The sequence below is a fragment of the Onychostruthus taczanowskii genome, unplaced genomic scaffold, assembly GCF_017590055.1.
Source record: "Onychostruthus taczanowskii isolate IOZ18803 unplaced genomic scaffold, ASM1759005v1 scaffold4, whole genome shotgun sequence".
Taxonomy (NCBI): domain Eukaryota; kingdom Metazoa; phylum Chordata; class Aves; order Passeriformes; family Passeridae; genus Onychostruthus; species Onychostruthus taczanowskii.
The window spans coordinates 13,187,185-13,249,363 of record NW_024501459.1 but is presented as its reverse complement, the minus strand read 5'-3'; the positions used below and the strand labels follow the sequence as shown (position 1 = coordinate 13,249,363).

Below are 62,179 nucleotides of genomic sequence, written 5' to 3'. Positions count from 1 at the left end.
GGGGGGGAAGGGGAATTCCAGTAAGCACCAACTTTCCATATATTTCCGATGACTATTCTTTGGTTTTACTATGATGACTATTTAAGTTTATAGCCTGTTTGATATACTCAGATTTTTAATTTCCTGATAGTAAATGTCACCAGGAACGTACAGTATTTTGTCTGTGCTGCCAGACTGGTGAACACAGGCTGGGATTCTTTTGGTTGTCCTCAGAGTTATCAGAATTTGCATGAAGACCAGCTAATAACGCATTTCTGATTTCAGTTCATCTACTGAAACAGGTTGCAAGGATTACTTTAAAACTCCTGGTTTATTTCCAGTAGTTATGAAAATCTAATTTATGGGGTATGGGTGCAGTGCCCAGTGAAGTTCTGAAAAATAATGTGTTTTAAGAGGTTAAGTACAAAAGGCAAGGCCATAATTCAATCATGTAAAAGATATATTTACAATACTCTGCTCTCATGATTTTCAAAGATTTTTCTCAACCCCTTAATCACCCTAGATCCACCGTGGTTGTTTGGACCTTTGTTTCTATGGGTTGGTTTAATTTTGAATCCTTCTATTTAAAAATACACCCCAGTGCCACCAGGAGGTGTCCGTGTGCCATTTTCTGGTTACTTTCCAGGGTGCTTGCCTTTTTTTATTTTTGGGGGGAGAGCTCCATAATAATGGCATAATAGTAGCAGTTTCTACAGAATAAATATTATTAACATTATTACACACTGCTGTTGTTTGCACTTCCAAACAAATGAGGATGTTGTGTTTGTGTCCAGAGAGTTCTTCATTTTTCCACGGATGAGAGAATTATGGATGACAGAGACCTGTTGAGTCATCCATCTTCTTCCCTTCTGGCATGCCCTGTTCTCTGAAATATACTGTATAATGTATTGAGTGAGGATATCAGTCTGTTGCTAGGGAAATGATGACTATAATCAGATGTTACACAGTCTACATTTTGACTGCATTGCAGGATCAAAAATGAGGCTGTGAAAACAAAGATTTTTACTGAAATACTTAAGTTGTGCCCTATTTGTACTTATGTATAATTTACAGGAAGACTGGAGTGTATACTTCAAAAAGCTAAATATCTCACAATATTTTTATGTTGCATATTCCCATTTGGTCTGTGATGTTTAATTGTAAAGTATATAGTGTAGTTTCAGTGCAAATACATGCATAGAATATATACAGATCCATAGGAAATTACAAATAAATACAAGAAATGCTATTACACTTCAGCCTAAAGTAGAGCCATTTTTATTACCACGTGGATATTCAGAACTATACATCAGAGTGAATAGTAAATCTATTTTCATCTGAACATCAGAGTGGGAGAAAAAAATTAATTGACAAAATATGCCTGGTAATAGAAGGTATGGTTCAGTTGTACTCCACACAGTGTCTTGAAAATCCTGTTCCAACCAAGCTAAAATACTCTGTGTTGCAACAGTCACAAGCATTACCTGCAGATGCTGTGTCTGAGGGAGGGCCATGTGCAGGAATGACACTTTTTTCATGGCTGCACAGTCAGATTGAGTTTTTCTAATTTTTATTGCATCTTCCAACCAATTTATTTTGACAAAGTGCACACAATCCTTGTTGAGAAGAAATAGCATGAAAACCATTTCCAAATACAATGTGTGTTGTATGGGTTATGGCAAAACTTCTTAAAATGTTGAAAGTTTGCCAGATCTAATTTAGTAGCCACATTTCTGTGAGAATATGCTTTTCAGGCTACCTGTGTAACACCCCAGCTTAAAGCCCCCCTCCCTCCCCAAATTTATGCATAATGTTGGTGTTTTATAGTCATCTGTAACTATAATTTTCCATCAAAAATCCAGCATAGCCTCTTCCAGGACCAATTATTGGATTCCCACAAGTGATGGCAGTCCCAAGACATTTTAAAGTAGATCTTGACCCCAAGGACTCACCTATGTTCTGTTCCATTGATAGAGAGAAATATTAAAGCAGCAGACACATATCATTACAGTACATGTGCTCCTGCATCAATAGCCAGCTGCTCACTGAACTGGAAAGAACGTGGGTAACAGAAGACATTTTACAGGCAAGTGTGTTGACTGAACTAGTGAGAAGCACAGTGAAATTTCACTGAGACTTAATGATAAGCTTCCCACATCAAATACACGGCTAATACACGTTGGCTAGATACTTGCCATTTGAGAACCCTAATAATAAGTGAATTCTACTTAGAGAAATGCATGGTTTTGCTGGTGTGCCCACTGAATTTCTTTACACAACCATGTGTTGTTCTTCTTTTATTGAAAAGAAGAACCTGCAAATAAAAATATATGAGTAATGAAATTGACCTGCTAGCATACTGTGTGGTTAAAAATAGATTTTCTTTGCTGCCTTGGAAGCCTGTTTCTGGGTTCATACTTAAAAACTGTTTTGTGTATCTGTTTCCATAACCATGTTTGATGAACACAATGAGACATAATTTACCTACTAATGCAACAAACCAGACGTAGAAAAGATCAACTTACATGCAGAGCTGCTCAAGATTTAAACTCTCCACAAGGATCTCTCATACCTCTTGTAGGTGATATGTCACAATTTGCTATAAATTGCTGCCAAGCTACTTTTTAAAAAAATTTCATCTCTTGTCCTTTTGTGTGCAAAAACCTGATTAATTTTTCAGGTTCAACAGTGGTTTGTTTTTTTTTCCCCACAAAACTAGATCTAAGCATTAACTGATTAACCCATGACAAAACAGGTTTATTATTTAGCAAATACAAAACACTTATCATCTGTCTTTGCTATTGAAAGAAGGTGGTGTGGATTTATAATGAATGTTTTTGTGTCAGAAATTTTGGGAGCACGCAAGATCATCTGCCTCAGTCAAACTTTTGTACAACTATTTGCTATCACACACTACACTCATGGATCAGCACCAGAGAATTTCCTAACAGAAAATGGGATTGAAAGTGTATACTGGTGGCTAACTTGCTAAAAACTTACCTTAAGAACTCATAAGCAAGTCATCACTAGCACTGGTCTTTTTAGAAACATTTTGTTTCAGGGTAATGAAGCATGTGTTGCCTGAAAATACCAAGAGATCATTTATACACACACATCATGTGCTGACAAGCCTGTCCTGTCCTCCATTCTAAAACATCAGCAGCTCCTAAGCCATAATGTGAAAATCAATGGAAAAGGATAGAACATGAAGTCCTGCTGCTTTCAAAGGATGGGGATGCTTTTTGTAAGCACGAGTGCACTATGTTTTTGTTTAGCTTTACTCTCTGCTTTAAAACTTGCTCATATTTTGTTAACTCACTATTAGATAGTGAACTAACACTCATCCACATTGATAATTACTGTCCCTGCTCTCTTGCAGGAAAAAATAAGTTCAGCCTGAAGAGGTAGAGAACAGTGAGAATGTTCCTGCCACTACCCTTATTTCTATAATTTTCTTATCTGTTTAGTGTTTCTGCTTTTTAAGAGCATTCTGTGTTTTATGCTGGAGAACAAATCTTTAATTTCATTAGAACCTGGTGATACTAGGATTGGTCTCAAGGGTATGTGGCACAGATTTATGGATGTTTCTGTTCTAGAGTACTGTTGAGAACCTGGAATTTGGTTCGGAAATCAAAATATCACCTAAAGTTGAACAACTTCTCTTTTTAGCTATTATCAACACATCCTAACTGTTCATCATATGATGGAAGAAGCTATTTTAGGCACTGGGCCCACCTGCCTTATTATTAAGAAGAGATATCCTCCTTATATTGCTGGCCTGTCTTCTTGGATTCACACTTCCTTCCTGGCTCTATTGCTTCTCTTGTGGAAAGAACTTTGAAACAAATCCCACTCTGTGCAGCGACCAAAAAGATTAAGTGAAACAATCCTTCCACTACAAGACTTTAGTCAGCAATATACAGTAATACAGCACTCCATCTATTTCTAAAGTATTATTTTACATCAGGGAACCACAGGAAAATAAACCAGCCAGAAAGAGATGCAGAGCAAAACATAGTAACAAGTCAGCAAAAATACAGCATTCAACATAGGAACACTGCTGAGGTAAGGCAAACTCTGTCAAAGCTGAGGTTACTACACTTTGCTCAGTTTCAACGGCAGCTCTCAGTCTCTCCTCTGAACAAAATTCAGGGATGCTTCTGAAACATAAAATTAAAACAGTAAGATCACCTGAAATTCTCCAATTTAGCTGAGAAAGGCATTCATACTGTAGAATTTCCCTCTTAACCCCTTTGGTAGTTGCTCCTCCTAGGCACCAGATAATTAATTATCCATTTGCACTCCTATGAGGATAAACCTTTTGCCATTTCAAAATTTTGGAAAAAAATGCAAGAGAAATTTGACAGATGCAGATCAAGTATACTGACATTTTTTCACATTCTGTAATTGTGTTATCAAAGGCCATGGTGAACTTTTGGCTCTAAAATGATGGTTTGATAAAGTAACAAACGTGAGTGCTTGCTGCTGTCTTTCAACACATGCTTTTTGAAGCACATGGCCAACATTAATGGAAATAAGCTGAAGAAATGCCAGTATCTCTGTCCAATTGTAGTGCTAAAATTATGGAAACAAGAACGTGAATACAGAGACTTTTAAAGAGATGTCACTTCAGACTGACCAAAGCACTGAAAACATCTGTCTAAAGAGACTGTAAAAAAAACCAACCAAACAAAAATGAAACGACAAACACACCACCATCCCACCAAAGCAAAACCTTCTAAAGATTAGGAGTATTCTATTATGCTGATATTCCAGACCTAACTTTGTTGTGTCTATGTAGCTTTTTGGGAAGATCTTCCTAAGATAAGCACGGATTAAACAGACATTTAACTATCATGAACACAATAAAATAGAAAGAATATACTGGAAGAGAAACCAGAGTGTCAGGTGAACTGAAAAAGATAACTAACAAAAGCAAAAATAACCCAGTCAAAGTCTGGTTCTGCCATCAGTGTCCCTGTTATATGATGCAATTACACAGAAGTAAAGGTGTGAATATATTTAAAGTAGCTCTTCTGTAATTGCTTTGGTAACAATAGTACTCAAGATAGAGTGCTGTGACTTGGCAGAGACTAACCACATGTTTACATTGAGACCTGCTTGTAGATGCTACAGAAATATCCAAAATTAAGACAGCAAGCACAGTTCAAGTGATAAATCAAGCACTCATACATTTCTGGGGGAAGAGGAACATAAATAGCCTTTTACTCCACTAAAATTAACGCTATTTTCCATCACAAAAAGATGGATTTTAAAAACCAGCAAAAGACACCATAATTTGTTTAAAAACAAGAAAAAAAAGAGGAGAAACAGAAGAAACAGGTACAAAATAGAGAGGAAAGGCTAAAATTAATTTTATTTAACAACACAAAAGAATTAAGAAGGAAAGTATACTGAAATAAAGAAAAGCAGTGAAGGAAAATAAGGAAAACCATCACTTTAATATACTGTAAGTACTTATTTCACTATTGCATTTTTCTGCAACATTTTACTGATGATGATTCATGGATCATCAATAAAGTAACACTATAAAAAATCCTCTAGAATCCTATTTCCTTCTGGCATTTGTGCTAGATTGACAGTAACTAGTCCATGACAAAGGGCAACCAGTTCATCTTGAAGACTTGATGCAAGCACAAAAGGGGGAGAAAAAATTAAAAAAAAAGTCAATAATAATGTGTTAAGTTTGAAAGGAATACCAAATGAAACAAATGAATTAGAATTGTTTAAGGATAACAGTATTTCCAAAGCAAATGGACTACTTCTCTTACCAAGAAGATAGGGCATTTGACAGCTAAGAAGACAGCAAGGCATTCAGCTTCCAAACACTAGAAGGTGAGAGTTAATATTACACGCATGAGCCACAAGCATACGGCTGGCTTGTTTTTATTAACACTAATAATTGATCTCATAATACTGATCAGAAGTGGGTATTTTTTCCTCCACATATCTCACAAAAAATTTTCAGGTGACAAGTACTATGATACATATGGTAGAAACAAACAGCTGTGGCCACAAAGATGTTTTGTTAACTGATGATTAATATATTCAGGAAGCAATCACACTATTCATTAGTAAAAGTTTACAAACATTAAAAAGTGCATAACATTTGAAACCAACAACACAAAAATATATATAATATATATATACTATATATAAAGTGACATCACCTCCTATTAATAAAAGAAAACAAATCTTCTGACCTTGTGATTGGTGCTCGTGTGATTGCCATGGTTTACTATCAGTCACTCTCTTCACTCACCTTAGTCACACAGAGGTGTGGCTGCCCCATTTTGCAGCATTCAGCCTCATGAATGGCCTTGTCTATTGGGGCAGGACAAGGGGGGAAAACAAATCAATCAGCAATAGCTACTGCAGAACAGGTTATTAATTTGTAGATATTTTAAGTGATGTCCTGGATGGACAAGCTATCCTGGTATTTTGATGAAGGCCCAGTTTGGACTGTCATTTTGGAATAGATGAAATGGGAAAAAATCCAGTCTTTGGGTGCTAGATGCCAAGTCTCTCACCTCCCTTTCCAACTCCAAGCCACCAGGCTACTGTAGCAGATTCTAGCACTTGGCTGTTCGGGTGCATCAGTAGCAGGCTACTGGCTGTGAAAACTCAACAGCCTGATCAACTGAGGCAAAGGCGAGGAATAGTAAAAATCCAACCCCTTGCTGGATCCAGCCCGGGAGCCACTCACTGGACTGTACAGCATTCTAAAACTCATTTCAGAATGCATAATTGGCAATAACCTATGCCAGTTATTTTCCCATGTGTAAACAAGGCCTATCTTTTACATTGTGAATCAGGAAAACCTCTAGCACCATGGAATTAGTTTGAATTTTAACCCATATAAGGTTATAAATGTATTCTTAAAACTACCATAACAATAAAATACTTGGAATAACATTTTAAAAAAATATCTCAGAGGAAGATTAAGAAATTGGGACCAAAATTAGAAAAATGGGGAAGAATAACATAAAAGATTCAATTTGAGTCTCTGATATGCAACTAACTACAGGCGAGTGGCAAAACTGTACCAAGGACACAACACACGCTCAAGTATTCACATTAACAAATCGTTTTGAAGGCTCATCTAGTAACAAATTAGAGTGTTGCTGAGTCATTTAGGTTTAGGCATAATCAATTGAGCGGATGACGTTTAGATCTATCATGTGCACATCACCACCTTATGCACAAAACCAGCCCTTTCAAAACGTGTGGTAGAAAAATTCACAGTAACAGAAATATTCTTCATAAGCAGTTGAGAAAGGGCAGTGTGGAGCATCTAAGTTGTACAATACAAAAACCATTGTAAATAACAGAGCTGTAAAACAGATGCAAAGTTCTAAAAACAGTGCTTTCTTTACAGTTCTTATAATGGGCAAACACTTTGGCCAGAGAATTTTAAACTCTGAGGATCACACAAGCCTTTGCTTAAGATACACAATTAGATCCTCTGATGCTTCAAAGGCCATTTGCTACAAGATTTACCTGTTCTACTTTCTAAAAGTGTTCCCATCGAGTAGCCATTATGAAGGGATCCATCTGATGACACTATCCCAAAAAATCAATACATGTTCAACCATTGCTAATGACAGAGGTAGAGAAAATTCTGTCTTCTGTCACAGCTTGTACCCAGATTTTTAGCATTGTGTTGAGTGGGTTCCAGCAGTGAAGACACATGCACTTTCTTTTCTACCAGCTTGCTCATGGAAACAAATTTGTTCCAGCACACTCTTGTAGCCTGAAAACATCCAGCAGCTGCTCCATTCGGTCAAAGTCGGATGTCAGCTTTCTTGCTTTGCTGCCTCCCCTTGGGCCTCCCCAGTTTGCTCACTTGGATTTCGTTGTGCATCTCCTTCTCCTTCTACAAGACAGGAAAAAAGGATGAGTAATCCACCCTAAAAGAAAGAGAACCCTGATTGTTCATCCATCAGTTTAAAAAACAAACTAAAAAGAAATTGAAACCGAAATATTAAACCCTTTCCTACTAAGATAGCTATACTTTGTTTTAGAAAGTGTCTCTTGAGATGCAAATTCCTAGCTGAAATCACAAGTATCACTTTAAATAAATACCAAGGTAGCTAAAAATGAATAAATTTAACAAAAACAGTAGAATATTTTTGAATATTTTTCACTATGATGCTATAATAGTATAAGAGGAAAAAAAATTCATTACACCAATCTGAACAGAGTTTGCTACAAAGAGCTGCAACTTCAATAAAAACAATAGTTTGTTAAAGCTGCTTTAGTTCTGTGCATCCGTTTTCAGCATCGTGTCCATGGTGTTCAGTCCAGCTGTCCCACTGCAAACCACAGAAGGATCTGAGGAACAGATCACACCCTACAGAGGCACAGTGAGCAGGCAACTCAAGAAAAGCATTGTGAAAAGCTTTTACTATCTATATGCAAAGTATTGCATTTTACAGAACAATTAAAGACCTCACAGGTTCAGGCAACAGGAAGGTGAGTGCAAGTGAGACACAAGTCCCTGAACACTGGACTGATCAGCTATAAATATACAACGAATAATGTTAAGACATACGTTGTCTCTTGTATGTTGCAAGGATTCTGAGTAATGACTCGATTCTGAAATGGCTTGATAAGGGAAGAAAATTCCATGGCTAGGCTATAAGGAGGTTTAGATAGATGTAGCAGTGTCTCTTAATTTTAATCTATAGATCTTTAGAATGAACACAGGGTTCTCAATGCAGATATTTATTGTTTCCACATTTCAGATCACACGGTGCATCTGCAGATTTATTTCTGTTTATAGAAAGCAGCATCATAAACGCCTTCTCTTTTCTGTGTAGAAGAAAGGGCAGGGGAAAAAAGTTCTTTGCCTTGCAAAGAACATTGCAAACAGCTCAGACATGACAGCTGTGTTTCGTGCATGCACTGAGTAGGCAGGAAAATGCCTCAAAGGATACTGTGAATTATCACATTCAACCTGATGAAAAGTTGCATGGAAACTCAATTACCTATTGCACAGTGAGGTTTGTTCTGTTCTTTATGAGTTGAGTAGTAAATACACAATTGTTTTGCAAGGCACTTTCCCAGAAAACTCTTCTTCACTTTCACCTCTCAAATTAGAAAGGATTCCATCAGGATGGATCTACATGTGATTATTTATTATTGGACAAAAATCCCTTTTGCCCCAGTTGTCTAAACACTTTCTAAAAACCTCCTACATTTGTTCTGGTACTGCAGAAGATGTGATGAGTGTAATTTCAGGGGGTCACTTCTTTTTCACCTGCTCTGCTCTCCATTTATTCTGACTACTACTACATGGGCAAGCCAAACTTTCCTGGTGGAAATCTTATTAACAAAAAAAATAGGAAAAAAGTCCCAAAACTGAAGAGCAAAAAACACTTTTGCAAGCTATTTGTGTTTAAAAGAAAAATCACTCTTGGACAAAAAGCCTAAATATTTCAGTACCTTAGTGTTAAACACAGAGCACAGAGACCCAGGGAAAGAGCACTGATGTTCTAATATACCACTTCTTGAAAGATTCTTCTCAACTTGCTGAAGAAACTCATTAATCTAAACCCATTTCATCTATAATACACTATCTTGGTACTAGCTTTTTCTTTCTACTGGCAGAGGTCTCTTACCAAAGGCTTTAAAATATGTTTACAGAGATAATTTTACTTTTAAGTTCTGAGAATCCCAAAGCTACTAAGCACATGGCCGTTCTTCCTTTAAAACCTGATAGCTAGAAGCCCTCAAGAGCAAGACAGTAATTTTTACACATTTTGAAACCATCAGGCAGTATTAAAAAAAGAAACAAAACTAAATAATACAGTACTCTAAGCCACAATACAGTTGTGTGAGTAGGTCAGCTGGCTAGAGTTACCAGACCTGTTAATGTACAGCTTTTAACTCAATTTTCTTCCTGTAACATTACTGACTTTACAGTGTCTATCACTATTCCCCCTGCTTACACCCAAAACATTTATACCATGGCCTAAAATCAATTGCTTTCACTCACTAATTTCTACAGCCAGTTCTTCATTCTGGTTATGTAGGTCTTTAACACCCTATTACCCCCATTATTTGTAGATGCTTGGACCACTACAACTTTTACAAGGAAATGCCCTTTTCCACGTTCTATAGCATGCAGAAAAGCAGCAGTTTCTTTTAGAGATCAGATCTGCAGAGACTTGTCCTCATTCTTCATTTTACTTTTACCTCACTACTTCATTCAGCTACAAACTGCAAGATCAAATTTTTTGGATTGCAATGGTTACCTTGAGAGTGTTGAGCAGGAGACCTACCTGCTAAAAATCTTTCTTTTGCTTCTATCCTATGATTGCTCATCCAGTTTTCTATCTATCGGATGTACATTGTGTTGTTTTTACTTAATTTAGATAAAATGTGTTGACACAGTCCTTGGAACCTGTATTTTGGTATTTGGTAAATATATCCATTCCATAGATAATAACAGGTTGTTAGCTTGCTATGGACAAATAAAACTGGGACAGTTGTTTTGAAGGGAGAGTATCACACAGTAATTATACTTATTATACATAATTATGCAGCAAACTCTTGATTATCTGTCGTTGGCTCATTGATGAGGGGATTAACCAACACTCACTTCAGGTATCAGCTACTGAGTAACAGAAAAATATGTTGTCTTTGAACAAGTCTAGTGCTGTTAAAAGCTGTTCTGTTTTTTTACAGGAAACGTATCTGCAGGCTTTTGAAAGTGAATGTACTAAATATGCTTAATTTACATATGTTTTATAACCACCTTTTTTTTCCTTTAACATCTGCATTATCCTACTCTGCCATTACTCCATGCAGTTGAAAGCAAACACACTTGCAGTTTTGCAAGAAAATGCATGCAGTTGTAATAGGAATAAAAGGAAAGAATTGAAACTTGATGTCTATATTTATATAATTAAGTTGTACTTAGCATAAATTGTTTGACATGCACCTTGAAAGAAATAAGATATAGCCCCCAAACGTGTTTTCTTCTTAATCTTGTCAGATGTGATGCATATATGCATCCTACAAGCATTAATATATTCTGAACTGGGATTTTACATAATTTTGCAAAATATTTTTTAGCCTCTCTTGATTTGGAATGACATCACGTGATAATACACTAATACTCACATGAATGCTAGGTAAGACAATGCCGTTTCCAATAATTTTTGTTTGGAGGCTTTTACTTGGCCCCTAGTTATACTAATAATACAGAACTTAAATGTATTTTCATTTTATCTAATGGAAACTGAATAACCTTCTGAAGAAGTATGCAGACACTTCTTGTGTTTTTACTATCTAAGGTAATTTTATCAACAGCTCTGTATGTTTTTCTGCATTGATTAAGTTACCTGGCTTCAAAAGGGATCATGAAGAAGAACTAAAGAGACTCCTGAAAAGAGTCTCTTATAGTCTTTCTCTCCTGAAAAGAGTCTGGCTTATAAGAACTCCAGTGTTCAACTCAAAAATAGGGATTGTTTTTATCTTCTAAATGGACAAGATCAAAAATGATTTTCATAAGTGTAAATCTGAGACTGAACAAAATTAAGGCACAAAGGCATTATACCTTTCAAATGGCACCTACTTCTTGTTTTTCCAACATTTTACACCTGTCCCCACTAAAATAAAATGACACACCTACACACATACTTATAAAACATTTTTTAAACAGAAATAAACTAAAGGCCCTGCCCAGCTAGAACTGCATGCATATAGAATCTCTAGGTTTGGCAAAAGGAATGACTTGGGATGTACATTAGTCCAGAAGCCAAAAAAAGAAGCCCTCCTTCAAAACAGCACTACAACCACCTCAGCATCAAGCTGCCCACGTGACTGTCCTGTGAAGAGACTGCCTCAGAACTCTTGTCTTTATCTTTGAGAAAAGGATGTGCACAAACAGTGCAGCTGTTTATCAACAGTATCTTCTTTGCTGCATTTATTTTCTTCTGCTATTATTAAAATAAGTTAAACCATGCCTTCCCTAACATCTGGAAAGGTCTTTCTAATATCTGTGAGATCTATTCATTAGCTGCAACTTATCTAACATAAAAATAAATACCTGAACATATTACTATTTTTATTTAATGTAAGGTCATGTACTCCTCCCTCCTCTCAACTGAATATAAAGAAGCATTTGAAAATGTTGGTAATTGATCTAGGATTGAATTACTGTTCATCACCTTAAAAGAAGGACAAGTATCAGCAGAAAAGAGAAAAAGACAATTTACTCAGAAACAAAGATCCAGGTAAAACAAACATTAATGCATTCCTATTGCTCTGTCCTTTGGCAGCTGAAAAAAAAAGTTAATTTCACAACAACCTTTCAGCAAACACATGGCTTCTCCTACAGGCTTCAAATCAGAGAGATCTACTAAAGGATATTATGCAGACTTGCGTTTTAATAATGACTTATTTTCTTCCTTATACTCTAATTTTCATAAAATTTACCCTGATTTGGACCCTTCCACTAGGCACTCACTACAGAACAACTTTTCTTTATTTAGGGATGTGTTGTACTTGCAAATAACTACCCTTTCCATTTATGAAATCCGTGATTCTTATTGCAGGCAACTCATGTTGATTAGAGAAAAAAATATTTCTTGTGCAAAAATAAATACCTGAACATATTACTATTTTTATTTCATGTAAGGTCATGTACTCCTCCCTCCTCTCAACTGAATATAAAGAAGCATTTGAAAATGTTGGTAATATTAAAGATCTAGGATTGAATTGAAGAACAAGGGAATAATGTGGGCACATAACCATGCTTTGTGTACTAGTTCTCATTTTAGTTTTAGATAAATATGATAAAATCCCAAAATATACTCACCTGTTTTGTTTATATCAAGCTCTGATAACTTTAAGGCTAGTTCACTAGAGTTCCCACCTGGAGAGGACACAAGGATGTCATGTAATGCATTTCTTCTACCTGTTCTTCCTGAAGCAATAAAGTCTGCATATGTAGATTCCACATCAGTCATTGCTAACAAATATCCACATAGCAGTACCTGGATGGGAGGAAAAAAAAGAAAAACAAAAACCACCACTTAGACCACCAGAAAACCAGCTGACTTAATGGATTAGGAATAGAACTAGAAGTTCCCATTACAGGGTAGATTGACACATCTTCTTTTACTGGTTAGCCAGTCTCAAAATTTGGAGAAAATAGAGAAGAAGCAGAGCAGAAAGCAAAAACACCGTGTGTGTTTTATGCCATCTGTATTCAACAGTATTTTAACCAACTTCATTTTCCATGCTTCATAAAGTGATAGTGAGTACTTTATAAAAGCAATGACCTCAGCAACATAATTTCTTTACAGAGTTGTCTCTGCTTTTAATATTAGCTGAGATGTAGGAGGTAGGCAGGGGGTGGAACAAAGTTCTTTTCTACAAAAAGCAGAGTGTAACGAGTAAGAAAGTACAAATCGATAATGCTTTTGTGTGCAGAACCTTGTGCTCATACGCAAGACACAGTTATGTTTTGTGTATATTCTTTCCTGTTAGCATTAGTTTTGGCATTGTATACAGACCTCTTCAGGCTCAACTAATTTATTTTGGTGTGGTAGTTTGCCTAATTTAAATGCATTGCCATAATGCTCCTGAAATGAGTGGAGACGTGCTACCAGAGCAAGGAGAACAGCTAAAGTAGAATGCAGAGGTTTGAAAGCAGTGCTCTGTAAGCTAGATATAAACTCAGAACTTCTTTTCATTAGAAAACAATTATTTCTTGTGTCATTATGGAATAATGTGATGATGTGCATTTAATGCAAGATCTGACAAAGACAACAGGAAATACAATATGCTATTTCAATCTCAGTAACAGAAAGAATTGCCTCTCTGCTGCAATATATGCTACAGATCTAAGCTAGCAGAATTTTATTTTCTTAATTTATAAAATGTTAAAGACAATGGGGAGGAGCACTTTTTCTCACTGATCACATTGCTTTTACTGTAGTTTTATGGGTACGTGTCTAAGGTTTCCTGCAAAATGCTAGGCAACCGTGCTTTCCTCATGTTTTATGTTTCCCATGTCATAGGGGAATCAGGGAAGCTTTCTGCTAGAGGAGTACTTTAAAGAAAAGAAACACTACAGAACTACTAAACCAAAGCAGCTCCCCCACACTTGTGCGCTTCCTTCATTTTAAGCAGAATTCCTCTGGTTTTGCACACTGCAGATAGAGGACATGGCCATGCAGGCAGCAACTCACAGCTTCCTACAGCAAGAGGCTTTAGCTGCTATTACTAAAGTAGCCAAAACTTCACATTTGCATAGAATGGATGAATCTTTTTAATCAGCTGCTACTGCAGGTGCTGGACACTGAAGCAGCTCTTGGAAGTCATCACAAACATTAACAGCAGAAAAAGGTTCAGCTTTCTCTCTTCAAATAAACAAAAAATCCCTCATTTTTAATACACACTTTTTATTTTAAAAATAGATACCAAAAAAGGCAACAGCCAATCCTTCTCCACCCTCACCTCTGAATAACTTTACAAACCCTGTTCACTCCTCATCTTCATTCCATTCCTCACCTCCCCAAATTCAGTCAGCTGTATGAGGGTGTATATATGATGCATGTGAGAAGCCAAGGAAAGGGTTCTACACCATATTTTATTTAGTCTAAATATAACTGCATCAAGTATCATTGCAAGACTGACTGACTTGAAAAGAAGTTCACTGCTATCAAGCTTTGGTATCCCATGCCAAACACTGAATGGCTGACAGGCTAATTTTACTCTTAAGATCAACCACTATGATACAGAAAACTGCTTAAAAAAACCAAACCAACAAAGAAACAAAAACTCCAACAAACCAACAACCAAAAAAAAAAAAAAATCAACCCACAAAACCTAACAACACCACCTAGGGAGGGAAAAGAGGCCAGCATTGACTGAAAGCCTGTCTGACACACATAAAATAGTGCAGTGCCTCTGTTTAATAACAAAAGCTTTAATGAGAATGAGACCACATGCATTTCTTCCTCTGAAGTGCCCTCTTATTGAAACACTGCAAGAATATTGAAGCAAGTGAGGAGTCTACCATTTGTTCTTTGCCCAAGGTGCAGACACTGGCCAAATATATCAACCATGTAGTAACGCAGCATGTAACTTGAAAAGGTGAAGGGAAACAGTGAGGACAGTTTTTATAAGAAAACAGCACAAGTTTTCAGACTCATCTGACCCATTCACTGAATAGCATTCACCAAAATCAGAGACTAAAAGATTTTAAGCAGAAATCCCTTATATTTGTGCATGCTTTTTATTGCAACTGACTTGTAGAAAAGCAAGTGCAAACCATGAAAGCAATCAATAGTATTACAGGCTTGGATTTCACATTATACGCTAATCTAATATATACCAGTCCAAAGTCACTGTAGCTATCATCCCCATGAAGACATTAATTTATTTTTAGCATAGAAAAAACCACCACAGAGTTGTTTTCTTTTCTTCTTTGAAAGGTGCATATGAGTGCAGCAGGCCCAGAATAACTAGAGAAGACTATGACTGAGGTGGAACAAGCTGCAGGGCTGTAAGTGTTGCAAAATAATCCAGGTTGTATTCCATGAGAAATTCCCTGGATGTACAAACTGCACTACACAGAATATGCTTCTGTAAGATTATACTGATCTTGAAACATTCCATTAAAATGGAGAACACCAGGGGAAATCTCAAGCTTATTTAGTTTCAGCTACAAAACAAGCTATAAAGGCATGGAAAAATGTGCTTCTAGAGAACTTTTTAAATGTTCATTTTCTGTATGCTCAATATGGGATTACTAACAACATTCTGATCAAAAAATAATGTTATCAAACATACATTTATGACACTTCCAAATTCTCCTGTCTATGTCTCCTACTAAATAACAAATACAATTCTGTTTTGTATTGGCATTATCTTGAGACATTACTGCATAAATATGGAACTCCACTGATGTCACCAAAGAGCTTCCCTTCCAATGAATGGCTCAGTGCCCAGCAGTTTGTACTTATTCACTGAACCAGTCATTAAGGAATTAACATTCACTTCAAAAAAATCTTTCCTTCCCCCTTCAGTCTCTGTGGAAGAAGTGGAATTTGCTAATAACTCTGTGAAATACAATTTGAATTTCTTAAATAATTGCATTAACAGGTACTCCTGCATTAAAGACTGTGATCACAGTCCTGCTAAATCTACGAATTTGAATTTTTCAAAAAGTTGCAGAACCAGTACTCTGCTATGTGAAATTAAACTGAAACAACAGGGCTGCAAACCTCACTGTTTCCGCCAACTGAACCAGCAAACTGAAGAAAGAAGCTCTGAGAAAATAAGGATTAATGAAACCTGCTGTTGCAAGATTGGATTCCTTGGTAACTGATAGGATACCATCCCATCAGAAATCCCCCCCAGCTGTGCTTTACCTTTCCTCCCATGTAGAGTCACTGTGCCTGGTAATGGGTCAGACTTTGCATCACAGCCCAGGGGATTTTCATACAGCATCTTTTATTTCCTCAGATTCTCAAGTTCATAAACATCTAGAAATGTGGGTATCTTAGACTTTTTTCTCTTTTCCTTCCCAATTCCTTCCTCACAAAAAGTTGTGCTGGAAATTATTTACTTAAGAAATTACAGAGGATGAAAATGGTTGAGTTCTTATCACTATCAAGACATGTCTGCATTGTTAATGAATATTCTGTATTGAACATATGGGGTAGAGTGAGTATCCAAGGAATGCAGAAGGAGAAAAGAAGGATGCCAAGGATAGGTTCAACAAGGCCAAGTGCTGGGTCCCTAATTTGCATCAGAACAACTCCATGCAATGCTACAGTCTGGAGGAAAAGTGGCTGGACAGCTGCTTAGTGGAAAAGGAACCAGGAGATACTGGTCAATATCTGCTGAACATGATCCAGACAATGCCCAGGTGGCCAAGAAGGCCAATGGCATCCTGGCCTTTATCAGAAACATCGTGGCCAGCAGGAGCAGGGCAGTGATTGTCACCCTGTACTTAGTGCTGGTGAGGCCCCCAAACCCTGTGCTCAGTTCTGGCTCCCTCACGGCAAGGACACTGAGCTCCAGAGAAGGAGCATCCAGAGAAGGGCAACGGAGCTGGGGCTGCTTAGCCTGGAGAAAAGGAGGCTCAGGGGGAATTTTATCACTCTAAACTGCCTGAAAGGAGGATGTAGCCAGGCAGGGGTCGGTCTCTTCTCCCAGGTAATAAGTGACAGGATGAGAGGAAATGATCTCAACTTGCACAAGGGGCAGTTTAGATTGGATATTAGGAATACTTCTTTCACTGAAAGGGTGGTCAGGCATTGGGAAGGCTGTCCAGGGAAGTGGTCAATCACCATCCCTGGAAAAGTTTGAAAGATGTGTAGATGTGTCACCTAGGGCCATGTTTTAGTGGTGAACACAGTGATGTTTCGTTAATGGTTGGATTTGAAGATCTTAGAGGCCTTTTCCAACCTTAATGATTCTGTGATGAGAATATTATAACTTAACAGGTACAGAAAGAATCAGTATTTGTGTTTTCAGAAATTTACCAGAATACTCCTTTAACTCCACAATCCAATTTATGTTAAATTTTCCATTTCCATGCTATATGTAGCAAATGTTATCCTGCAAGTCTCTGAAGGTAACTGTCAAATCTCTGTAACTGAAAAAAAAATTCCTAAAAAGTTACTGATGAGTTCACAAATGTAATCCAAATTTGACTGTGCTCCATAATCATTCAGTGAAACCCAGTAACACACAGTGCCACTGCTCTCAAAGGTTTGGGAGGAAAAGTACAGAAATTATGTGGTATACCAGCATGAATTAAAAAGCAGTGTGTTTACTGCTTAGGGGCCAGAGGTACCTAGTGTTGTTGTCTGTTTAAGGGACTAGATACCTAAAAGAAGCCCAAGTGAATTTGAAGTACCTGTGCTAATTGGTATTCATTATTATTTCAAAAGGAAGACAAAACAAGAGTGAGCACGTGACATACATACAGCTTGTCTATGAATTTGGAACATGCTGCTGGCAAGCACCAGAGAGCAGCCATTTTCTTGGCAAACCTGCAGTGTAAGGCTAAGAGGTAAAATACCTCAATGTGTGCTCCCGCTCTTTCTCCATCTATGCTTAATGGCAGCATCAAATAAAAGATTTTCAAATAAAACTCTCCCAGGCTTTGGCTGCTAAATGTTGTATCACGATCAGCACATTATTTAAATGTAATTATCTATATTCAGCTTTCACAAGGGAACAAAAAAAAAAAAAGAAAAAAAAAGAATTTAAGAGAATTTGTCATTTAATAGGATGTCTGATTTAGAGAGGGTGTATAATTATGCTTTTAAAATAAATTTTGGTTCCAAATCTAGCCTAAGAGACAGGGCTACAGGGCTCTTTCAGGGACGATACAGATCTATTCCACAGCAATCTGTACCTAGATTTCTACCTTATGCACAGTCTTCCAAGCTGAAAGCAAAACCAGAGGAACAATTTAACAAAAGCATTTTTCTTCCACAGAGATTGTAGCTACTGTGTTATACAACAATGTGTTTTTGCACAGACACAGATGAACAGGAAAATAACATTAACTCTTGAAAGCCAATTAAAGAAAACATTAATAACAATGCAAGACACCAAGCTGGGCAGTTATTTCAATCTGCACTTTGAAAATCTCTCATGTAGTTTTTTCTGTCTGATGTTTCTGAAATGACCAGCTCCTTGAAACAGTAATGCAGGACAGGTCACTTACATTTCATAATTAGCATACTTTTAGGGTGCACATTCTATACATAGCCATCCTAATACTACTATGATCTTAATAGAAATTAACAGGCAATTCAACTGGTAACCAATAAAACAGAATAAAGAAAATCACCATCTGAGGTTTTTTCAGAAAAAAATAAGCTTGTTTAAACCTGCATAAAAAAAAGCACTATGAAGTCAGATATCCTTCAGCTCACACCCTATACAGGGAGATCATTCACAAAGAGAGTTAAGAAGTTTTCCTTCTATGTTACCTAAGTTGCAGTTTTCCTAAGGAGATCTACAAAACCAAAAGCCAAATAGTTAAGTTCTTTACCATGTCCTTGTCCAGGCAAATTTCATTATGTCCATGACCATAAGAATTTGGTCTTTCATCCACCACTTAATGTAAATTCACAAATTTAGTTTTAGCTTCCAGTGTTCCATGAAACTGAAATAGCAGCAGCAAATAAAATAAAAAAAAGCAAACCTAACCAATGAAGCAATACTACAGAGACCTTAGTTGTCTGGAAAGATACGGTGCAGATATCATTGACAGTTTGGGGACTAATTAAAAAATAGCAAAAAATGTTTTGGTATTTTGAAATTAACACCCTATGGAAGAAATGAATCACAACATTTAAATATCTACATAGGGACATGATGTTAGGGAGCAGAAGAGGGTGACCTAGAATCTACCATCACCATTCACTGCCTAACCTAAAGATCACTAATGGAAGGTAACGTGTTTGTGAGAAAAGGCATCCACTGCTGTGTGACTTTTCACCTGCAGTTTGTGAATGAACCTCTTGGCATGTGAAGGGAAGGAGCAAGTTAAAACACTACTTTTCTGGACACTCTGATACACTCTATAAACAACTAAATCCATTGCAAGCACCTTATAATCACAGAGACAGATAAAGGGCTCAAGCATTTCAGCTCCTCACGACACACACCTGGCAGCCCTGCTGAGCATTCACACATCTATCTGAGCTGAGAGGAGGTCGATGTTTTAAGGTTCTGGGAGGATGAGGCCAGGTATGCAGCACCTTAGAATGCTGTGGTGCTCTGAACCAAGGAACACAGGCAGAACGTTACACTGAACAAATACTGTGTTTGTTCAACAGGACTGGTTTCAGCTTTGGAGAAAGCCTGTCTGTTGGGGTCTTTATATGGCAATTCAGAAGCACTTCTTAAAGAACAGTGAGATGAAATTAGCCTATGAAGACTATAACACAAAAATCACCTCTCAACAACAAAAACAGGCTCTTCCTCAGCTGCTGGGTTACTGGAAAAGACCAGTCTATTGAGAATTCATAACTGACTGGCAGCTTGGAAACACTCCATGCAGAAAAGACAAGAATTACTGCAGAAATGTGAAGTTGATGTCTGCTTAGGATCAGGATGTTTAGTAGAGGGGAAGGGGATTAGGGGGGAGGGAAATTTATGTGGGCTTTGCTCATGAAGCTCCTAACCTTGCCTTTAATTCAGGATTCGTGCTGTAATTGAGTTTATTCTCTCAGACACTTCTGTCAGTAGTGCCAGCATTCACAGCCAGTGATTTAAAGGTATTGATCAACACAGGCCTCATTAGGTGAGACTCTGTTCCTTAGAGAACTTTATATACGCACTGTAGTGACTATTTTTGTCTCCTTCAGTCACTGCTACATACAACAGGCTGCATATGTCTTCATAGGGGGAAAAAAACCCCAAAACATTGAACAGTCATGATCAGTAACCTGCAAATATATTGGGCCAAACTGCAGTGAGCCACTGTCTTCCTTACAGACAACTCTCCACAGAAAAAACCAAAAATACAGGTTTAGCAATCTTTTAACTGAAGCTCTGATAGCAAGATAGTTCTGTGAATTACCCACAGATGGGTATGAGCCTTCCAGTCAATGGTATATCAGCAGTAATGTGAAAGCCACCAAGATAAAGGGTTTTCTGTGAAACAGATTTCCAATTTTTGGCAGAAGTTTAATGCTGCGGAAGGGGCTAAGGATGAGATCTTTAGACCATAAGAACTGCATTTGTTCAGCCTTGAGGAAAGAAGGTTTTAGGGGACACCTTATCAACATCTTTCAGTACCTAAGGGGTGGCTAGAAACAAAATGGAGATCCCTTTTTACAAGTCATATAGAAAAAATGAGGGGTGATGAGTACAAGTTACTATTGGAGAGATTCCAGTTGGACACAAGAGGAACATTACTCACAATCAGGACACTCATCCACAGGAATATTTTCTCCAGGGCAGTGGTGGATTCCCTAGTATTCCACACCTATAAGATTCAGCTCAACAGGGTGCTGGGCCATCTTGTCTAGAGATGCTTTTGCCAAGAGAAGTTGGACCCTTCTGACCTGGTGTAATACGATTCTATGAATCCTAACTCTAGATGCCCTAAAAGGATTCTGGTCCACTGAATTTTCTAATTTAGCATCCATCAAATGCTTATCCCTGTAGATCCATTTCCTTCACTATCTTTTTTATTTTTTTGTTTTTTTTTTTTTTTTTACTTTGTACTTATGCATTTTGTTAGATATAACTTTACTAGTACTATGGCTTTTGAGGTCAAAACAATAACACCAACATGCTCCCAGTCCCCAAAAAAACCAAAACCAAAACAAACAAATAAAAAGAAAAAGCCTTCATTCTCATTAAAAATGCCAAAAAAACAACAAACCACCCCAACAAACCAAAAAATCCAACAAACAAACAAGAAGTGGCATAAAGACTGTGTGCAGTACATTGTGGCACACTTTTCCATTTAAATGGGAACCAGCTGTGTTTCCCAAAAAATAGCTCCATAGCACAAGGCAGCCTCCATTCCTTTATAAGGGCTCAAATACTCACCTGAACTATAGATTGGAATGGCTAAACATACCTAAGTAATTCATTACAGTTGTTGCAATTCCTAACAGCCAACCATGAAACTAACATGAAGATTCATGCTCTTTTGTAACAAGACAAGAAATGTAGCCCATCTCTTCTATATTAACTTATGCCCAATCTAATAAAATACTTTGTTATGCAAAATACAGCTTTGTTATGCAAAGGGTAAGAGCTTGCTCTTCATTGTTTTAAAATATCAGTAAAGGTAATGGCTAGCAAGAAGATATTAACTAGCACTGCCAGGACTTATCTATGCAGGTGCTGGGCTAGGGTAATATGATGGCATTCTAAGAACATAATATGGATGTGAAGAATCAGATTTCAGGTGGGAAGGTAGCATCGAGAAAGGGTAGTCTGTCTGCAGAACAAGACCAGAAATGAAGAAAAAAGCATATGGAGATGGGGAGGAAGACGCAATTGCCTTAGATAATTCAAGAGTTCAGTCAGAGAAGCCAGTTTACAACCAAAAAGGAAGACTGTGGTGGACTCTTCCAGCTTCTCTGCCAAAAAGCTCCCAGTGGGATGACTTGACTCAAGGACTTGACACAGGGCCACTGATTTGAATGCAGGGCTTGGCTCCCCCATTGCCATGGGTTGCTCCCAGCCCCAAGTTAGCTGAAGTTTGCATTTTGTGATGTTCATCACTCTGTCACTTTGACTGATATGTTTACAGCATCTACAACAGCCGTCTGCAGGTAACAAAGCCTTTGAAAGGGAAAGCATGCAGTTAGAACAGCAAGAAGAAAATGTCTAGATAACAGCATCATGACAGCATTTATAACTTAGCATTTATAACAGAAGGATGCTCCAGCATTTTCATAAGGCTTCTTCCACACCTATTTGCTAGGATTCTTCAATGTTTCAGGACAATGTGTAGTCTGGCTATCAAATACTCAAGCTATCTAAATGCTCTACAGTTAAGTTGTCCTTAAACTCTTCCTTATTATTAAAACAAATAGCTGTCCCCCCTCCCAAGGCACTTTTCCCCAAAACTTTAGGGTAATGTAAGCTACTAAACAGAAGCAGCATTTGTTGTATTACATATATTTTCAGTAATTTCTGGTGAAATAACTCAACTGTTTGCATGTGATTCCTTTTAAAATCATGCAGTCATGACTCATCAAGAAAGTATGTATTGCAGCATCCAGAACAGAAAAGCTTGAGCTTATTAGTGTTTCTTTTTGGGCAGTGGCAAACACTGTACTGAAAGGAAAGGATTTGCCTTTTTGATAGCAAGATCAACCACAACCATGTGTTTCTAAATATTAAATACTGGCTCCTATTTGCTTTTAATAAAATCAGTTACCTCTCAGAAAAAATAGAACTGCTATAGGATAATTTGCTTCTGTGAAGATCTCACATTTCACGTGCAAGCTTGGAGTTTCCAAAAATACACCCAATGACATCACATTTTTCAGTATTTGCAAAGATAAACACCACCGGGCTAGCCTGAAGACCTGTGAACATGAGATATCTAAAGTATATTTTCAATGCCTGGCACAGAAAAAAAAAAAGATGGAAAAGGCAATTTATAAAATATTGATTAATGTACTGTGGCACAAAGACATTCACATTACTGGTATATCTGGTCAGCTTTTTGATTTGTTGATAACCAATTGTCCTTCCCATCCGTTTTTTTTGTCCCGTGGCAGGCATTTAAAACCTACTTTACATTTGAATTAGTTTTCTCAGCCATCAGACGTTCTGCCTTTTAATTACTATCTAGAAGCACAAAAAAAAAAAAAAAAAAAAAAAAAAAGAGAGAGAGAGAGAACAATTTGGCTAACAGCATTTCAGTTTTTTTAACTTCAAAGCAGTTCAATTTATTATACCTCACAAAATAGATTCACATTTTATATTGTATATCATTTCACTTTGGTTTCTCCTATTATCAGCCTTAAATTTTTCAAGGTTTCCATCATTTTTGCATTCTGTTCCCATGTGTACACTGACTACTTTAGAGACTAAGGACTGCCTGGCTCTGTTGCTATGCAACAGCATAGCCTACTTAGGGCTTCCTGAAATAATTGTCTCAAATGTGCTTTTTTTAGACTTGTTTCCAGCAGGAATACTTTACAGATTCTTTATAATGGACCACTGATATTACCACAATGCTAGATAGTGGTCAGCTGGGAAGTACTGGTAGATACTTAAGATTAAAAAAAAGAATATTACTGCTTGCAAAATTCTGGACATACCTGCTGCATTTTCACAGGGAGGTAAATATCACAAATAACCCTATATTTTTGCCAGATGTTATTCCTGCATATGAGAGCCATATATTTATCAGATGGGAAAAAAATCTTAATTTTTCTTTGTTTTACTCTATTTCATTAAAGGGAAAAGAAAAGTTCTCTATTTAGAGTATGTCACCCACCACGCAGGAAAAATGAACCCTCTCTATACAGAGTCTATTATAAAGCTAATAATCTCAACAGAATGAACACATGCAAATATTCTTTATTTTGCAGCAATTTCTTATCAAATAAGTTGATGCCAGAATTCTTTAGGATAAGGTTCCAGATTTTTAAAATCACACTGTGGATACCAAAAATTGGATCTGCATTTGCTTTCTGAGGTATCTTCAAGCAGCCCCTGAGAAACTGTCCCATGAAACCTTCAATCTTTCCAGCCTTCAAAAGCATTTTTCTTGTTACAACCTTCTAGTGCTCCTGCTTCAAGAGTGGAAAAATATGTTCTGTTTTCTTATAGCTGGCATAATTGTGAACCTAAGGTTAATTAATCTCTGTAAAAAACCACAGAGCAATATAAATACAAGTCTCTTAAAAACAGCCTTGATTAATTCCAGAGGGCCAAACATCTTACAATACACCAGGCTGAGGCATCAAAGCAAGGAGGTCTAACAGTACAGAATATTTTAATGAAAGGAAATATTTTACCTCTTATTCTTTTTTCTCTCTTGTTCACCTTAGCATGTTCAGCAGCAGTTGCATCTACAGAGAGCAGCGTGTCAGTCCAGAATTGTGATAAAGAGCAAGATGTTTGTCAGAGCCAGAGAAAATAAGAGCAAGGTTTAAATTAAGGTCCCTGCAGAGGCAAGTCCACCTGCAGCCTTTTAAAGGAAGAGGGGGAAGAGAGCAGCAATTTCATACTGTTTGCAAGATCCTGAGTCTTAAAAATGACTTTTTCTTAAACAGAGTGGACGGTGTGAGGCTTCTCAAAACCAAATGCAGGAGGTGGTGTAAAGGGGTAATTTTCCATATTCATATGCATAACCACATACATGCATAATAGCCAAGCTATCCAAGAATATGAGTCAGCAAGGTTCAGTGAGTGGGACTCTCCCAGACTTCAAGTCTCTGTTCTTTAAAACCACATAAGTAGTACAGCTCAGACTCAAATCTGTAACGATACTGTTTTAACAGCTAAGGTATCAAGACCTGAAGAGCAGCAACACTTGGAAGGATCTCCTTTGTGGCAAATAACAAAATTGAAACCTCAAAAATGACCCAGAATCGGGTGCAGGAGAAGAAAGCATTAATAAAGAACTCTGTAATGGTGAAATGTGTTGTTATTATGTGCAGTTTGTATTTTATACTTTGCAGTATTTATGAGCATTTCAAAGACAGGCCAAATAATTTCTAACCTAGCCAAAAGAAATCCTTAACATTTGTCACAATATGCTTGAAGACAGGAACCTTAGCAACCTCTTTTGCATGCCCACATTTAAAAAAGAGTTTAATTAAACAGGGAGGAAAAAAGTGAAACTAAGTCCCTTGCTAAATAATCCTTTGTCACCTAGGATCATTTTGTACACTTCGTATTGAAAACTACACACTATAGAGTACTTTTCTGACAAGGTTCCATGTTCTGGAACTAGATGGAAACTAAAAAAAAATAATTGGATTGCATAGATTAATATTTAATTAGCAATTGTGTTGTGTTACACAATCTGTCCATGACACTCAGATTTAAGATGCATTTCGAGATGCAAACCCAGGTACCCTGACAAACACAATACCCAGCCACAATCGAGGAATATACAAGTTCTGCAAACCACAGCTACTTAAAATCACAGTTACAGCTTTGAACCTGATGGCCAAATATTTCTCTTTGCTCCAGTTTCAAGTGAAATTAAAGCTCAAATATTTAACTCATATTCATCTCATGTCCCAATTCTTCATCTAGAAAAAGAAAATGCCAATTTGGGCAATTTACAAGCCAGTGATGGAAGCATATAAACAAAGCAGAATTTTCTGGACTCTCACACAGCTCATTGATTTCAGCCAACCCTAACAAATTGCTCAATAACTTTAAAAGATGGCCTATTAGAAACCACATACAGTAAACATTTTATATTCATGCCAAGAAAAGTTATCCAACCAAACACATATTTCCTGCAGCTCAACTTCTTAATTCTGCCTTGCAACTCTCCCTTTCACAGAAGTTGCTAGCCACTAAGTAAGGTTAGAAAAGCCTAAGAAGAATCTGAACATACAGTTCCTGCCATATGCATAAACTCAATAAAATGTCATAAAGTGTAAGCCATGCTTTCTGGTTATGAGCATAAACACACAGGTATAGCAGAAACAGGAGAACTTACAGAAACCCTTACAAAATTCCTGAGAGGAATTCATGTTGTCAGACTACACAAATCCATCTGTATTTGAATAGCTTACTTGAGCTTCAGGGCCATGCAAATTGCAGATTTCCTCCTTTTTACTACCTGCTGGTGGATAATGAAAGGAAGTACCAGCTGTCTGCTTACAGTAAGAATGCATATGTGGGCAGAAGACTGCTTAAGTCTTCCAATTCTTAAATCCTGGCACAGGGAAAAACCCTTCAAGAGCAAGAAGCACCCACAGATGTGAATTCCTGGATACCATATTCCCCATAAAAGGCAAGCTACAGGTATAAATTCAGAGAAGAAAGGTAAAAATATAAAAAATGTTGCTCAAAATCTGAGGCAACGAAACCCACATCTCATAGTAACTAAGAAAGTGTCTTGTTTGAGTAAAAGCTAAACTTTAGCAATAAAGAGAATAAAAAAATTAAGTAACTGGGAGACAATGAAAAGAAATATGGGCAGAACACAGTAAAAAAGTGCATGAAAACAAACCCAAATGGACCCTCAGACTGAGCAGGAAGAAAATCAACTTGAAGTGTTTCCTGATAGAGATGAGACTTATTTGATTTTTATTTATTTTATAGCTGTCATTCCTCCTGGCAAAAATCTTGGGATGCTGACAGCTATCTGTAAGCCTCTACCCCATCCCAAGTACAACTATCCACCTTTATACTTAGAAAAACATGAAGGACCATAACACCAGAGAAAACTGGTAGAAACCAGTGATGTTCCTATGCAACAGTTTGAGTGTTCAGGATTAGAGAGCTTTGAATATGACTTTATCTACCCGTGTAAATATATGTATGTATACCTGCCAAGATGGGTATCATTAAATATTCACTCCATCTGCATAACTACTTTCATCTAGACATATATAGTAGTAGAATCTGTAAGCTTAGTAGATTTCCCATAAGCTGTAAGAGAACTGCCTTACATCCCAAACCTTTGTCTATTTATTTCTGAAATAATTAGCTTTAAAGAACCACTTGTTCTTGGCTGATGTTCACCCTGCTCTCTCATTCCACCTCAACAGGAGGACAAGGGAGATGATGGCAAGATGAAAGAGTAAAGAACCAGTGGGTTGAGATAGAAATAGGGACATATTGTAGTAATTATGAGCGCCAGCAAAACAGACTCGACTTGGGGAAAACTAACTTACTGCCAATTAAAACAGTTTAGATAGTGAGAAACAAAGACAAGTTAAAGCAACACCTTCCCTCCACATCAGTCCCCTACCTGCCCTCACCCACCCTGTGCCAAGGCTCAGCTTTACTTCTGTAGTTTCTGACTGCTCTAGCCCTCCCCAACACCCAGCAGCAGCCCAAGGGGATGGTGAATGGAAGGTGCAGTCACATTACCCCCTAACAGTTGATGGTCCTGCTGCTTCTTCCTCCTCATGCTTTTCCCCTCCTCCAGCATGGTCCTTCCCATGGGCTGCTCCCACAGGCTCCAGTGTGGGCTGGAGCTCTTTCAGGAAACAGCAGGGAGCTCTGATGTGGCACACACTGGCAGGGAAATACCTACATCTATACCTACTCCACTGTGGTCTCCTCCAGGGGCCTGGAGCAACAAATCCACTTCTTCCTTTTCCAGCAACCTTTGTGTTCCCTCTGCTGTCTCACTATCTTTATTTCTCCTCTGCCTCTGTGTTTAGTTTTTTTTTTTATTCCCTTGCTGAAATATGTTTTCCCAGAGACACCACTGTCCTGGCTGAGGGGCTCAGCTGCATCCTGCAGTAAATCCACGGAGCAGACTTGATCTGTGTCCAGCATGGGGCAGCCCTGGCTTTCCCCACAGAGGCTGCCACTAGGGCACCTCACCGCCAAAACCTAGCCAGCAACAAAATTCCTATCTGTCAGAAGATACTCGGTGGCTATAAATGACCATAAGTACTTACTGTGCTTTCCAGTCTCCCTTAAACTCCACTAACTGCTGAGACTGCCCTTCTTTCACTTTCCCTCACTTAAGACTTAGAAATCACAGCCATGTCAGGATCTCACCCCTGCTATCTCCCAGCTGACAGGAGGCAGGCTCTTTCCAAGAAAAGGCTGTGTGGATAAGCACGTTAACACCATGAGAAATAGACAGGAAGGCACTATTCTCTACTCACCAGCTTCTACCATCACAGACCAAGAAAAACTCAGTGCTCATGATCACTGTAGCTGTGACTTTTACAGCACCAGAATCACTGTGTTTTTCCCCAAGACTGTAGTCCTGTTTTACATGAGAGAGGACAATTAATCTTTTCTGTTATTTTAAATAATATTAATACAACATTAACTTTGACATTTTAAGGTTTCTGTACCAAGAAAGGTAAGAGAGGAGTATATACTTGAAGCTTTTCAAACTTAACAGCTACTTTCAAGAAAGCATTCACTATAGAAACTAAATTACAATTACAAGGTTTTTTTCAAGATCACACCATATTATTCAATTGAACTAATGCCTCCTAGAAGAGCCAGAAGTGCCAAGAATGCAAACACACTGCAAGAGGCAACATGTTTGGTTTTGGGTCTAGACTAAGCATTGATTAGCTTGTTCATAAAGTAAACATTCCAAAAGAACAATAGGTAAAAAGACAACATTTGCCCATATGTCAAGTTTGCATGAATAATTAGAGTATATAGAGACTCATCTTCTCAGTTTCAGATGACCAACATGGGATACTACAAAGAACCTTATGCTTCAGAAATTAGTATGAACTAACCTTTGTAAAAGTAGTGAAATCAACTACCAAATGCAAGCCCTTTTAAAACTTCTGAAAATTTGACTTAATGTAACATTGAAATGTAGGACCCCACCCATGAAATTTGAAGATAAAATACAAATTTCAAGACCAAATGTTGCTGAAGAAAAACCCCACTTAGATTTCATCTCCGTCAGAAGTTCATCCCGACTGTAAAAAACATTAAGGGAAGAAATATGGGGGGGCAGGAGAGAGAAGGCAAAGACCTTTTTTTTCTCCTCCTAACCAATTATGCCCACATTTTCTAACCTGCCTATTTACACCTGGATTGAAAACGTCACTGCACATGTACTCCACAGGCATCCTTTAGGTAAGCAAATTTTAATTTCAGTGCAATAAATTTGAAATTTGCTATCTCAACCACCAAGAATCATCTTTTCTACCCTCCCCTTTAACAAAATTTTCCATTGCTACTACATACCTTATACCTACAGCCTCCTCATGATCCAGTAGAAACACTGCCAGTATTTTCAAACAAACAGCATTGATATTTGCACAGCAGATAACATTCCATATTTGTTTTCACTAGACTCCAATGAATTCAGAGCCAAGACAAAAATGGAAAGGCGAAGTATCTTCAGTTCAGAAAAGCTTTTCAGCAATCTGAATGAAATAACATTCTGATAAGACACATCTTAACTATGCCATGCTCAGCCTCAAAGTCTTTTAAATCCTTCTTCACAAAATGATTCTACCCCCACTACATAACTTGCCTGTTAACCCTTTGTGGGGAATATCTTTAAATATGACTTTCAGAACCAAGCAATATTTTCTCCCTTTCTCCCACTTTTCTTGCTCAACCCCCTGTAAGGATTGATATTCAAACGTTAGCACTCAAATATTAAAATCAATTAAACAAAAAAAAATTGTCGTGAATTATGAAATATAAAAATTTAAACATAAAAAGCACTGAAAGGAAAAAAAATATATCAAGAATCTAACTGCAATAGAAAATTATTTCCCTAGAGACAACTTTTGGATGAAGACTTGCAAACTTTGGGTGCTACATTCCTGTGTGAAGCACTGCTGAATCCACATGTCTTGACATGTGTCCCCTCCTTTCCACGGAGCTATTTTTCATGATGTCATTACAGGATTTACATATTTGTAACCAGACAGAAATTATTTACATGTGACAAGATGTTTTTTGGGAATCACTACAAATCTTCTAGCCATTTGACTTGTATGCCAAAGAAAGCAAACTTATCTGTAAAGTCAAATTTGGTTATTGCCTGAATCTATCACACTACACAACATGATGATTCCTACGTTCATTAAAGTTATTTTTCATAAGTTCTACTTGTGTTTGGCCTACTTCAGGATACCATTTAAGGGACTTCAAAAGTTAATGGATTCAACAGAAAGTAACACCAAACTTAATTAAAACTTTCCCACAAAAAGAAATACTGAACGATTTTTTTTCCTGTCCTTAAAAAAGATACAGCTGGACTGCTGAGAACATGTAAACATGAACAAATTCTCCGAGTCTTACAATCAAAAGAGGATATTATATGAAGACAAGAATAAATTAAGTGCTATGCCATCCTCAATAAAAACAGTAGAGGAGGAAAAGGCATTCACCAAATTCGCTCTAGGAATATAAGCAGAAAGAAGGGAGGGGTGTTTATCATTAAAAATCAAAACAGCTCTCTATAATTCCATGAAACACAAGCACACCTCTTCCACTCACTCATCACATACAAGACCAAACAAATGCTTCTTACCCAATGAAGTTTAGTTGGAACAATTTTAACCAGTTAACTTTCTGGTTAAAAAAATAACCCAGAGAAGCTGAACAAAACAAACCACCACCTGTAATTTGATTAAACAGAGATTATGATTACACTGCCAACAAAGGCAAACTGGTTTAGTCTGATTATTTAGCAGATTAAGATGCCACTGAGCTCTAATGTTACTGCATGAAGTTTTAATGAAGCAGCACAGCATCATGTCTTTTAGATGTTACAACAGTATCAAGCAGATCTTCTAAAGCAAAACCATATGAGACTCAGGTAATTTTTGCTCTGTTCAGTTTCATATTATGTTCTTTTTTCCTGCATTCTTCCTACTAGTCTTGGGCACTCTAAAACAACAGTAATAGAGCAGAGGAGGTCCAGAGACACCATGCCTGATACTAGGTAAGAAGGTTCTTAGAAACAAATTGTGATGAGGTACATCTAGAAGAGTAAGTACTGCAAGTCAGCTCACATGCTTCATTAAGAAAATTACTCTCATTATGCCATTATAAGATTGAATATATTTTTTTCTTAAAACACACAGAGCCAGAAACATGCTATGTCACAAGGATATTTCTATTTGCTTTGAAGAAGACTGGAAAACATTGTGCTAATCATGGTTAACACCAAATAGATAAGGACAGAATTTAGAAGATAAGATCCAATGATAGTTTTGTTATAAAAAACCAAGAATTACAAATAGGAAAAAACAAAATATAAACTATAATGGTGCAGCATGCATAAATAAAAAACCCTGTGCTCTATACAAAGTGCTTTGCTTCATATTATGCCACTAGCGACGTTACTACCAAATATACTTTTTCTTCCCGAGAATTGGGAAAAAAGTGTTTTCTCTATCCAGAATGAATATTTCTTACTAGCTTTCCTTAACAGATCTGTACAGAAAGAGTTTGGCAGTTGTTTAAAATGAATGCACTTCAAGAGAAGAAGCTACAGGGTCTCCTAGAATCATGTTGACAATATTCACAATTAAAAATTAAAAAAACAAACCAAAAAACAAAACACAAGAAAAACCCCAAACAGTCTTGAAATTCCATGCTCTTTAATGGATTTCTGTGGTTTCTTGTGTCATTCCCTCCCAGTACAATATGAACAATATACTGTTATTAATTTAAATTAATTTACTTCCCAGGGTTCTTTTATGTTTCACAGATTTCAGCATGTGATGGAGCTTTTCTTGAATATCTTCTACGTGGGTGGATTTTATAGAAGGATAAATTTAGTTTGCAAGGCCTGTTGTCACATATCTGTGTTTTTCTGCAGCAGAGTAAGGTACATTAAACAATGACAAAGTCATTAATACCTAAATATGGAATTGCTTATTATGTTCATATCTCATTGTCTTAGTAAGAACTTCATATGGAAAACAGAAATCATCTCTTCACAAAAAAGGCTGTGGTCATGTCTTGCAGGTTCAGGAGAAAAGCAGCTTGCCACCACTCTCTTCTGCACCTAGGAGTTTGAGACCCATTTCATCTTGGCACTTGAGCATTACTCTGCTGCATTTGGACACTCTCAGGTGTCATGATCCTTGATCAGCTTATTCCTGTGAAATAAGCACTGTGTGATGGAAAAGCTCAAAGCATAACAACAAAAGCTAAGAGGACTTCCAGAACTGCTCATGTGTTTTACTCCAGCAATCATTAAAATCAATGCACTTAATCTAAGGAGCATGATCCAGAAGTGAAGGTCTCCTGGTCTTCAGCACACAAATCATAAGACTACAGATTTAGGCATCCTCATCTGCAAGAAGGCACAGGACCAGAAAGAAAAACAATTGTGCTAGAAAACCAGTTTCAACATACCTTTTATACTGATGGTTCTGTCCATGGGTTCCTTGAGACTGAGGACAGTCTGGATTCCATGTCTTGTTCTTCCACAGAATGAAGCAATTATGTGGAAGATGAGCAGTGACATTCACTTCTTCCCTACTTCCACACAGATTTTTGAGTTAAACTCAGACCTTCAGTCAGGACTGATAGGTCTGTATAGGCACACTGAGTGAGCCACCACTCTTTGAATCACAGAAAAACTTCGGAAGGGGTATCTGGAGGCCATCAAGTCCAACAACCACTTGAGGTTAGATAGGCTAACTCAGTCTGGCTGCTCAGGGACTCAGAAGAATTTTGAGGCTTTTCAGAAGAATCTCCAAGGCTGGAGGTTGCCCAGGCATTATGCCAAGCTGTACCAGTGTTATGCCATTTTCTAAGTGAAACAATTTCATTCATGTAGCTGGAATTTCTTATTGCAATTGTGGCCATTGCCACTTATCCTTTTGTTGCAGAACTCCAAGAAAAGTCTATAACACCTCCACAACACCTCCTTGGGTAGTGCTGTTACACCTTGTAGTGTCCTTTTCATGCTGGACAAGCCAAGTTCCTGCAGTCCCTGCTTGCTCATGATGTGCTCCAGTCTCATGTTTTCTGTAGCCTCCACTAAACTTGAGTAGGCATGTCAATATATCCCTGTTGCAGCAGCTGTCCTCATGACTGTGATGGCTCACTGGTGCCTCTTAGCAAGTTCAAGATCAGAAAGTCCTTGTTACCAGATCTTAGGTGACACAAATACAAAGAGTCTGGCCAGCAGTTCTAGATACTTACTGTTTTTAAGTAAAATAGGAAAGATTAGAGTCTTGAATTCTGTTTCCTAAAGGCTGTATGCAGTTCTCAGATATTTTCTTGGCTCAAGAGTCCAGCATTAAAAGCACTGGAGAAGTGAAGGGTACAGGAACATTGCTTAATCCATGATTAGTGAGTTTAAAAAGTTATCACCATGTAGTAGGTGAAATACAGCCCTCAACTTAGACACACAACTGCGTCTTGGCAAGACGATTCCCTCACATTAGTACAGCCTGCTCCAGACCTGCTCGTTCCTGACATATAGTACAAGTAACTAAATATTTGCTGCCTAATCACACAACTGCACAGCATTTGTAAAATCAGATTTTAGCTTTCTGCTCACTGGAGCCCAGGTTTACACTGAAGTTGATACGCCTTTGAATCCTGGTACAATGCAAAACGGTAACATTACAGGCCATTAATCTACAAAGGATTAAACTTCAATATTAATCCACAAAGGATGAGAGCTCTAACTCTACACAAGAAACCTGTCCTCTCAGCTTGTGGTCTCATGCAAAGACAACCTGGGTTTCTGCTTACAGACCTGAGACTCCAGGAGGCTGCCTGCATGAGCCAGGCTCTGAAAGATCCAACTGTGAGACAAGACAGCATGTTTTAAATTACTGTCTGTGTAATTAGGCACAGTAAAGGCCACCTTCTCATGTGGAGAAAGACTTGTTAATTACTTTGCTGCCTCTCTTCTGCTGCTATTTCTTGTCCTGAAGGACCAGCTGCCCTTTTCGTCTTTCTCTGCCTTCTGCTCAGAATCTATTTCCCCTTTAGAAAAGGCGACCAATATCTACCTATCCCTCCCCTCCCACATAACAGTATTCAATTAGCAACATACCCCTTGATATTTTTAAGCCCCAAACTGTGCAATGGATTGAGTAACCATTAAAATTTGATTAATTAAGGTTGCAGAAAGTAGAAGTATAATCTGATACAAAATTAATGCAAAGTGTTCTCAGGATACCAGCCTTAATTAACTTTACTGGAGAATTTTCACTGGCTGAATTCTCATCAGGTTACACCAATACTGTCAAAAATATGTAATTTCTCAAGAGAAAATGAGGATTTGCATACTTAACTCCTAAACTTGCAAGAACACACATTCTCTGGCCTTCAGCTTGATGATAGCTTAAAGGCTGCTATGTATTTTTTCTTTTACTACATATACTATTCTATCTAATAAAGTCTTACACACATACTATACCTACAAATTCAGTAGCATAGTACAAGAGGCAGAACAATGATCTCCTTTATAACCTGGCTCACAAGTGAGCCTTCGGAACACATTGGGCAAGCAGGCACTGAAATAAGGTTTTCTTTTTAAAAGAATTTTTGAAGTGGTAAAATAAAAAAACTAGTAAGAAACTGTATCTGTTAACAGCATCTGGAAAAAAAAATTACTTAATTATGCAGTTTTGTAGAGAGGTTTCCTCATTAGTATATTGCAATTATGAACTTTCAAAGCCTTTGTTTTCAAACTAGGAATTTGTGAAGGAAGCTAGGAAAAAAAACCAGTAGCTATATAGTACAAAACAATCACTCAGACATATGGACTGAGCCCAGAGATGACCTTCATATTTACTCTTAGAGAGAAAACAAGAAAGGGGAGGAATACAAACACAGTAATCTGGAACTGCTAGAGGCTGAAACACTCAGACATATGGACTGAGCCCAGAGATGACCTTCATATTTACTCTTAGAGAGAAAACAAGAAGAAAGGGGAGGGATACAAACACAGTAATCTGGAACTACTAGAGGCTGAAATAAAAGGATTCTGCAAAAGCAACTCTCATATGGTGTTCTGGACACAGCACTGCAAAATATGTACTTTCTAAATTGGGAGGGCTTGGGACTTTTTGTTTGGTGTTTGGGTATTTTTTAGTGGTTTCTTTTGGTGGTTTTTATTTTTTTTAAGCTGCTTCTCAGAGACTCCTTGAAAGATCTTGTTCATTATAATTGGTGAGCCTTTTCTTTGCATTTCTTCATCTTGTGTTTCGTAAGCCAATTTCAGGAACTGATTTGAAAGACCCAGTCAGCATGCTCTGACTGAAACAGACATAAGAGGTTCTCTTCATTCTACTACATAACATGCATAAGGCACAGCTGGCAGTCTCCTGTTTTCACAGGAGTCAGGATTTCATTGTATCTCCTACAAGAGGAGTAAAAAAGACAGTGGGACACTAAAGCACTTCCTTGATTTTTAGGCAATATGCTGATGTCTGGAAGCATCTTACCCTGTTGTAGATGGAACAAGGAGCTGTAATGGAGAACTGCCTGTACCAAAGTTTAAAAAGCAAAAAGACAAATTAAAACAAAGTTCTTATTGTCCAGTACAAAGAACCAAGACACACAAAATAATGACAAGAAATTAATGAGGTGCAAAACATTTAAATGAGGCAAACAAAGTGATGAGTCATATGGAAAGAAACAGAGATGTCCAGTTTCAGTGTTTCAACAGTTTGACAGTTTCACAGCAAGAAAGAGACCATTTTAGTGGATTTAATATGTAAGTTTGCATTGAACAATTACATGTAAACAGACAAAAGTGCACTAGTCATGCAGGTCTTTTAGATGGTCTGGGAGAACTCAAACTGCTTTGTGCTGCCTTTGAATTCTTCTAATAAACATTCTTAGTGAGCCTTAGGGAGAGGTCTTTTTAAGGCACTGTTGAGAAATTTGCTATACTTATATATTCTGAGTACCAACACTTTTGAACAAGTAAACTTAGTATGCATTTCTTTGGTTTCAGAGTTTTACTCAAAAGAAAGATTTGTGTCAAGGTAAGTTATCAGTAGGAAAACAATTCTTTCCAACTGGTACAAAACAGAAGCCATATGACATCATGCAGCTCTCCAGATATTCACAGCTCTTTTGAGCACTTCTGAATTCTGTTTCTGCTCTCTGCTGTAGGAAAAACTTCCATCTTGCTTTTATTTCTTGGCAGGGCAGGTCAGGGAGGCGGTGGTAGTCAGGGAAGAGACAGGTAAGGGAACACTCACAAATATTGCAAAGCATTGCAGAGACAGAGCAAAAAAAGGGAAAAAAACCACATGCATTTGACTTCAAGTAGATGGTCATTGGTATTTTCTGAGGAGGCAAGACTCTTCACTCCATCTTTTAGAAATCCTTTCACAGTGGACACAGAAGGAGCTGCTTACACTCTGGGCCAGTACTATGATCTAAACAGCACTATGAAGTACTTTTTGGGAAGTTATCACACATATAGGATATAGGACAAGTACGAAAAAAGCTGCAGTGGGTAATTCATACATCTGAATGCTGAACCTACCACTGTGTTTGTCTGGCATAGGGGAAATAACATCAACTTCAGTTTTCATTGGGTAACATAGGCTTAATAGTGTATTTCTTGTAACCTCCAAAACATGCAAAGCCAGCGTGTCAGGGTCTCTTTGACATGATCGTTTTTTTCATTAACCATAAGTGATTTGCATTAATTATAATCCTGTCTTTCAATATACTTTACACTTACAGCTTTGCTTTTTCTACTCTTTTGCCTGGGATTTATCAGATCAACAGACCTTGGTAACTAAGTCATTATATTCACCTTTTTTTGCAGAAGATCTTAGATTAGCTTTCTTTTGACTTCTGTAATTTCCTTGCTATTCCAAAAAAATTTAAGTGAAGAGTACATAAGCATGGAAGAAGGAATGGTGAACAGTTCAATTTAAATATGAGTGACAGTGTTGGCCTTTTTAATCAAGTTTATCCAACAATGTGGGACAAATGAATTCCACTCTTTTTGGTAGCATATATACACATAGTAAGAGAAAAAGACTAGAAAACTGGTCACAGATGCCATCTGAAGATGAGACGAATACCACAGAAGTTCCATAGAAATAAGTGGACATCATAAAAGACTTGTAGAAAAATCTCCCTTGAATATAAAAACTCTCTTACCAATGTCTTCTCCTAGGAAGCTTGAGGAAGGAGTCAATATTATTAGTTATTAGGTGAAAAAAAGTGTTTTTTCAAAAAGACACTTCAGCCTCCTCAAAGCACCTGGCAGAAAGTTTGCATGTTGAGGTAAGTCTTGTAACTGCAGCTATGTACTTTTTATTCCACTTCAGATAGATGGGAAAGCATCAAGTACATCCTCTTCCAAGCAATTATGGAGATAGAAACTACTATGCCAAAACAGGTATTTTCATCAGAAAACTAGGGCTAAACCACACTTTCTGATAGATCCTACTAAATCTGCTCCAGTAAATGAAAGGTTTGAATTAGTACTCAGTGCAAGTAGCAGACTGGCTTTTGTCATTTCAAAAATTATAAGAAATTTCAAAGAAAAAAAGGTCTGTGCATAGAAAAAGCAGCAAAACATAAGTCAGTAGGACCAAACAATAAAGTTGCATGTTTCACAATTACTTTGCAGATTTGCCATGATTAAATGTCAGGATGGAACCTAGGCATTCCCATTCTCTGCACCCTCATTCCAGTTTCCATGGAAAGGACATGCATGTGTGCACAGTCCAAGTAAGTATGCTGTGGATCACCCATGTGCACATGGTGAGGCACTCAGTTGGTACTTCAGAGCTTATTCCAGTCTTTGTTTATTCCTCTTGTGTTCAGAGGCAAAAGGATTTTCAGAGGATGATAAAGGATCCTTCGGGAATAACTGGCTATTGTCAGATATAGTTGTGTGCAGATTTCCCAAGTGAAATCAAGCAAATAACTGCAAAAGTAAGAATTATGTTTTCATCAAGTTTGATGTGAAGCTCTGGAAGCAATCAGTAAATAGGGAAGGAGAAATACAAAAAGGAAGTAGCAGGTGTTCTGCTTTGGTTAGGTTTTGAACAATCAAGCGCTTGAAGGAATAAAACTTGAATTAAACTGGTAAGAGTTAGCACTTTCAGTTAACAGACAAGCCAGCATTCAGCAAGGCCTTGCATGTAAACTTCTTTATTTATAGAACCACATGGATACTGACTTTAGTGCTGGCTCACTCTCAGATATCATTCATTCCACCTTAAATAACCAACAATTTTGGTCAAATGTGTCTAAAACTATCCTCAAGGTAGGACAGAAGAGACTCTTTTTACAGAGCTGATTGTGAGCAGGTATGTAACAGGCACTTCAACGAATTTACTTTATCCCTAATAGGCTTCTTTTCTATCTCTATACTTGATCACTTGTAAACCTAAGAGCCTGATTCAATGCTTTCAGTAGCTGAAAGGATTTGAAAAACCATCTTTTCTGATTCCCATTTTACATTAACTTCCCACAATTAATGCCTGTATAGCTTTTCTTTAGCTTGCTTTTAAGCTTTCAAAGGCTGCTCCTGTATGGAATAAACCCTTATGCTTTGCTGTTTAATCCTACTGTATATTTTCATGCTTCTCTGAATACTTTTCCCTTTAGTGATATATCAGCTAGGTTAGATATAAACAGTCTTCAAGCCAAATATAAGATTTTGGCTTTCAGTGAGTTGGCTAGTTAGAGAGAATAGTAGAAACCCTTATGAAAACCCAATACAAGCCTTTGCTCCTTAGCTTATAAGAGGTGCTTATGCCCAAACTGTAAGATAAAAGAACCTAATTAATACCCAAATACACATGTAGGAACACATACACATGCAGGAAAGAAAAAAAGGAGAGGAAAAGGTCAGAGCAGAGATCATGGCTACCTTTACTTTGGATTACTCAAATTTTGTTATTACTGATCTTCAAAAAAGGAACTACTCCTTCACTCACATTGGGCTCACAATTGTTCCACAGAGATGGCACTTCATATGGAAGAAGAGAGAAAAAGTCAGCCACTGGACAAAAAACTGACACATCAACATTACTACGTGTACAAAATTACGTTTTTAGATTTTATGTTTCTGACTTATCCAGAAGGACGTACATTAGATCCACCCTCCCATTCTTCTGGCGACATTTAACTCCTATTAACAATTTTCCAACCTGTCCACAGCTATATCCTTACTTACAAAAGGATATCTTACAATAGAGGAGTGTTGGTGACAAAATTAAAGTCTAGTATTTTGGCCATGGTTATCAGAATGTTAATTATGTTATAAATTAGCACTATATAGGGATAATCCAGAAACTTAAAGTGCTAAATTATGACTTATCATGGATTTTCACATCATTCACAAAAAGCCCCACATGTAGAAAGTAAAACTACTGAAAGTATCTACACCTGTTACTATGAAAACCATGATACTCCAAAATATTTCTGCTTTCCTGAATAAGGCTTTTAAATATGCTTAAAGATAGAGCTAAAGTAGAACATTTGACTGAAATTACTGCTCCACGAGCAGAGCAGGAATACTTCAGAAAGTGGGATGGGAAGGTGAAATTTCTTCAACAGAACAAATGGCAGACATGAGTACATGTTCAAGAAGAATGTCACAGAAACAACATTAGCTGAAAGACAGGTATCACAGGATGCACAGAAAGCTTCCACTATTTTCAGCAATTTGAACAGAGAAAAGCCATACAAATTAGCTAAAAATCTGGCCTGCTTCAACAGCAGCCACATCAAAGGAGAGACAGGTAAACTAAGAGGCTTCTAAAAGGAGAATTTATTTTCTAAACAACAGTCAAATCACCTACTGGGAAATGGCATCTAACCCACAACAATTCCAAGAACAAGTTTTGCCTTGTTCAGAAGAACAAGTTGACATAAGTAAAAAATGCACAAGAAACCTTGACAACAGTTTAACAGTCATAAAACTGTCCTAGTCCTCAGCAGAATTCAGAGACACTGTTTATCTCAGAACAGAGTGCCACTCTAATCCTGCTGATAACCATGCCATACAAAAAAAAAAAAAAAAACCAAAAAAAAAAAAAAAAACCAAAAAACCAACGAAAACCAAATCACCCAAACTCAGAAACTCCATACTTGCCACCAAAATTCATGCAAGAATATAATTATGAAAAGATGACACTGAAGAGCAGCCCTGAGAGTGTAATGAATCATTACCAAGCACAGAGACACAGGCAACTGTTCCTCTCAAGAGGAGCTGCATAAAAGAGCTCACTTGCCAGAAACATGCTTGGATAAATGAAGTGCTCAGGTGCTGCCTTAGGCTCAAAAAATACACAACGTTCAGATTACACAGTCTGGAAAGCAGAGGAAACTTAGGATGCTTTTGGCACTTCTTTTTTCTCCCACTGCAGTAGGAAATTAAAGCAACAAACCACCACAGGAAGATGGACATTTATTAGGACACTGACCTCAGAACACTGCTAAAGTTTTCCTTCTATTCTGCCTTGTAGCTGGCTTAAGAAATCATATGCAATTATTTAAGGTGTGTAAACTGCTACTCTCCAAATAAATGTTCAAGACAGTAGTTAAGAAATATGGTGCTATCAAGAGAGACAGAACTTTAAACTCAAAAATCTTGCACAAAAAAATTCAGTAGAAAAAGAGACTTGCAAAACGAGTACCAGTCCCTGACTTAGCCAAACCAAGAAAGCTCGAGGGGGATGGAGGAACAGAAATGCAAAGAGTGGACCTGGAAGACCTAGAAAACTTACACAAAATATATTTGCATAGTGTGCTATCCCACTAGAAACACTGCTTAACAAGCAGAGCAGCAGTCTGTAACGGATGAATGGTCTTCAAAAATTGCTTCTATGAGGCACAAAAGTGAAAGAGAATTTTCTGCCTGGAAGGAAACAGCACGGGTCAGCGTGCTGCAGCAGTCATCAGAAATCAGTACCTTTTTCTAGAGACTTGCATAAGTAACTCCCTGATCTGCAGCCTTATTGGCTATACAACTGTGGGAAAACAACATTTAAATAACAGCTTTCATCTCTTATTTCCAAATATTGTCAATGAAAATGGAAGTGCTGAAAAGTATTTTGAGATCTTCCATGATGAAAGGGGTCACATAAATAATACATTTCTCCAGTATCTGAGAAAAGGAGGATAACAAAAATGTGTTTCTTCTTGCTCTCTGGTCTGTACAGCAATTCCCTAAGTGTGCAGAGTGTACAGCTGAAAAGTATCTTCTAGAGTGACAATTAGCTAATGAATTATACCATGCAAAACACTTTCAATTCCTTCCTTAAATGCTAATGAAGTCATTCCCCAATATTAGCTAATATTAAAAGCCTGCTGTTACATGAACATGTAATGAATGCTGAAGTATCAGCGAGGAAGTGATATTACATGCTTAAATTTCTTATATAGTATCTGTGTTCCTCTGGGTGCAGGCTATCGTGTTCATCTTCTATAAATACCCATTCAAACTTTATCTGTTCTGGAGATGCTTTGTGCACAAGTTGGGGATGACTGAAGGCTTTGCACCTGTTTTTCACCATGTGAAGAGAATATTGCCATGGCCCCAGCCAGACCTAGTGAAGTAGTACCACATTAGGTATAGACAGAAAAATTAGACTTTAAAAGGACACGTAGCAGTGGTGGCATTATTTCTGCCTATTGTCACTTAGAGTGAATGACACTAGCATCAATACAATTCTTACTATCATATTATAGCTGCCATTCAATAAATCAGCACCTATAGTCTCTGCAGACAAATAACTCATAGGAAAAGGGAGGGGAAAGTGTTCCATAAAACCTAAAGCTATTCAGAATAACTTAAGAGAACTCCCTGTTCAGGCCAAATACTTTGCTTGGAAAAAGCTTTGGTGTTTGTAAACATTATTAGCTTAGTATATAAACAAGTATATGATAAAATGGGCTTATTTCACTGACAAAAAAGCTGTAGTTCCCTTAGGCTCTAAAGGCATGCTGTAATCATTTTGATAAGTTATGTCTCTTTCTCAAGTCATACAGCTTCTATATTTATGCAGACTCCATTCACATCTCTTATCACGCTTTGACTCCACGAGACCTTACAAATAACAGTTACTTAAAATGCAGTAGTCTATTTTTGGTTTTGTGTGGTTTGTTTTTGGAGTTTTTTATATAAAGTGTTTCACATTATGCCTGCCTTTTAGAGTCTGAATTATTTTCACATGCTCCAATTCTTATATGCATTAACAAGTCCTATTCACTTATTTTCTGTTTCCCATGCCTGAGCTCAAAAACATTAGCCCAACCCAGTAAAGCTGCCATCATCCAACTACTGTAAAACAAGAGTAATACTAAACAAAGAAAAGGTTTATGACTGAATTAGTCTGTAAGGCTACACACTACAGTTTGTACTTTCCTACATTTAAAATGCATTTTTGATATCCAGCTATCAATTTTTAATGTCTCCTGCTAATGGCACCAGTACCTTAATGTCATGGAAACATATTTTTGTACTGGTCCTACAAAGAAAAGGAACCTCGCAGGGACACAAGAGGTCAGTCCAACTGAAATGTAAGGAGTAACTGGAAAAAAATATACATAGTGAAAAAAATGGGAAAGAAAAGGGACATAAATATGAAATTATTGCACTATTAAATAGAGTTTCTAAATCCTGCACGTCAGAAATAAATTGTCAGGAAGTATAAAAACAGTGTCAAAGAATAAATCAAATATGAACTAGAGTCCATATGTACAGAAAGGGTGCATATAGTAAGACAACTCTGTTTTGGAGAAAAAAAATGCAACAGAAAATCTTGACTCGTGAGAAACTGAAAAGGAAGCAATTGTTTAACATTACTCACATCATGTCAATTAAAAAGGCGCCCAATTAAACCACTCGGCAACAAATTTTAAGGGAAAACAAAGAGACTTTTTCCTTACACTCCACATGCTCTGAATCATGCCAAAGGACACTGTGGAGCCTGTGAACAGAAATCAGATCAACCAAACATGCAGCAAGGACATGATGTCTCCTGCAATTAATCGTAATAGTGCAAACATTGCTTTGTGCCCAGGGAACTCCTAATCAATGCTGAGCACCAAACACTGGGAGACTCTATCAAAAGATGATTACTCCACCTAATTTAGTCATTACTTCTCTAAGCACCCTTTACTGGAATCTTGCCAGCCATCTTTATTTAATAACAGACTTACATTCTTAAAAGCTACATTGTAATATGCCACAGAGTTTTTTTTCTTGAACAAGAAGAGGTTTTTGCCCATCCTATAGAATTGGAATTGGCATCTGACAGTCACCATTCTAGTATGAGCAACTATTTCTTTAACTTATTAGCAACACTAAACTCAAACAATCAATGCCATCTGTCATGTACCACAGGAAAACAAGGTTTCAAATTTCATTAAAAACATCACAAAAATCCAGAGCTACTCATACTACTAGTTATGAGGAGGTTTTGATAAACTTGAATGAAACATCTTTTGTTCCTTTTTTGTTATATATTTATTTCAGTGTATAATAGTGGTGTCTTGGAATTCACTAGCATCATACAGATAGCAAGAACTTTCTGTGCCTCAAGTGGGCACCTTGGGAAGATTGAAAGTAGCTGAGTCTGTTTAGCCTGACTGCACTTTCACATTTACATCTTAGCAAACTGACCCTTAACATCCAGAATTTTTCTTGGTCTGCCTGCAGATACGTGGTTTCAAAGATGAAATACATTTTTAACTTCCACTTTGACTGTGTTAAGCAAAAAAACCAAAAAAATCCCAAAAAATAAAAAAATCCAAGACAAATGTAGAGAGCTGCAGATCAGAAATATTAGGCAGGACTCTAGAAATTCTTTGAAATTCAAACTGAGAATCCAAGTGACTCATGAGATTGAACAAAGAAAACAGGAATTGATGGAACATTTATGCACCTAAACTTAATTTAGTGAGCTTGGAAATTACTTTCCTACGGCAGAAAGATACATACATATTCGGTAACAGTCTTGGTAAAGGTTAAAGTTCTGCAATTATTTCCTTTCCCTTGCTTTGTGAAGTGTGAAAGGGCTGTTGAGCTTGGCCTCAAGGAATTCATTTCAGCTGAGCACAAGACTTACTAGTGTATATAATCTGAATGCTCATGATTTTTGCAGCTCTTGGGGTTGTCTAGTTATCCAAAAGGCAGCAGGCATTTCCACAGAACACCTTGTGAAGGATTCAATGACAGCTCACTTGATGAGCATCACAATTTTGACTCTTCTGTGGAGTTTACCTCTCTCCTACCTGCTAATGACCGACAAGCTAAGTCAAGATGCTGAACAGGAATCAATTTAAGGCTGCTGCTGAAGTAATAATATCCTTTACCAACATGATCCACAGTATTTTAAGTGAGGTTTCACATGTACTATAAACAGCATCATGGAAGGACCATTAATAAGCATCTGTGCTATTTTAAAACAACAGGTGGTGAGATCGTTTCACCAAAGTTATGTGCTCACCATATGTGTAAGTGGAAATACTGTAGGAGGTAGAAGGCAAATGAGTGAATAGTTAGCAAATATACATATTATATAATATATATAATTATATGGATATATTAAGATCTATATGATCTCATTAAAGCTGCAGCACATTTCATGGGCTAGCTAACAGCTGCCAAAATAACTTCAATATACCTTTGAATCCTTTGGAATAGTTGCTAGAACAAAAACGTGACAAAAAGAAGCAGTCAGAGTAAGAGAAACTAAGACTGTATGTTGGCATTAGACCCATTTGCCTCTAACATGTGATGAACCATTGGGACATGAGTGCAGACAAGGATACAGAACTGTGCAGAGAGCAGGCAGTTGCCATAAAGGCAAGTTAAATTCCTCATGAGTCCTGTAAAGCCAAAGAACAGCAATGCAGCCAATTTTTTATTTCATTTTAATAAGGTTAGAAAAAAACCCAAATTCTGCTAGAGAGAACCACACCCCAGCTGACATGGAAATTCTTCTACTGCAGCTCTTCCTCACAGTTCATGTTTTATACTTAGTTCGACCAGGGAAGAAGAGCAGAGATACCCTGGAATCACTTTACAATCACAGAAATGTGACCAGCTCAGAAATGCAGCGTGTCTTCAGTATTTTAGGGAAGACAAAACCCACTATCATATCTTATTGGTTCTACGATAAGAATTAAAGGAAAAATAAAAGAAATTTTTTGTTCTGGCACTTGGCTGGGACATTTGCACCAACTGTCCTATAAGAGTTCATTTTGTGTTACTTTCTCCTCCTATATCATTATATTTTGAGACTAGAAATGTACTAGAAACATACAGGTCTTGTACAACCAGATCCTTTATTTTATAGTGTTATCTTAATAAAGTAATTTTCTAAGAGTAGACAATATTGAAGTTTTCTCAAAGCTAGTCTCTCAACACATCATGAAAGCAATACATATAAATAGATCCATACTTTTGCTGCTGTTTACATGCAGTCCCCTTCAAGGGAAAGGCTTCAACCAGCTTTCTTTTGCAAGAAGCATACATGAACTCGGCATTTCCATCTCCATATTTCATATTAAACTCAGGGGCTCATTATCCAGGTTGTGAAGCACTGACTTACTTGAATGTGTCAAATTCAAAATAAGATTATCAATACCTGTCTTGTTGCCACCACTAATATACTATAAATGGATACAACTCTTAGGTCTCTTTAATGATTGCTACCTTTGCAGTTTACTGAGCACGCACATAAAGATCCTCTATTGACAGTTAATCCAACAAGGAATCCATTTGCATAGTAGGAGACAAAGTTTCAGTTTGTGCCTGGCATTTATTTTCAGAAATAATTTCTTTCTCTCCCAGAAACACGAGCTATTGCACATGAAGGACATGCATTTTGAAAGTGTGAATGCATTTCTTCAAAATAAAAATGGTATCACTAATGCTGAAATATCCTTGATTGTTTGCACATGCTAAAGTTTTAAGTTAATTGTGTAATATCTGTCCCCTCCTACCCTGCTCAAGCCTTTTTAAATAGAATTCTTAAATTGGAAAAAATAATCCAACTGAAAGCCTAGTAACAACACAAGTGAAAAATGACCTGCTTGCTCTGAGGCATGGTTATTTCAGTTAGTTCAAACAGCACTTGGTAACATCACTTGTAAAATTTTCATAATAATAGAAAATATATTCAACTAAAGTGTTTCATCTCAGCCCTTGGAAAGGACCAGAAGTGAAATCAAACCTCTGCAACTTCAAGTGCATTCAAGGTCACTGGGGTTTCCAGTTTGTTCTACTAAGGAAACAAGCCTTTTGCAAACATTCCCATCTGGTCCCCACTAATAAAACTGGGTAAATGAACCTGCCGGTTCAAAGGCTGACAGCAGCCTAGAAACCTCAAAGATAATTAAGCTCTTGCATATCTAAAGAACAAACCCAGATGAAGTATTCCAAAATAGCAGAACCTCTGAGGAAAAAGACAACCAAATCTCAGCTGCTACCCAGTCTGTCTGGCACCAACCAGCTGGCCAACTAGGCTGTTCTTCCAGTCACTGGTGCTGTTGCCCCAGACCAACCGAAATAAAGATGCTTTCCTTTGGCTGGCAGAAGTATGGAAAGTTACAGTAACAGAAGGAGCAAGAAGAGTTGTGGGAAAGAAATCTGTAGGCAGTAGATTTACACCGCTTACACCATGGAACTAGACTCGCATTGATAATCAGGTATACTTTTTCTTCTATGGACACGTGCGCATTACACCACCTGCCTTTAGAGTACACAAGATAAAAACAAAAGCAATTCAAGCTTGCAGTGGCGTTCTTGGTCTTGCTTCATCTCTGTTACCATATTAAGAAAAGTTAGTTTTTTAAGAATAAAGAGTCTTGAAAAATTAGGTTTGCCAGGAAGCATGAAGAGCTAAATTTGCTGTGATAACACTGTGTCAATATTAGTGAGTAGTCATACTAACCCTAGCTTGCACCAACGGCCTGGGGGGCCATTAGTTGATTTCTTCACTCTGGTAAAGAAACTGACTTGATATGGATTGGGCGGCCTAATATGTGAAGCATCTGAACCCAGCTACATGGTTTCTTTTTTAAACCAAATGCAACTAGAGAAGAACATTGCAGCTCTGAAACTGTCTGCCATGCTTAATTCTAGAAAGAAAAAAACAATAGAAATGTCCTAACCAATGCTTCACAGTTTTTACAGGAACAAAATAAATGCATGGTTGATGAAAGACACAAGTTTGACAAAACTTTGTTGGTTTTTTCTCCTAGTTTGAAATACATACATTACATGTACAACAACTTAAAGCAACAAGCCTATACAGGATCATAGTTAATGACTGTGCCCTGAAGAAAAGATCTGTCTGGTGGACTGATTTCTGACTCTGCAGTTCATCACTCTTTGTTTCAGCCTTGTGAAAGCTCAATTGTTTTTTTATACACATTTTCTGTCTCTGTAGCTGTCACTTGCCTTCTGTGTACCCAGCAACAGTACAGACTGCATTTAAATATCTTCCCAGAAATAATGACAACAAATAAAGCAACTCCCTGTTACCTCCCTAAGGATTACTTGTGCCACTCTAGCACCATGACCAGAGGCTTCAACCACAACCAAAACCATCTGAGCTTCTGTGAACCCTTAGGTAACAGGATCCTCGAAGATGAGCTACAGGTAAATAGACATTGAATAAAAAAACAACCTTCAGCTTTCAGTATCCTGCTTCCTTTTTCATTAAGAACAGATTAATTCCCAATTCTTTACTTCCCAGAGACACAGTCATTGCTTTCATTTCCAAACCACACAGAGCCATTAACCATTACATACGCAGATAGTGTCTATTCTAATGAGCTGTCTCTGCACACCTCCTGTATTGCTATACCTGCTTTAGGGCAAGTTTTCTTTTTTAAGCCAGAACAAACTTAAAAAATAAAAACAAACCAATCAACAAAAAATAAAACCAAACCAAAACAACCCAAAAAGAACCACCAGTGTATCAGGCACAAAAATAGGTCAGGCAAATTTTTTTACCTTCTCAATTCCAAAATACCACTCATTTGATGTTAAGACCTATGCATGTACCACAATGTGCAATGTTAACAGCCAAGCTAAATATGCATACATTCTTGTTTTTTTCCGCTTGTACAGGTAACATGATAGAACAGCAATTCACTAATTCTTCCATTAACAAACAAATGCATTTGAATTTTGATGCTGTTTTGATAAAAACATATAAAGGGAAAAAACCACGCAAGTCGTGATAGAAGACGACAGAATCCATTTTGGTGTAAGGGCCGGTTCCCTAACTTCTACACTCTTTAGTTTCCTGTGTTCGGCGACTTCCAAATCCAGGGATGTGCATGAAATTACATCTTTTTTTTTTTTGCTTCTGTTCCCCTGAAGCCCTTCTGCCCTAAGATGTCTTCCCCGTCACTTGAGGCACGCGCATCGGCCCGGGCAGAGCGCGGGCAGCGCGGGGCGCAGTTCCGCACCTGTCGCATCCCTCCCGCTCTCGCCCCCGTCCTGCGCTACGCCACCGACACGGTGCCCCGGCGCGGGCACGGAGAGCAGCCCGAGCGGCAGCTGGCACCGAGCCACCGCACATCCTGGCCATGGAAGATAAAACGCACCACTGTGGCGCTTCAGAGAGCGCAGCCTTGCCGCTTTTGGGATAACCACGGCAGAAGGGAAGAAAGGAGAAGAGGAGGAAGCTACGAGCCCCAGCCCCGCTCCAGAGGGTGCCCGGGCTGGGCAGAGGGCAGGGCCGGGGCGGGGGGCTCGCAGCGGCAGCGCCGCGCTCCTCCAGCCGGGCAGCGCCGCAGCGCTCGCCGCCCGCCCCCGCACCCGGCAGCTCCCGCTCACCTTTCAGCGACCGGCTCAGCGCATCTTCCTCCCTCCCTCCTTCTCTCCCTCAGCGGCTCACTGGTAGCGGCCCAGAGCCCTCGGGCTCGGCGGGTGCCCGGCGCTGTTCCTCCCTCAGCCGGCGGCAGCTCCCGCTGTCACTTCACCCCCACATCCCGCCGCCGGCGGCGGCAGCTGCTGCTCCTAAATTCACGGCGCTCCGGCGGCATGAAGTCATCCTCCCCGCCCCCTCCGCGGGCCGCCGCACTCCGCTCCCGCCGCGGAGGGGGAGACGGCTCCGCCGCCCGGCGGCCCGAGCCCCGCGGGGCCCTGCCTCTCCACCCGCCCCGGAGGGAACGCCGCTCCCGCGGGAACACCCGTGCCCGACTGCCCGGGAGCCTGCGAGGGGCGGTACCGTCTCCCGGGTGCGGTGGCGGTCCGGGGGACCCTCCCCAGGCACGGCGGCGGGATGGGCCGCTCCGCCCCGCGCCCGCCGTGCCCTCCCGGGACTCCAATCCGCGGGCGCGGGCAGCACGGCGCTCCCGCCCGGCCGCTGGGGCCGGCCCGCTCCGGCCCCGCTGCTCGGCACCGCCCGGCCGGACCGCGCTGAGGGCGGGGATCGCGGGACGGCAGCTCCCGCCGCGCTGCGAGGCCGGAGCCAAGGGAGAGCGTTCCCGGGGAGAGCTGTGTGCCTGGGTCTCGCCGTTTGAAGGAAAATTGGCTGTAATCCCTCGTGCTCGTGGGCGGGCTGTTCCTTCTCTCACCTCCCGGCCTCAGGACGCTCCTCCTGAGCTCGTGCCCCTAAAAAATGCAGGGCTCCCTGGGATGCTCCAGGAGACCTCCTCTGGCAGTGGCTCCTGATCTGTGCCTGGAAGGCGACAGCAGAGCACAGGCACTGTGCTCAAGGTCACCTGGGCAAACTTCCCCCTTACCAAGGGCGTCCTGATATTTCTGAGACCCAGCAGTAGGCAGCATTTCTATTTTTGTTACTTACAGAGTGCTGTGCACGTACTGAGTGACCGACAGGCTTGTAAAGAAGGCCGGATTCCTATCACAGTTTACAATCCCATGACACATCCCATGTGCACGACAAGCACAGCTATGTTGGTACATAAACAACACCAGACAGTCTGGTTTGGATGTCACCAAATGCATGTCACTGGTGCATGCCAAATCATTGTAGTCTGAGAGCTCTTCATATCTTAAGAGCAAGTCAGGGTTGTGTCTGGTCAAGAGAAGCTATGCTGGATGAGCTCCCAGGAAAAACAACCACAGGAGTTTCCCAGGTGCTGTGCCTCAGCAAGGTTTTGGAGTAGACTCGTGTTGGAAATGTTGATGGTCTCCATTGTGGTAAGGTCTGAAACATGAAGAGCTGCTTCAGTGGCAGTGGGTATAGGTAGGAAGATTGTATGTAGTGGTAGAGGAAAACAGCAAACATAGAGTTCTTAGTCTCTCAGATAAAATACAAAAGCTCTGAACCTAAGTTCCCTTTTGGAAATTCATTGTGTTTATTTTTATGGAGGTTTATGGTATGGCTTTTCACCTGTGCAGTTCTACAGTTGCTCTGTTTTGGGCTGCTCCTGTTTACTCCCTGCTTTGAACCTCTTCTGTTGATTGGCGTTGCAGGCCTGAATGCGCAGCACCGGCAGCATCTCAACAGTATTTCTTAATCTCAGTTGATTTGGCAGTGTGTTAGGTTAGGTGATTGTAGGTTCTTCTCCACATGCACAGAGGAGTTTAGGGGCACTTGGGCAGGTGGGAGAGCCAGGTCGGGCAAAGGGAGCCCATGCCCAGCCTCTCCCAGGGAAGCCTGAATTCCCATGGAGGTGGGGGACACACCCAGCAGTCAACCAAAACTTTCTGTGTGGGTGTTACTGCCTAGCGTCGTCAAATGGACAATGGAACATTTTGGGATTAAGATTTATGAGATGTTCAGGGAAAGAACCAAAGATGAGGAAAGGAAGGGATCAAGGTGATATAAGAATGCGCGCATGTGAGAAAATAGTGGGATGAGGAGGTAAATAGGGAGGTAAATAGCAGTTCGTTTACACGCACGTCTGGTGTAAACGAACTGCTGGTCAGACTGCTTGTCTGGCTATGCCCTGCACCTGGTGAGCTCAGTCTCTCCTGGACTAGTCTCCTAGACTAGACTCTGTTTCTAAACCTCACTGTGTGAGAGGTTTCCCTGTGCTATATATGTGCCTCTGCATGGGTGTAAGTGCCAGCAGCAGGAGTCACACCTCAGGTTACAGGGACTCATGCCAGAGGGGAGGACAGGATTTCACCGTTCATGCCATCTGTGTTTGATTGAGTGTTTCTGTCTATGTTGATCTGTGTGGTTGTCCTTGTGCTTATATATATATATATATATATGTATTTGTGTGTACACACTTTCTGTGTGTGTATGCCTTTTAGGAGTATGTGTTCAGACTTGCTACTGACTGGGCCTAGGAAAACGTTGCTATGGCAGCCTCTCTTCTATTGGGCTATATGGTTCAGCAACTCATAACACAATTCGCTAAATGATTAGCATACTAGAAAATCCTAGATCTGTGCAAAAGCAGGAATTATTAGTATTTAATTTGTATTGTTTCTTTGGTAGCAGTAAATTCCAGAGCCAAGAGAAGTAAATGCTCTTGGCCCCAGGGTTTTAATTAGTATTATTCAATATACATGATTGCAAAAACAAGGCAATGAGTGAGACACATAGGATTTTATGTAAGTAGAAAAAACATATAGATATTCATCATTTAGCAACATTCAAAAAGCCTGTTTTAGTAAGAGGATATAATCTTTGATTTAGCAATCATGGGTTCAATCAGTTTTAAATGAATGTCAATGTAAATTGATTGAAACCCATGCACTTCAGCTTTAAAAAGTATGCTGTAGGGAAGCTAAATATAGCTCTTGAATATCTGAATATAGCGAAAGTCTGGAAATGTCTTTAGTAAGTGGGACTATTGTATAAGGAAGACTGCTTATTTGCAAAGGGAGTGACTTCAAACAGGATTACAGAAGTAGTAGGAGGAGAAAGTTGTGTCTTAGTGGTTAGAAACAGAAAGGATGAGGTGAGATTTGCCAACATTCGAATTAAATTAGATTGTTAAAATAAGTAATAAACAGAAAAAGGTGCATCACTTGTAAAAATGTAAAGAAATCGTGAAATGAAGAAGTTGAGCTTTTTTTTTTAAGTGAGGAAGGGGTGAAAAATCAAGGCTCTCTTACTTGAACTGAGTACTGGCTTTCCTGATAATTGCTGACTGGAGTAAAAGGTGAAGCAAAAGAAAAACAATGAAGGGGAATAAATGAATCTGTACAAATGAATGTTACTGTTTTCACAGGGAGATTAAAATCCAGAGTGTGTTCAGAGGAGTAAAGCTCCATCTAAATTTGTGAAGTCAGAGGTGCTGTCCCATTCTTGGAGATTGTCAGATAGTATCAGTATTTATGAAATAGAGACCTAAGAATTCACAGTTACATGGCCTAATTGGCGATAGCATGCAACACCACAGAGCCAGTAGTACAGGAACATAAGAAGAGACAAGGACCACTGCACACAGGCTTCTTTAAAGTTTATACTCCTGAAACTAGAGAAAATTGGTTGTACTGAGTATAAAAAAAGAACTCTAATCTCCCATCTACTTTTTTTTTTCTGCCTAAATAGTCTACTTCTTATGGATCTGCTTATGTGGCAATTATTTGTGTTATTTTCATGTCTTCCAAAATGCAGATTATTTGTGAGTTTCTGCAGTGCAAGCCAATGTGCTGTTTCCTGAAGAGCAATAGATTATATTGCAACTGTTATAAACAGTTATTATAACTGTTATAACCAGTTTGTTTGTCAGTTTGCTGTAAGCTGTTTTTTTTCCTTTTTATATTAAACTGAGTACTAATGTACCCTTTAATAACAGGGTTTTTCTGGATATCCTCAGACTGCATTTAAAAGAAAGCAAGACAATGAATAAACAGTTCTTATGAATTTTTGCCAATTTTTTTAACAGATGTGGGCAAAATTTTACATAAACATTCAAAAAATGACTGAAAAAAACAATTGTCACATGTCAGCAGCAGTGCAGTTTAAGATACTGAGCATTATTTTATGGTTCCCATGGAGAATATAGTATAGTAGAGTAGAGTAATATTCCTACTGGATATCAAAACAGTCTTACTCATGTTGAAATACAATGTAGGAGTGCATCATAAGAACCCTTAGTTATACCCTGTAATAAGTTAATATCCAGCTGATCCATATGTTTATTTGAAGTAATTTCAGATCCCACAAATAAAATTATGCACAATATAAAAATTGCTGTAGGCTTTCTACTGAGAAAAGACAATATTTAAAAATATTGATTTTGGAAGCATGGTGTCTGTAAATATTTTTTAAAAGCAAGTAGATTAAGCTGGTTTTCTGTGACCACTGTTTCACTTCCTTACTCTTCTTTTCTTTCTTTATTCTTTTTTTCCATTATGGCTTTATAAGCTCTTAAGTAAATTAGGTAAATTAACACATCTTGTTCAATTGGTTGGGGTGTAATATATATGCCAAAAACAGTGACTCAAAAGTACCGTGATGAAGAAGAATATTGCAAGATGAACTGCAATGTCAGCAATATTCAAATAGACTTTATAACTGAACCAATATCAAGAAAACATTTTTAAAGTAATGATATAATTTCAAATAATTTTCCAATTATTTCAAAACCATTTGTGAGGGAATAATTTTTAAAGTAAATTCTGGTTGATCATTTAACAAGAAAAGAAGATGAATTCAAAAGCATTCAGTATATTTTTTTCTAATCTTCAGCAATAGTAAATTTGAAGTAATATGATCTGGTTGTACATAGTTCAGAATAACCAAACTCTGGATGCAGACAGTCTCTGCCAGTGTTTCTCAGTATCCTCCTCTTAGTGCTAGTTGCTTGTTTTCTTAGACTGAAATTTTCAAGGCAGGGACTGTTAAAGATTCAGTTTGTACAACATTGTTAGGCATGAGCAAAATGCATGGATAATAATTTATGGCACTTACCAATACTGTGAACTTTTGACTTCTGTGCACAGGACTCAGCTGCATCCTCAGCTGCAAGTTTCTTCAGCTGACAGTCATGGGAGTTGTGTGTGCACAGGGGCAAGCCTGGCCCTTAGCCTCCTTGACGTCAGTAGGAACAGATGTGTTCTCCTTTCTTTTCTCTTGGGGCTTCCAGCATTGTCTTATTGCAAAGGAGTCTGTATTTCTTAATGCTTTAAATTGAAACCTGCTTGGGTTTTCTAATTTTCCACTGTCATCTTCATTGCTTGCTTATATGTTTTCTGAAGTTGGTAGGAATAATAGTCCCATCGTAGTGTTTTCTATGCTTAAAAATACATTACTAGAATTGTAATATAAAGCATCCCTCCAAGTGGGAACAACAACTTTTAACAATATAATGTTGCTAGAATGCATATGCCATAAGGGGAGAAATTAAGACATTAAGCAATATCAATTCTGGTATTAGCCACAATGTCTTCTGAGTTCTTGACTTGTCACCCTCTATTTTCTCACATTTTTCAAATTAGTATGTGAAATCTGTTATGTTTTAAAGAAAAAAAAAATACTGTCATGACAATTCTGATACCTACATAGGTCTTCAGTATGTTTACTTATGTGAATGGATATCTAGTGACCTGGTGTAAATTTGTCCCTGCCCATGGCAGGGCGTGTGGGTTAGGTGATCTATAAGGGCCCATTCCAACACAAACAATTCTATGATTATATGATATTAAAGTAAGATGTAGTACTTTACCTGTTGCTTCCATAACTGTTTGTCAACAGTACAAAAACAAAAATGGGAGAATCTTGACATTTGTTGTTCATGCCCTCTTCTAACTCAGTCTTTACATCCTACTGGATCTTCAACTTAATTCCCATCTGCAGGTTTCTTATATCAGCCTATTTCTTTGACTGTCATTTATACAAATTTTAAATTCTGTAAAGTTTTAATCCTGATTTCAGATATGTTCTCTTTACACCTGTTTGTTTTAGTGAAGGAATCCATTTAATATGAGTCAGTGAGTCCAGGTGCTTATTGTTATGTAAAATCTTTAAAAAGAGATTTGTACAAAAGATTGTCTTCTCATCATTTACTGTGGAGCAGAGAGCCTCTTGCAACACATATCTTTCATTAAAAAAAGAAAAATAAGAAAAATATTGCTACCAAAATTTGCAGTGCACAACAAGCAAAGACCATGAGAGCTGCCAAAACTCACTGGCTTTTCAGGTGCAGAATATTTGACAGCAAAAATGTGTCACAGTGTTTCTGTATATCTTTGATTATTATTCACTGCCAAAACAATAAAAACCAGCCAAGAATCCTGTCCATCTGACTAGAGAAAATACATAATTTCCTAATTCCAGATCTAGCACATCCCATTTGGCAGTAATGTCTCAGCACCCATAAACTTCGCCTAAAGCAATTTCTAAAACTGAGGACTGCCTGTTTTCATTCTGTATGTTAGGTTTGCTTCCCATTTCCCTTTCTGTATCCCTTTCTGTTTAATATTCTTGGGCACAAAAAATTCGGTTCAGAATTAAATAAATAACCCAGTGATTTTGGATGGTAACTAATCTTAGTTTGCTAAATAAAAGAAGCTTGTGGGTTGCTTGTAGTTTTTCAAATGTTGGTGAGTAGGTGGCATTTAAACATATCCAGTTCTCCTGGTTTTCAAGGCATTTATAGTTCTCAGTTGATTCTTTGGGTACCATCTTTTGAAACTTTTGATTAGGTCCCTCCTCCTGTCTTTTCTTGTATGAGTGTAATTCTTCCTGACTTCAGTGCAGTCAGGACAAAATTGGACATTTGGAGTTCAAGCTGATTGATAGTCATCATTAGAAATATATTTTATCAGTTAAGTTAGCTGCCTGTTTCCTGAGAAATCTTCTCTCAGTTGTACAGGTGTGTATATTTTGTGATATTTTTTCCCTATAGACTAAAAAGAAAAAAAATTGCTGTGCCAAAAGCTGTTTGATGATTTTGCTAAAGCAGTCAGGGTGTTGGGTCTTTCTTCTTAAAAATAATTATTTCCCAAACCAAGTACTCTAGTGGTTTTGTATCAGTGCTAGTGAATATTTTTTTCCAAAACAGAATTGTATAAAAACTAATTGACTTGTAGTTTGTTTTGGTTTAATTTTGTTATTTCATTTCTGAGCGTATGTTGGAGAATTCTGTAACTGCTACTTGTGCCTGCCCACTCACAGCCTTCGTGCCTATATAGGAATCCCACTTTCAGATCACTCTTCTGTTATGATTGTGTATCTCTTTGAGTCTGTTTATTTTCCTGGAGCAAACCATGTCAGACGTGAAAGAGAAGAAACAATAGTCTTTTGGAGACTACTTTCTCAACAGTGGGCTAGTGGGACTTTGTTTTGTGTTATGAGAGGGGAAAACAGATGCTGGAAAAGTAGACCATTTCAGCAAGAGCTGTATGGAAGGTACAGCTGTCACAAAATTCTTCTGCAAGGACATTTTTTCCCATCAAGAAAGAAAGAATTACTAAGGAACAATTTGTAAGAGATGTAGTAGGTGTTTTAATGAGCTCAGATATTAGTGTTGTGATAAACAGGGGAATAAAATGGTACTATCGGTGGAGCATTGACATTTTATAATGTGTGGAATTTAATTTGTACTTGTAGAGCTATGAACACTCAGACAGATAAAATTATATTAAATGAACCTTGGATCCAGAGGTAATGTCAAATTGCATGACAGTGGAGCAGAAGAGCATGCTCCACCTGAGATGTGCTGTTGGACAGTGTGTGCCAGCTATCACAAGGCAATAAAAGATTAATTAAGTGGATAAGTAGCTGACTAGAACAGACTTGTAACTTTCAATTTGTAGGCCAAATATATATATAGATATATATTTTTTTTTTCCTAATTTGACCTCTGCTGCTGATGCCCAAAGTTACAGTTTTATTCGTTTCAGTTTATGAGCAACAACAATTTTTATCATCCTTTGCATATGAAACTGCAGATGTAGGAATGCACAGAAATGCATGCTGCAATCAAAGTTATGGGATAGAAAGTTCATTGTTGTAACAGTGTTATGACTTTGTAGGGCATGTGGCAAAGCCAAAAAAAAAAAAAAAGGATTTGTGGTAATTCATAAGAACATAAATGAGATTTCTGGTTGCATAGAAAAATAGAAAAAAGAAACCCCAAGCACATTTTAGAAATGTTTTGAAGACAGATCATGGCTGAAGTAAAATCTGAAAGGACAACACAAGAGTAAGGACAGAACTCTGAGAGGGCAAAGACAGGAGCTAAGAAAGCTACTTTGAAGGCCACCCTAAAAGAAGTGGGATGGACTAAGGACGCTGTTTCACACAAATGAAGGAAGGACAGGATTCCACAGTCAACAAGTTAAAAATCAGTGGGATCAGTACTCCTGGTTCTGATATTTTGGTAGAATGGTGGTAGGAAAGAGGAGAAGCTTGTTTTTTGCTTGCTTTTCCCTTCCTTCCCCCCCTAAAAATTACCTTATCTTGGTTTCTTAATAGAGCTACTGCACAAATAATACTGGTCTTTTTTTTAGTTTTCTGTAGAATAGGGTTTTTCAGTATTGCTCTATATTGCAGCGCTTTCCAGCTGAAAGTTGTCCTTTGATGGTGAATATAGACTCTCAATTTTTGCAGCTATTTAGATTTCAAACGTCTCTAAGAGACTTTGGATTATGATCTTCCATTTAATTATTGTAAAAACCATTTTCTAAGTGAAAACTACATCCAAACTGTAACATACATACATAGTATGGGCTTGGTGATCTTATGAAATGTCAAAGATAATTATCAGGCAGTGAGACCTTAAATCCTTTTACAAAGAGCTACAGCAACATTTCTGTGTCTTAAGTGTTTGATGCTGGTTATCTGTGAATGTTCTGCACAGATAATGTTCTTTTGCTAACTTTGCAGCTAAGAGAATCTTCATTAAGCTAGCTGATTAAATGTAGTTTCATGTCTTAAAAGAGACAAAATAAAAAAAAAAAACTTGTCTATCAACTTGTTTATTCATAGATTTGTCATTATTGCTGCATCTTCATTGAGAAGGAACTTTGCTGGGCAAACTGTGAGATACTGTCTAAAACTCTAAGTAGGCAATGTGAGTAGCAAATCTATAGAAACAAAACTAGTGCTTTCATTCTCTGGTATGCAATAAAGTTCTCAAAGGAAGTCTGGACCCCACAATGTTTTGGAAGTTGTACATACACATAATGATAAAAATGACATCCATGTCACCTAGATTCTGCCTTGCCTTGACTCACTATTTAAATTTTTCTCAAGTCCAGGTTGGAGTGGCTCTCCAGAGAATACTTAAAATCTCTTTTACTGTCCTTAAAATTCCTTGTACACCTAAAATTAGGGTATGCATGTACTGAGGGTATGGATAGATTGAGCATAGAAATCCTTGCTTTTTGCCTAAGCCCTATGCAGTCTACAATTTGTGCCTGCTTACTTAAGCAGTAAGAGTAATTACTCTAGAGTAATTCTGCTGTGCAGCCTGGAGAGCAGTTAACTGGTGCTGACAGCACGGATGTCCCTAAAAAGCCTGGCATGGAACTCACCTCATGCAGCTCTACCAAGGCATTAGTGTATAAATGGTGTCTGTAGGGGTGTATGTCTCAGATATCTTATAGTCTGAATCATTAATTCACAGAGGGCTAGAAGAAAGAAAAGGAGTCTTTCGTTTCTGCTTAACCAATGGAGAAATGGAGCACATTAAAATTTGAGCAAGGTTTGGAATCTGCTGAATAAGTCTGCTTCAGCTTGCCATTCTGGGTAGGTGTGATGTCTGGATGGGAATTTAAATCTTCTCCTAATGCTTCCTCAAAGCTTCACCAAATAGAAAATAATGACAGTGCCAAAATTTATCCATGTGTGCCTGTCGCTGTCTATTGACTTTTCATTATTCCAGTTCTAAATTGAATACAGCCTCAGGGAAGGAAATATTTATGTAAGAGGGTGACAGTGAAAGAATCTCTGTCCTAATCCTGCACATGAAAAACAGGCATTGGAACCAGCATGTCTTCAGCTATTTAAATGTAGCCATTCTTCCCCTTCAGGAGATGTTTTTCCCTGCAAGCTACCAGGGAGATTTATAATCTTTTTCCTTTGTCACAGAATAGCTTTGGATGAGGAAACTAAAACTTAGCAAGTAAAAGAAGTCTTGATAGAACTAATGTTATGCAGTATTTGTGTGCTTGTGTAGGTGAAAAAATCTGTAAAGCATATTTGTGTAGGGAGCATTCCCTGACAAAGTCAGTTCTCCTATGTTGCTTGGTTTCTATTCTTCCATTTCTCTCTTTATTTAGTGTTTGGAGAAATAGTCTTTTGAGAAGGGTGTTTATACTGATTTTATAGGGAAGACTTAGCCTCTTTTGATTATGCCAATAACATGAAATAAAGAGATTCATAGACTAGTATTTTTTAGGCTATGTTGAATTCATTTATCATGCATCATATTTAATAAGCATAATTTCATTGATATCTGATACTTCAAATTATGTTGATTTGAAGCAGCCAACATTTGAGACCTCTCACTGGTTCTAGAATAGGTAGCTGCTGGATGTGGCTGTTATCTGAAAGAATATCGTGGAAGAATTAATGTTTAATTACAAAGGTTACTGAAAATCATCCAGTTGACTGCTAAAAATCAGAAATACAGCTTGTGCACTTAATCACACAAAAGCTAAGTTCATCACTTATTCAGCATTCTTTGTGTCTAACAATGCCATGGGAAAACAAAGGCATGTTTTTTCTCCTCGAATGGACTGGGCAGCTCTGTTTCTTGCCTCCCTTGTTTGACTTACAATATATGTATTGTCTGAACACTTTGCATGAATATTTTTTGTGGTGGATGCCTTGTCTGTCTAGGAACTTACCAGATCCAGTGCTTTAATATTCTGAAGCTTTTATATGCATCAATATATATATTTTATTGCCAACCTTCATATTTAAGCCTCAGGAGAACAAACAAAATAATTGTGAAAACCAGACCATATTGTCTGTGAGAAACATGCACTATAAATTCTCTCTCTCTCTCTCTCTCTCACACACACACACACACACACACACACAGATGTAATGCAGATGTAATCAGGTGTAATGCAGCGTATGAATGTTATGGCTAAATATTTGGTTTTTTCCCTGGGACATCTAGAAAAGTATGAAAAGCTGCATTATCTATCTGTTTAAAAAAGAATAAGGTCTAACTATTGTAAATAAAGTATCAAGAGTAGTCATAATTATGTAGATAACTAAAAGGTTTTTATTAATGATCATATGATAATCAAATGGTAATTAATTAATGATCGAATGAAAAAGTGATAAAGAAATAGCTTAATATTAAACCATTATGTTAAATTGATAGAGAATTATTTAAATGTTCATTGAAATGATAGTTTAGATGGTGATTAGACATTGATTTAGACAACAATTTAGACAGTAGTCAAACATTGCTACTTACCACACTGCTAATAATTAAGCTACAGCTGGATATATGTAAAGGACTTTAGCCTACAATATATTTGAGGCCTAATGTGATGTATTACTTACCTTGTGATACTCTGAATTTTGACTCCTCTGGAAATGCCTACTATAAGCACAGCAAAACATTTTGTATACAATTTGGGTTTGGTTCCTTCTTCCTTTTTTTTTTTTTTCAGTAAGTTGAAAAACTAGAATGGTATACATAAATTGAACCTTTTTAAAGACTATATGAAAGCAAGATAGAGAAAGAATACAGCTGACCTAACAATGCAAGAATGCTGGGGGTTTTATAAAAGATCAGGTTATGACTTGTCCTAGGTCTCAAACACAAAGAACTAATTTTTATCAAAGTCATTTAAATTTGCTAAGCAAAGTAAATTTGTCAACCCACATGAAAACTTGCTGAACAAAGTTAAATTCTTGGTAGCATGAGCGAATAAAAAAAAAAAAAAAGGCAAAAAAAAAAGCAATCCAAAACAAACCCCAAGCCAATTTCCAATTCAGAAAATAGAATCTGCAACAAAAAGAAGCAAAGGCCAAATTAGGAATCCATGGAAGCTGTGTTGCCAAAATCACACCAGTCAACATGAGATCATCCAATGCTTATGTCTGTAATATGGTAGTGTAACTACAAAGGATTGCTCAAACTGCAAGAGTCAGTAGAATATATCTATATACCATGCACAAAAGAGAATCCTCCAGCTCAGAAGAGACCATGGAAACAATAACATCAGTACAGCAAAATTTTGAGTTATTCCTAGTCAATTATTGATGTATATATTTGCAAACTATACTCACCAGTTATATTTCTTGCGCTGTGTTTAATAATCCTTAATCTGTTGATAAAATTTAGTTTTTTCTTTCTTTGTCTATATATACATATATATACCTAATATATGCCATGGGAAAATTATAGAAAACACAGCCAAAGTTCATTAATGTGGAAAAGTGATGCTAAGACATCCTTAGTAGTTTGCTTGCAAATGTATTAAATAAAAATTTATAAATGTTATAAAGCTAATATTACATGGTATTAATTGTTTTTATTTCTTAATTATTATTTAATTATTTATTAATTCATTATTAATTAGCAAGAAAAAACATTAATTCTTTTGTGGTGAAACATATCCTCATATACTAACTTTACTATTATGCTTCTGGTCCTTATGCCTGTGTGTCTGTAACAGAAAGTATGAAACATTTATTTGGGCTCTCCAAACATTGGCTGCTATTTGATTATATTTTTTGCAAAGAGATTTATCAAGAGCAGTATAGTTGACTTGCTGTGAAAATGCTGTTTGCACAGGATGCAGTTGTTGGAATTCACCCACTCCCAGTTCTTGCTCTCAGGAACTGATAGGTTTTTTTCAGGACCTGAATTTTTTTAATGCAGAAAGTAATGGATTGATGTTATGAAGCCTTTAGTATTCAAAGGAGTGTTAAAATGGAAGAATTAGAGTGTACCCAAGATAATGTCAGAAACAAGAAAAACTGCCTATTTATGCATAAACCCAAAATCACTTGGCAGGGTCTAAGCCCATATTGACATTTTGAGATCTTTTTATTGTCAGCAATTTTATTGAAGAGTGCAATCCTGGACCCTCCCTTCACTTTTGTAGGAAAGTGTATGAGATTATACTTTTGTAACTTTCTCAAAGATTGAGAAATGTAATATAGTATGGCTGTTGTGACGTCAAATGAGCCATGATATTAAAGCAGCTGTCAGAGGCCTATGCCTATGCCAAAAACTAAGGCAAAGTCTGCAGCTGATAGTGATGGCACCTTGG

General features: G+C 37.9%; 1 protein-coding gene across 2 annotated transcripts; it reads right to left on the bottom strand.

Moving 5' to 3' along the window:
• Window positions 1–5,332: 5,332 nt before the first annotated feature.
• PKIA (cAMP-dependent protein kinase inhibitor alpha) lies at window positions 5,333–49,749 on the bottom strand. 2 transcript variants are annotated; one of them, XM_041412681.1, is made up of 3 exons: window positions 49,636–49,749; window positions 12,830–13,007; window positions 5,333–7,876 (listed from the first exon to the last, which is right to left on the bottom strand). In XM_041412681.1, the coding sequence occupies exons 2-3, from the start codon at window positions 12,978–12,980 to the stop codon at window positions 7,797–7,799; spliced, it is 231 nt and encodes a 76-aa protein (XP_041268615.1). In that variant the 5' UTR covers window positions 12,981–13,007; window positions 49,636–49,749; the 3' UTR covers window positions 5,333–7,796. The 2 variants fall into 2 exon arrangements, with proteins under 2 accessions (XP_041268615.1, XP_041268614.1); XM_041412680.1 differs by lacking the exon at window positions 49,636–49,749 and adding an exon at window positions 48,893–49,043.
• Window positions 49,750–62,179: the final 12,430 nt, after the last annotated feature.

Bases quoted from the DNA above. Each gene is read 5' to 3' on its own strand.
- PKIA (XM_041412681.1), bottom strand. From the start codon at position 12,980: ATGACTGATGTGGAATCTACATATGCAGACTTTATTGCTTCAGGAAGA. The intron at 7,877-12,829 runs GTGAGTATATTT...CCTGTCTTGTAG, and splicing joins GCTTGATATAAACAAAACAG to AAGGAGAAGGAGATGCACAA.